We start from the raw sequence: 72,089 nt of genomic DNA, 5'->3' as shown, positions 1-72,089 counted from the left end.
ACGGCTGTATTGACAATTAGCACGGAAAGACTTCACTTTCCGGGCCACTTCTGGCCCCAGCTCCGTCTTGAGGTAGGCGAGTGGACTTCCCGAGTCCCAGCGGACAGGGATCGCCAAGCCGGCTGCACAGACGGGAACGCAGCTCAGGCGGCAGGCAGCCCGGGAGCGGAACAGGGCTTTGCTCCCCTCCAGGACGTGCTCAGCCGTCCCAGCCAGCACAGCTAGAGCTACGGGAGGGGCAGATGGGAAACGGCGAGACCTGTGGGTGTCTCCTACTTCACTGCTCATAGGTGCTCATACTTTGATTATGCTGAGCACAGAATAGGAACGAGACGAGCAGAGAAAAGAACAGAAGCTTAGTGAAAACTACCTTTTAAAATACCAACTGATATATTTTTTAAAGTGTTATAAATATAGACAATGCAATCTCCGGCAATGCCCCCAAACCTTCAAATCTATACTTAGCTCAGCAAGTGAACAGGAGTAGAAGCTAAACTGAAAGTAACGGTATATATTTTAAGAGAAGTAATAAATCATTCATCAGCCTTTAATTATAATACTCTATAATCACAGAATCAAGCAATAAGTATTTCATATTCAAATTGAACACTCTACCTGGCCATTGACTAAAATTGGGAAACACTTAAAGACTTCTGTTTTAATTATAGACAGCCCAATTTCAATCTATTTATTATGTCATTTGCAACTCATCCTGAAAAATACATATGCATTTCAGCATCTTTAATTGTGTGGTTAGAGCAATGAAACTAGTATCTGGATGATTGTTTCTTTTCTTTTGAATATTACTCTGGTACCAGAACAGATCCATTCTGAAAATACTTCCTCACATTTTACTGTATTCTAAAAATGTTCTTCAGTACTCAGTTTAAGAAAAAATATTTTCTTCTTTGACTGTTCCTCATTGTTATTAACACACTTTTAAAGTGTATTATTTCTTCTAACACCCATGAAGATGAACTCTTACCCAGGACTCCTGTGAATCTATTATGTCACCATCCCTGGAGTAAACAGCCTGCTAACCAACCTGCGTGTCTTTGCAAGAGGTGAAGAGAGCTAGAAATCACTTTGATGTCAGAATCCCCACTCGATTTTTAACATGAGGAATATTACATAAAGAGTTGGGTAGCTAACATATAATTTAATGGCATTTTACTAATCCTGAGAAAAGGTTAATTAAGGTAATTCAGAGATAATAGAGGTTTTTTTAAAAAACTAAACACCAAGTTTTGTTAAAGTCTCTCAAAAGCAAACGCTAACTTGATCAATTTTTCCTACAAAGAGAATACATTAGCAAATGGGTGGGTTTGACTCTCAAAGGGTATTTTTCCACTTAATATTTTTATGCTCTTGTGCCGTAAAGAAATGTTTATGTAAAAGAACATTCAATTATAAGTTTAAGTACTGGTCTTTTTTATACTCTATAAGGATAAAGCATACATGCAAGATTGCCTTTTTATTATGTTAATGTAACTTTATAAATACTGGACAACCACTGAGACATTTAAAGGTTTTAATCAAAAATATGCATTAAATTTCATTCTAGTTTGCCATGTCTAACATGACATATAGTTTAAATAAAGGAACAATCTTGATAGTCTGTTTAAAGCAACTTTTGGTATTCAGTTTCCATAATCACACCCAGACCCATTACAGTTTCTGCACTATATAAAGCCAGTGTATACAAGTACTCTTCATTAGAGGGTCTAACGAGACTTAAAAATGAAGTGTCCCTTTTTAAGTAGATGTCCTTTTGAATAGGCAATTCTTTTTCCAGCACCTTTGTTATCAATAGCTGCTCCCCAAGATGGATTCAATTACATGACAGTGCCCTCACACATTATCTTGGCTGACTTCATATTTTAAGCAGATTACAAATAAATCAGCCAAATCTGTCTGCCTTGGATATCAGTGAACACTTTTCCTCTTGGTTTCAGTTGTGTCGGTGACATAACTGGTTGGAAAGTTTTTAAGACTTTCAAGAGTCATGACACTATATTTTAAGTTTCATCAGTGGCACCTCTCTGAAACAAGGCTGGTATGCCCCAACAAACTGCCAGAGACATCTATTGCCAGAAAATTTATGATATTTGGACCTTATCTTTAGTCATCGTAATTTTTTCATTTATCTGAGTCTTACCACATACCGAGAAAAAAGTGTCCCTGTGAATATGTCTAAGCATGTCAGCTAAAGAGAACAACCCTATAAAGAACATGATTTTTCACAAAAGCTTTGTATTAATGCATTGCTCAAAGTTAGATATGGAAATAAGTATTAGGAACACAATACTGAAGTTAAGTCTGAAACTATAGCTTTAACCTTACCCAAAGAATTTCAGGATCTGCCCACTACCAAATTTCAAACAAGAAACATGGCCTGGGGGGGATAAGCTAATGAGCTGCTTGCAAGGAAACGTGTTCCCCTTACATCCCTCAGGTTACAAAATCAGGAAACTCTTGGACACAGGAGTCCTGTGTAGCACTTGTTCACTTTTGGAGCTGTTGCATCCCCAAGAGTGTTGGTACTAAGGATATGCTTGCACTTCAGCCTTCACCACAGTGTGAGATAGCTTCCAGCAGCTGTGCTGCCTGGCCCTGCAGGTGCGGAGCCTGCTGTAGGCTATGTCCTGTGCTTCAGGATGCCACCGGGCTTGCAGCCCATGGAAAGAGGCAGCTATAACACTTAAAGCACCACCATAAAATGGCAGCTGCAACCAGCCCTTGTGGCAGCTTCTTGGCCATTTGGCTGTCAGTAATATTTCATATATGTATGTACGTAGACCATATGCCAACAGTGAATAGCATGGCCCAAAGTTTCCTTGCCATAACAATGTTCTTCAGCTACAAAAAATTGCTGCAAGAATTGCTTAGTTTTCCTTTGAGAGCACGCATGCTTTTAGATTAATCTGGTTCTGAACATCCTATCAGAAACATGAACTCCTGAAAGCATAATTCCAGATCCAGATACCACAAGGTTCAGCTTTACAGAGGTTTTTTTCAGCTTTTCTAGAGGCAACAGCCAGTCTTTTCAAGGAATAAAATCAGACAGATGTCAGGTCCTTGTATTTTATCAAGGGCAGAGTGCTGACATTATTCCTTTCCTATTGAAATTTCATCCATATTGTCTTCAGAATGTAGTTCTTGTTCTTCGAGTTGATGAAAAATAACACCCTGAAGAAGCTTCCTAATCCATACAAGGTTTATATCTTGGCATACAAATCATAGGTATTGTCAGTCAATACTATCGTACCATATATGAAGAGTTTTTTCCTTGAACTTGGAGGAAATACAGCAGTCACATGAAAAACTATGGCAAGAAAAACTGAGGTGAAAAATGTTTGATTATTCTCTAGATGTAACCATGCAAGGGAAAGGAATAGAAATGAAGTTACATGTTTTCTATCAGTTCTTGTGCTTTAATCCTGCCTGCTGACTTTATTGGCTGGATCCCACAAGACAGGACATGAATGTCAGTAGGTCTCCTGGTACTAATGGGAAGAATAAAAAGAAAGTACTTTTGGTTTGTTTGTTGGTTTTTTTTTTTTAAAGTTCTCTCATTTAAAATAAAAACCCCACATATAGATTATAAAGAATCTGCTTAAAAACTCATGTATTTACTTTTTTTTTACTGCTGCTTACTTATTTAGTCAGAAGCTGTGTTAAAGTGTAGATGCAGCATAATAATTTTGCTGGAAAAAGTAATGATTATTCTGGAGATACTGAAGAGAAAATGGGGTATTTTGTGTGTATGTGATTTTTATAGTTGTCTTAATAGTGCTACTAAAAATATTGTAAAACCTGCAAAGCTGCTCCTAAAAGACATACGCATTTTTTCCTGGGAGGGTTAGTTATCTCTCTACTCAGGCCTTGTACTAGTCTTCCGCAAATTTTTGAAAGGGGCTTTGAAGTGGGAGCAAGACAAGTGCCAATATCTCAAGCACGTCTATGTATTAATTCCTACACAAGACTTTGGAAATATGCATAAAAGACCAAGAGATAGAAATGACACTTACAACCGCAGTCATTAAGAGCAAGAGCATACCCATTCTCTGCCTAATGAGCGTCCAAGATCAATAGAACTTCCTAAGCTCTCTGAGCTTTGATTTAGGGAGATCCTTAATAACCTAGAGCATAGGATATAAATGCAACTATAGTTATGCCATCAAAACCAGACCAAGGATAAAAATCTTGATCCTTTGTAAAGGCTAAACATTGATTTTCATGATACAGCACTGAATTTCAGAAACCTTGATTTACTTGCTGATTTTTGAGTAGTTTCTATTCTAAGCAAACAATTGCAAGTTGTGAGTTAATGAAAAGCATCACAATATAAATAAATGTTTGGAATATTCAGTTGCTTCCGTAATTCATCCATGGAAGAGAGTTACTACCTCTCTAGCTCTGTATAAGAAGCTATTTAACTAAATGTATTAATATTTGAAGAATGGTGCTGGGAGATTAAGACTAGGAGTTGGAAATATAATGCATTATTAAATTACATAGTGTTAATGCTATTTTAAAGAGCAATTTCTGTAGAGGAATTTAACAAACATTACGGCTTACAAAAATTATGGATGCAAAGTTCCAGACCAGGCCTGTTAACAGTGCTGCAAATTTTTTCTAATACAAATTGGACAGTATTTCATAGCTTTGACCTTCCATGTTTTGTTACAGCAAGATATTTTGTCTGGTTAGATTTATTCTTACCTTAGCTTAATTCAGAAGAATATACAGAGTTGTTAGACATTTGGATAACACATAAGGACCAGTGTGTTATAAAGTAGTTCACAGCTACCCATATCTTCAAAGGAAGAACAGCTATGTCAGGACTATGTTTCACCTTGGTTCTCCTGCTGTGGTGCTATACCTCTGCTTATTCTTTCTGTGCAAGCCTTGGCTGTCTTTTTCTTGGGACATTTTCTAATCAGAAAATTTCTGTAACTTGGCAAGTTTGTGCCTCATGGATGTATGCTTTAAACATAAACAGACATGAAAGCATATGCCCTCTCAGCTGTCACAAGTTGCTTTCACAATTGTTACGGCAAACTCAAGGGTATTGAGTCCTGCTCCTTTGCTGAAGCACAAACTCTCTTCACAGGCCATGCCGGGACCAAGTCCTGTGGGAGCTGCCTGCTGGTGAGGCAAGAAAAACTACAACAAAACATCCTGTCACAGATAAAAATCCCCCTTCATTCCCTGCTGAGAATAGGGACTGTTGTATGCTACACTAAAAACTCTGATAGAATTATCAAGGAATAGAAAAAACATGTGAATACTATACTTGAAGGTCAGAGATAGAAAGGGTGACAACTCACCCTTCAGAATATTTTAAAGATTACAGTTTTCATTGGCTTAAAATTTCTTCCTTCATGCCAGTAAACCTGCGTTAAGACAAGTTGAAGGGATTTTGCCTATTGTGTACTCCTATTAATCGCGTGTCCCCTGTCACTCTACTGGACAAACTCTCTTCTTTGGTTATAACAATGGAAGAATCCAGCATGTTTCCCAGGAAATTTAAAGAGCTTCAACACAAATTTAAATCTGTGGTGTTTTGGGGTTTTTTTTTTCCTAATTTTTAATGAACATTATATAGAGTTATCCAAAATACCTGTTCAGTTCTGGAGCCTTACTACTGCTTAATAGTTTCACTACCTACTGTAAAGCACAGCTTCCAAATTACTGCATAAAAACCCCTTCCAAGTTATTTCTACTGTATGAGTGACATAAAAGCATCTGATGTTGATATTTAATTCTTACCATGATGCCATCATACTATCAAACAAGAATGTCTTATATAAGTATTTGCTTGTTATTCATTATCAAGACACTTCTATCTGCATCTCTGTGTTTTTATGTTAGATTCAGTAACAGATAATTCCGTGAGGACAGGACATTTTACAAACATATTTCACATTGCTCCACAGTATCTAAGACACTTCTTGCTTGAATTTCAACCGCAATGTTTGCTAAGTAATAGGTGAACACACAGTTCTTTAAGGACTTCCTTGTTACCTTGGCTGACACTTGCCCTCTGAGAGCTTTAGTTTTCCAATTTCTTCCTCCTGTAAAAAACTAATGAGGTCCCTTCTGTACTGCTCCATATTGTCAATCATTCTTCATTGCAGTGGTCCTCTAAATAGCTTTTCTGTCATAGAAATTGCTATAAAGGTGTTAACTTGGTATACCAAAATAAATGCATTAATTCACCTTAATTACAAAAACTATTTCTTTTTATAACTCTGTAAAAATCTATTTGGGTGAATGGTACTCTAAGTTACAATCTTATTTTAGCACACATTTTTCCAACCAGTAAGTTTTTTTCTGTTCGTTGTTGGGAACACTATTGTTCACTATATAACAGTAATTATATTTAGGGTACATCCTTCTTCTATTTTTGTATAATATTTTGAGTAACTCAAAACTTAGAAAAGAAAGAAAACAGGCTAACAGTTGTGAAACTGTATAACCTGTGTTTCTTCACTAAAGATGACTTAAAACTAAGCTTCTAATCTTGAGCTTTTGGCACGTGCTATTTCGTACTGACTTTGCACTAGCAAATAAAATCTAAGTATATACATACAATAAATATTCTAGAAGGTATAGTTGAAGAACTGTTCTATTTGAAACCCTTTCTCTCAGATTACACATGAAAATTCCAACTTGAGTTTTGTGCTAATCCAAGACTGTTTTTCACTAAACATTTCCTTTGACTAAGTTTCAAGTGTATGCACCTACTCAAGTCCAAGAGTTGAAGAGGCATACCGTTTTTGTAGCATCTAGCCCTGCAAAACATGGTTGAGGTCAAGAAACATTTTAGTGAAATGTTCTACTTCTAAACAGGGTCATTATCAGATTATTTTCAAGAGCAGGTCCTACTCTGACAATAGGTTGTACATGTAAACAATTAATTTACTGAGGAGTAAGCTATGTTCTTTTTCCCCAGTTTGAATTTATTTCAATAAGCTCAGTCACAGTATTTAAATGGCTAGTGCTTGCTGCTTAAAAATTGAAATATATAAATTAAAATACAAATGAATGGCCTTCTCATTTTTTTCTTTAGTACTTAATTTTTTAATTATTATTTACATGATCAGAAAGAGAAATGATCTCATCATTGATATAAAGTTCTGTCAACCAATTTTCAGGGGAGGAACCTTTCCAGCAATATCCAGCACAGAACATCGGAGAAACCTTTTTAAAGTCCTTCTGTTTAAAAAGGCACAGGAATACACAGAAGGCAGTGGCACTGCTAACATGCTTAAGAACAGATATTTTCATACCATTTGTAGACCAGTGCTTAAGAGATGTTTATTGTTGGGGTGTTTTGTTCAAAGAAACAAAGTATTTTCTTTATATTTCTAATGACACAAATGGAAGATGAGAAAATCCAACCTTCCTCCTCCAACCCCCATCAGAACATGGGAGAACAGCTCACAGAGGGGTGGCATTCTAAGTCATGCAAATAAATCATTAATTAGTTACATAAATGGTTTTATAGAATCATGCAAATGTTAGAGAAAAAGCTAGGTAATTCTTTAGCTTTCAAAAATGGCTTTGTATTTCATTCCTGATAATGGTCTGTACTGTTCAAACTGTACTTAAAGCTCTTTATTCTGCTGTCAAATGTATGTCCTGATTCTCAGTACTCACTGACACAACTGTAACAACTGCACACAGCCATTCTGGCTCTTTCTAGTCACACCACATGACTTCACAGGATATTCACCATAATCCCACTGCTACAGACGGACCTTCGGCCCTACCCCAGCAGGGTAACCCAAAAGGTCGGTTTCAGAAGGGAAGTGGGAGTAAGGTGCGGGGTAGCTTACATGATTAAATTCCTTGCCTTGCTAGAGAGCACGAGCCAACAGTTCCGAGTATTTGACTTTGCTGGTGTAAGCAATCAAGACAGTTTGAGTATGTAAAAGGTGCTTTTGTTATTAAAACATTTTGTTATCAAAATGCAACAAATTAAAGGAGTCTTGCCCAAACTCAACAGTACTTGCTCAATAAACCTGCCTGATTGATCTCATTTTCCCTAATATACATAAAAATGCCAGCATACAGCAGGGAAGGGAAAAATGAAACTGACACCAGGACCCTATTGAAAATCCTATACAGTTAATACACTTAGGAAAATGAGCAGATCTGATGATGCAAACACTGACTATTCTACACATATACTAAGGCTGCTTCTTGCAAAGAAAAAAACAAAACACAAAAACAACAACAAAGAACTCCATAGGATGCTGCTAGCAGGGAGACAACACTCTCAATCAGGGAAACACACGAGCTGGCACAACCATACACAGCTGTATGCAGATCCACCCGAAAACAATTTTAGACGTGGATATTTGCACGCCTAATATCTATAACATCAGTCCCAAATACACAGCAAAAGGTAAAGTGAATTAATACAAAATAAAATTTATACTGAATATTCAATTATCATAGGATGGCTTTGCATTATCCAGGACCATAAACCAGTAGATGGGGAGATCTAGAACAAAACAGCTGATGCTGTGGATCGGCACCCAACCTTTATGCATTTTGAGAGAATTACTTCTAGTCTGGCCCCATGGGCTGAATATCCATTAGCTACTGGGGCATATCAAATACACACCTGGAGACTATCAGCTGATATTGTTTCATTTATAATGATTTGAATTTCCATGTTCTAAGACTCCTCCCTAATGTGAGCCAAACTGCAGCAAATAGGAACAGCCAGATCGGCTTCAAAAAGCCACACAATATGAATAAAACACTAGAATAAAATACATCTTTTAGCTAATGAGTTGCTAAATAAGGCTATATTTGACTCAAGTGCTTTTCTACAGTGGACATCATTACTATGATTAAGTACTCATCAGGTCAGAAGAAACAATCAAGAAGACAATTGCTGCTTTAATTATCCCATTTATGAATTCTTGCTTCAGTTATACATGTTAGTGAACAACACCGCTTTTAGTTCGCAATGAGGAAAGTATTTTCAACTCTTGACAAATGATCTCATATACCAATATGGTTGGGTTTGTCCTGAAAAAATGGAAGATATCATCACAGCATCACACCTGGCTCAATATCAAATAGTGAGTTGGGTATTTTCCTTGAACTCTCAACTGATCAGATTATTAATAAGAAACAGTAAAAACCCCAAACCTCCAGAACAGCTACAAAACAGCAGCAATACTCTACAGGCCTAAGTTGACAATCCTTTATTACATTTACATAACCAAGCTTTAGCTAACTGTTTATTAATATTGTCTAGTAGAACAGGTCATATCCCTATGAAAAAATTATTTGTTCCATTTCAACAATCTCTTAAAAAAATAAACTGAGTCATCTTATAACTTACAAATGGTGTCCACATGAGGATCTAATTAATTAGTCACAGCTGAAGATGGGTTAGATGATCCCTGCCTTTAATGACCTCCAGAGCAGAGTTTTACTTTCCAAATGAAGAGCCAACTCCTTTACTAGCTACCTTACCACAAAATGAGACAGACAGACAACCATGTCAGTCTGAAATATTGTTAATGATAACATTTCTTTGTTCAGAGCCTCTGCACTCACATTCCCTTCAGTAAGGGTAGCCAGTGGTAAGTAATCGAGAAGGTGGTTCCACAACCGTGCCACTGAATCACTCGCAGAGACACAGACCTCTTTTCCCCACAGCAGAACTAACACAAGCAAAAAAGTAGTTTCTCTCCCAGTCACCCCAGCGATTCTTAGCCTGAGCATTGTTCTAATCTCAATTGCTTTGCTCTTGACTGGCAGCAGTAAAAAAAAGACTCAACACTGCTTTTTACAGAGCCACTACTGACTGAAGAGGCACTGTTTCAACGTAGACACATTTCGTAGTTTTGATAAGTAACAGTCTGAACTCTAAAACAAAACCCAATTAAAATTGGTACACAGATTCTCAAAAGAAGCAAATGTGCGCACCAATATCCATGCTACAAAGATCAGGTAAACATTAACATTTTTATGAAAGCAGCAAGTAAAGACTATGAATGCTAAATTTGGTTTCATATTAGGTTGACCATCTTTTCATATATTACCTGAGCAGGCCTAGCTGTTTACAGCAATTGCGTATTTGTTTAAACAGGGTGGTAGGCAGGAACCAGCCACAGCTGCTGCAACAACCCAGCTCAATGCAGCACAGCTGTGCCAGTTTACATGTGCTGGGGAGCCAGTCCTTACACCTACAAAACTCTTTATGCTATTCAACAGTAAAAATTACTGGTTACATTCTAAAATATCACTTGGATCATCTTGGATTATCCGAGACCTTCAGAAATGATACTGTTATAGCACTCCCCTAGAATAAAGCACAGTTTTAGATTACAACACAGTTTCAATTCTAACTAATATTTACATTGATTGACAGCATCCAGAAAATATTGATTTTTAATTGTTTGGGGTTCTGCCTCTATAGCCCAGCAATTATTTCAGCTGCTTTTGAATGAGGACAGTAATTTCCTAATGTAATATACTACATATGCAAACTACTGTAAATGCGGGCTTCATGATGCAAAGCTTGGCATCTAACGATAACAATTGTGAAGTATATTTCCATAAATTAAAAAGCTAGAACAGGAAATGTAGTTGAATCAGCACATTACAATGAGCAAGAAAAAAAAAGTAAAAGTTCATCAAGCAGCTTTCTAGCCAACATCAAAATTTCAGTTCTGCCTGACTAACACTGGGGGCTCTGCAAGGAAATGCAAAACATGTAAATCAGCCTTTAATCTACAGCAGTAAAACCAAACCACATAGACCGCAAAAGAAATCAGGAAGAACCTACCTTAGCAGCCAAATACATAGAAACAAGGAGACTTGGGCCAGAGGAAAGCTTGTGTGTATCCTGCCCTGCTCTTATATTGCCTGCAAATGCCTGCCTCTAACACCTGGAGCTCCAATTGTCCCAGCACAGCAGGTCTGGGGAAATCACACAGGTTTTGTCTGTCTGTGTAAGTTTCAGTAGAGAGAAAACCAAACATAAATAATTTTAAAATGGAAGGAAAATGCAGAAGAGTTGTGTTAGTATCTTTTGGATAAAGACCTTAAAAGAGATGAGTGCAAAAGCTAAGCGTAAAATCATGCCATTACAGCATCACTCTGTCAATGATTGTCCCAGTGTATTCCTCACCTGTATTTGCTATGCCTGACTACACTTGGGATTTCAGCACTAAGCAGGTCACACAAAAATTAAATTTGAAAATCTGAGTATCACTTAAATGTTTACTCTGCTGTTTCTACAGCAGATTTCAAACTCTAGAAGAGGACAGTGCATGCGAAAGTGCTTTGACAGTGTACTGCAGTCGGGCAAGTACATCCCCATGCGATAACATCAGCAGTCAGGAAGCATACGGTGTGTCCAACTGGAGGATAAAATCATCTGAAAAGCCTCCTTGTCACCATCTCTAAGAAGGGAGGAAGGCAGTGGAGTGGAGGAATGGGTGAATCAAACACTGGGTGCTTCTAAATGACAGAGGGAACCAGCACGGCACAAGCTAACGTGTGTGTTACCTTTGCGTTACAAACTCTTCACTGGTTCCTAAACAGTATTTGCAAGAAAGTTTCAGCTTAGCACTGCACTCACAGGAATCTACAGCAATTCTGGCTAATTGAACTTCACAGGTTGCAATGTACTCCTTCCATACAAAGGCACCAAGACAGGGAGAGAAATTAAATGTGTCACAGGACACCTAGGAAGTCAGCAGAGTATTTGGCTTGCAAAGCGGCAAAGCAGCAAAATTCAGCCTAGTATGACACGTTGAAGTTTAAGAATATTTATGACCCATGGCATTAGGTGGATTCTTAACTATTTGGTTGAATAGGGATGGATTTAAACACATTTTAAGCGTCTCTCTGGATTCAGGCTGAGATATGCTGACTCTACATCTTTCAGTCCAATCAAAGGCAAATATTTATAGTAGGACAATGGTGAACTGAATTTTTCCCTACTGACTTCTTTTTCTTAATTATTTAAAATGTATTTTATCGTTTCTTATCTCTCTAAATATTTATTTTACTTTGCTCACTTTCTTTTCATAGTCACTTATTTTCTTTATCCACAAATAATAAGTAACAAGGGCTCAATAATGCACTAATGATGCACATGATATTGTTAGACAAATTTTTTAAAGGAAAAAAGTATAAACCTTCAGGAACTTGGAATATTCTAGAACTTCTGCTTACATTGATTTTTATCTTATCTGATTTTAGGAAAAATCATCATTATGGATCAATACTGTTGCTTAAGAAAATATGAAATTACAGGTTAGCTCATTGGTCCGTAGGAACAAGAACTGTCATTAAGTATATCAAAGCACAAGTCCTAATTCTAAGGCCTGAGGCCCAAACAAATCTTTCCTTCCTAATGCAGAGCAGGAAGGACAGCGAGCCACAAAACTTACTTTCTTATTTCTGAAGGACAACTGAATGACACCCATGCAAGGATGACAAGAGCACACTCCCTTTTTCTGAGGAGAGCATCCTAGTTGTAGAAGGTGTGCTGAATTTATACTAAAGGTGCTATGAAAGCTCCAGGAGGTTGTAGATTTCTAGTCAAGGCTTTGCCTCAACAGAAGCAGTAAGTTAGAGCATGGGAGAGAACCACACGTGGTGTTTGTATCCCACTACAGATAAATCCAGCTGTTGCAGGAAAAGCCTCCTGAAAAAGATCTCATCAATGATCACCACTGGATTTACCAGGCTCTTGTAATCCCCACGAGCTCCTGATGGTGATCTTTGTTCTTTTTGGTTGCTTTCATTAATTCCACAGTGGTTTTTTTTTTAGAAAACAGATTATTTTCCCATTCTTCCTTTCTGACATCAGACAAGAAATCCTATTATTATCTAGGAAAGAATTCTCCATTTCTGGCTTGGCTTTACGGATTGAATTTCATGGTGATGTTTGGCAACACCATAGCAAGGCGTAATAAATTGTTGTCTCTGTGGATTAGAAAGTCTGAGAAACTCGTAAGTAATTGGATTTTCTGTTTGAAATATTGTATTTTGCGACTTTAAAATTCGAGAGACAATCATAATCTTTAAGTTTATGGGCATCAGCTATCTCACATCTTTATTCCATTTTTAATATATAACGAGTTCAAAGAAATGCCACTTTCAATTTTCAACACAGATCTAGAAAGAACATTCACATGTCTTCAATGGCCATTGTATCTCAGACTGATTCTTTGAAAATAGTGCAACTTGTTTTCATGAAGATTCTCATTTGTATTTCCCTGGAAGTTCTCTTTCTACTAATTTTTGAAGAGGAAAGAGGCAATGGATAGAACCTTACTGGAAAATAAAAGAGGCATAATAAGAGTGAACTTTTTTTTACATGCCATCACTTGCGTTATATAAAACCACTAGCTGACAACTATATGTCCTGTTTTCTGAATGCGGCTCTAATTAAAGGGGAAAAAAAAGTTAAGCAAATGGATTTCACTATGTCTACCACAGGGTCAATAGCTATTCTTCAATATATTTTTGAAACACATTAAATTAGAAATCAAATTCAAATCATACATTTAACAAAATATTTCCACTTAATCACACAAGCAGGACTTGTAAATAACAGAGTTCAAAGCTTTGGAGCAGATGGTCTTTCTGTTTTTAATTCTTTATCTGATCTGCTGTATGCCAATAAATCTCTGAGGTTCATTTGCCTTATTCAAATCCCTTGTCTATTCAGGACACATTGTGTCAAAGCATTCTGCTGCGGAATTTCAGTTGCTTTCTATATGCTCCTAAACTAAAAGAAAACGTTTGTATATTTTGTACACACAAAGAACAACACGATAAAAAAAACACTGAACAAAAAAATTCTTCCCCGGTGACTTATATAAGTACTCTGTGTGTATGTTATATATGTATATACAGAGAGAAGATGCAGGCACTTAAGGAACAGGCCAGATTTCAAAAAGCGTTTACTAGAAATTCAAAAGAAAAAATAGTTCTAACTACTTTAAAAATCTTTATGTCAATTTTAATCCATCATTAAATAAATATATTTTACCAAAATAGGATTCAATTGGTTTAACTTCGTTGCTACTAATCACTTGCACTAACATCAAGGTTCAAAGCATTGCATACAGTAGTTGTGCCAAGTTCGTTTTGGCTGACTGTTCAGATTTAATAATATTCATTTTAAAGGATTTAGCTCTACGCTACCGTGTAACATGAATGACATTGCCTCTTTTTGAAAACTATGGAGTCATAGAGATGGCTTGAAAAAAACGTAGGTCCTCTGGACATCTTCGTTTTCCAAATGTGACTGTAAAACCATGCAGTGAGATGCACACCACCTAATATCAAGTTACTTGGAGATACGAAGTTCAAATGCATCTTCCTTTTCTCATTGAAACCATTCATTCAAGAATGAAATCATATGACCCTAAGACTCACTGGTAATATACACATTCCTATATATAGCTTGAGATTTTTGAAGATACCCTCTTAAGTTAGGTGCCTGAAACCCACAAATGGACTTCTTTGATAAATGCATTACCCTTAGTGGTGTGTGGATTAGGTCAGTGAAATTTGGATGAGAAAGGGAAAAAGTAAGAATTGCAAGACATGTATCGCCCACTTAGCACTTGTTCTTCAAAAGAGCATTCCTATTGGTAACAACAAATTATATTTGTCTTTAAAAGACGAGATGTTTTCTTTTATAGTTGTGTTGGTGGAATTTTTTTCTTCAAAAGACAGTTATTTTGCTACCACAATCCACCATAAACCAGCCTATTTGTTTGACTACATCCAAACATTTTTAGCGTTTGCTATGGAAAGTCATGATAACTGTGATAACAGCCCTTGAAAGGAAAAGGGAAAATCTGGGTTACGTGTGAGCACTGATGGACAGGAATCTCAGCCATGGAGGAAAAATAGTTTTGTCCTACTTTCGGAGCAGATGAGAATTAGAGAGAGAATGAGCAACTTCCAATTTTAGGTCAATATTTTCACCCAGGGAGAACTCAGAAAAACAGATCATCCTTTGGCACGTGGCAATTGTGTCCACGGAGGCAAAGACCATCCTGTGTAACCCCTGACACTTTACTAAAGTAGAAACAGTTGCCATTGTTTATATACTAATTAAAATAAGTAAAGAAGAAAAAAATAGGATGCAAGGTCATGTCTCATTGGTTCTGAAACTACTTCAGCTGCCCATTTGCTCAGATTTTAGTGCACAGAGGTACATGAACTTCTAGCCATTCAATCATTCACTTTTCAGCCCATCTGTCTGTCTAGCTACCTATCACAGATGCACACATACAACAAACGTACTTATAATTTCTTTGTCCATGAGAAATTAAGGGGAAAAAATACTGGAGCTATATTGAACATTGATTTATTTATGCAAACTTGTATTATTCATCTATAAAGAATAGTTTAAGGTCATTGTAGGTAATATAATTAATTCCCTAGTGACAGGGCAAGGAATCTCAGTGGTTTTACAGCCACACGATGTCCATGTACTTTAATAAAAATCCCTTGTGCTGTTTTTGTAAACTCAGCTGAGAACGTCAGCATACCTGTTGCTTAAGCAAAACTCTCTCATGCTTCAGTGCGAGAATAAAAACAGAGCAAATTATATCAGCTAAGAGTAAATGAAGGTGGAAACACTGCATATTTGGAAAATCCCTCTAGCTACCAAGCGTGTGTCTATGTGCTAGTGAGTTGACTTAGGAAGTCAGCAGGCTTTTTTTCCCCCACTTTTCTGTGCACTGCTAACAACCTTGAATCAAAATGAGATGAACTACATTGGAAATGTCAGGAAACTAAGCAAAAAGTCCATTGCAAGTCTTTAAAATAACCTGTGGCTATTTAATGCCTATCATAATGACTGGGTGAACTTGGTGCACTAGGGGACTTTGATAAACAAAATTTCTATTTTCCTTGTGCTTAGGGAAATCATTTCAGTGTTTAGACTGTTATAAGTCAGGCACTTATCCAAAATGACTGCCACCTTGGAAGATATTGCCAGCCTTAGCTATGAATGTCATTGGTTTGTTGGGTCACATTAAATCCTTCTCCTGCTGTTACAAAGGCAAACAAATCAGGTATATCGTGAGGATGTATAGAATGTACAATATTTCATTTAAAAATCTGGATAAAGCTTGCAACAGATAGTTTAACGTCAACATAGGATACGAATTCAGGTTATCTCTGGCAAAATATATGGATTTTGACCTCCCTTGGAACAGCATCATAGGAGGGAACAGAAATCAGATCGGCGATGGCAATGAGAGGGGCAGAGGGAAAGTAGACAGTATTTGAAATCCAGTAGGTGCATATGCTATAAAGATTTTTTCCACCCCATGGATGCTGGTAGTGCTTTACAGACACTGTTGACCGAGGAGTTCATTTTATCTTTGCACTAAACAGAGCTAAGACAGATGACCACGCTGCGTTTGTGGCAGTTAGCAGTGTCTGGCATTTCTGCAGAAGGCTTGGAGCTGACGAAAGGTGCCTTCAGCTAAAGCCACGATAACCTGTGGTGGGCAGGTGAGCGGCTCCGTGACGCTGTCCCGGCACACCCGCCACCTCTCCGTACCTCAGGCACCCAACTTTCTCCTTGTTTCTCCGCAGAAGTACCGGCACCCGCAGAGCTCGCCCCGTTTGCTCACACCTGAGGAGAGGACGGTCGCTAGGGGTGGCTTTAAACTGACATTAACTTCAAGCAGAACTGTGCCCCTCGGTGACCACAGGTGGGCCAGGGCCGGGCCACCACGCGTGTCCCGGGGGAGGGGGCGGGGGGCGGCCGGGAGCGCCTCTCCCGCCGCGGGCACCCAGAGCCGGGCGCGGCCGCCGCGGGCTCCGGCGGGGCGGGGGGGGCTGTCCCGGCTTTAGTCCCCTGCGGGGGCCCGAGGGGGGGCCGGGGGGCAGTGCCGCCCCGTGGGAGAGCGGTGCAGCGGGGGCAGGGGGCTGGGACCCCCCCCCCCCCCAGCACAGCCCTCGGCAGAGCCCCGGGGCCGCTCGGGGCAAACGTGGCGCCCACCGATAAAAGGCGTGGGAAAGTGTGGGAGAGCCACCAGGTCCCGGAGCTGATTTCCTGCGGGTCTCGCCCAAAATGCATGTTACCTGGGTTTAATTAGGATTGCACAGCATCTCTGTCCCCGTCTGGCTACATCCATAGGCTACCGCCTGGTCTCTCTCTATAGGTATATACCGCCTATAGGCACACGCACGTAGTGCTGCATCCTCTACATTCCTAGCTAGCCTTCATTCATATTTATGCCGCGATTAAATATTTGATCAAAGGCTGAACGTTAACGCAGATCGGTTATATTTTTAACGTACGACCCTTAAAATAGACTGTTTTGTAAACTGCAAGTGTCTAAAGATTCTCAGCGCAGCCTCCCCCGAGCCGTACAGCCTCCCCCCCAAATAATAATAATGCTGCAGATTGTAGAAGGATTTGAGTCTGCAGCCAGAGAGAAAGGGATTAGGGCGAGAGCACTGGAAGTTAAATTGTGCTGCATATAAAAAATGGGCGGATTGGTCTCTAGATGAGAGCTTGGTACCACCTTCCTTTCTAAAATAAAATCTCTCTGGCATGAAGTCACAGCCTATTTCACATCCGGTTTACCCCGGGACGTATTACTACTGTCTTGGTAAAGAGAAAGCTTTTGTTGTATAGCGGCGGTCGGAATATTGGGAAGAGAAATTTGGGTGCTAAACCCGGAGGAGCGGAGCAGCGGCGGCGCCGGCGATGGCCGAGGCGGAGTGAGCGGCGGAGCCGGAGCCGCGCAGCCTCCGCGCCGCGCGGGCGGGCGGGATCCCGGGCAGAGCCGGGCAGCGGCGCCGCGGACCCGTGCCCGAGGGGCTCCCGGTAAGGGCGGCTGGTCGCTCGCACACGCACCCGCGCACACACCCGCACACACACCCGCACACACACCCGCACCCCTCCGGGCGCTCCCGGCTGCGGGCACCGCGTCCAGGCGCGCAGGCGGCTCCTCTCCCCTCCGTCCGCAGGTACCGCCGGGTCGGTGGGATTTTTTCCTATCCCTCCAGCTTGAAAATCCGCAGCGATCGATGGGCATTTTAATTTATCTTATTTATTTATTTTTTAGCGTGGACTGATTTCCACCGGGCGCTTGGAAAAGGGTTTTTTGTTTGGGGGCTTTTTTTTTTTTTTTTTTTCCTCCGAGGGAGGCGGTGGGAGGGGTGGCTTTCTCAGGGTGAGGGGGAAATACAAAGTTGAAATGCCGGGAGGAAAACAAGTCTCGATTTGCTCCTCGGAGATGGGCAAATCTCTCACCGGGCGACAAAAATGCATCAAAATGCCCCCTTCCTCCCCCCCCCCCCCCTTTTTTTTTTTCCAGTGGGAGCTGCTGAAATTCACCCAGAAGCGTGGCTTTTTCTCCCATTTTGAATGGGAAAACCAGAGCTGGTTTCACAGGCGGTGGGGGCTGGGGGAGGCCAGGGGCTGGGGGCTGCTGGTGTTTAACGCTCCTTGAAAGTCTTTGTTAACATTTGCTTTTTCCAGCTGCGAGAAACTTTCCTTCTCCAGGATTTACAGTGCCCGTACGGGTTTATTGAAGGGGGGGGGGGGGGGGGCGGATGTGGAGCTCAACAGATCAAGATAGTTCAGAATAATTCACTTTCCGCTCTTTATCCCGAGGAACCTTTTGCAAAGGCAGAAGTTGGCAGGACTGGGAGAAGGCGATTTTTGAAGCCACAGATGCTGCCTTTCCCTTTGGAAGGGGGCTGATCACAGGGCAAGTTAAGATGCAGTCTCGTCCCTGAAGATCTTTATCCACGCTTTCCTGCCACATCCAGCTCCTTCCTATCCAGTTAGATTAGCTCAGCCCCACTCAATGCTTATCTGCCGATCATTTGCCTATAAACGTATTAATTATATCTCATTGCTTACATACCGCTTTGTAATGGCATTTTATTGATTTAAATTGTCCCTGAGAGTGTGCAGTGAATTGGGGTAGCCTTATTTAAAGGTACAACAACATTTCCATGTATAGTGCTTAATTTTCTCAGGCATTTAAAAAAACCCTCCAATTCACTATTGGGGGGAAATACAGGCTTCACATTTTGTTGCCCTTATTTAATGTAATGAATACTAAAAATCGACTGGATTCAAGCACAGTGTATAGATATGTAAAGGGACCTGCAGTATCTCCTGGGCAATTCGTTGAATCTGGAATACTGATTCCACAAATATCAGCTAACTTTGTGTTTTATGGTTTATTAGAAAGCAAAAAAACCCTTCTGAGTTGTGTTACTTTTTACTCAAAGGTAAACTGAGAGTAACTCAGTGAAGTCTGGAGAGAGGACAGGAGACGTTTGGAGAGGAGGAGAAGGCTGCTAATGCAAAAACATTTCCTAGCAGCAATCAGAGACTGGTAGAGATTTAGGAGATGGTGTGTAGGTTGTCAGCACATGGTTTGATTATGAATTATGCCCTTTAGCCCAACAAAAATATTAGCGTGCATACGTAGCAGCAGATCAGAGAGTCAGAAGCTGATCATTTTACTCCTCTGATGCTAATATTTCAGGGAAGAGAAGAATAGTAATATTCGTAGAAGAAAGTTGCTTCCATCACATCAAAGCAAAGCAGTGGCTGTGGGGGAAGCACCGCTCTCTCCTCAAACTCACTACCACACACTGACACCTTCCAAGAGGTTGGGAAGGACTCAGGCTGGTTCAAGTCAAACAAAAATGAGTTATACTTGCTTATCTGGAAATGTTATGGAGGAGCCTTGTCACATTTTCAACACAAGAGGAAACTGAGTAAGAATTGCTACAGAGTTGGGGGACAGCACCTTTAGCTCATCATTGTTTTTGTTAAAGTTCAAGAACAATGCAAACAAGAATACACCCTTACGGTAAAATAAATTCCACCCTAAGCCTCTGTGATTAAAAGCAGAAGGTTTAAACAGGAGAACAGCCAAAGCCATACTCCCTTGTTCCTAATGACAAGAGCTATGGTATTGTGAGGTCATTGCCTGACATCAAATTATTCTGCAAGTTTCCAAAATCAGACATTTTTTTCCACAGTACCTGTTTTAATGTAGGGGACGTTGTTGATTATTTTTCTTCTAGTTTCAGAGCCCACCATGAAGAGACTTCTGGTGCTTTGTGACTGCCTCTGGGCCTGGAGCCTCCTTCTGAATGCACTGACTGAAAGAAGGTGGGGAGATATTTTTTTAATGCACCAACATATTTTAGGATCCTTTCATTTAATGTAGCAGCATAAAACAAATACTGCATGGGCTGCACTACTACTAAGTGTATTGGGGAAGTTAATCCCTGTTCAAATCCCAGCTAAATCTGACTAAGTGAAGACTGAAAGAAAACTACAATTTGTTTGCATAACATTTTTTTTTCCAATATTGTAAAGAAAAAAAAAGCAAAAGCTTTCTGAAACAAATCGAAACTAAAGTACCTCTTAAACACCTGTGCAATCCTTTCTACTCCTATGTAATGATTGCTCAGAAATGTAAGTTTCTTTAGAGGAAAAAAAAAAGTGTAATTAAGTATTTTTAAATCTCATTTAAGTGCTATTTAGTAACTTTATTGTCTCTGCAAGCAGAGGTAAAACTTTCACTTCTTGGTTGGTCAGGATTGTGTCCTGATGTAGTAGCTGGTTTTGTAAATCCAAAGTAGACCTTCCTGGTGAAGAGAAACTGCTTGGGTGAAGGAGAATGTAAGCTCAAACCCCGTAAGAGTTTATGTTTGAAAGACCATGCTGCGCTGAATGCTTATGGCATATATGTTCAAATCATAATCTAAAAATAGCATTAGTATTAAGAACAATTTGTAATCATGCAACGCCTCATCTAACAACTACGAGATTAATTAAAGACTATAAAGCAGTTTTGAGTATACTTGAAGTACTCTCTGCAATTCAAAATTCAGTAAAGGTGTTCAAGAAGACTCACAGATATATTTCTGTATTTTAAAAATATTGATGGCCTGTCAATAATGCTACCTAATGACCAAAAAGCAGTAGAAATTTTGTATTGTCAATAATGATCCCTAAAAGATGTATTTGTGCCTTGACCTCCTTAAGCATTCGCAGCACTAGATAAACTTCTCTTTTGGCTACGTTGAAGATTTTAAATAGAGTGGAGGGGGCAAAGGGGCAAAGGTTCATCTGCACAAGTGTTTCCTCTAATAATAAGAAGAAAAGAATAAAAGCAGGTGATTCATGTTACAACAGCTGTATTGAATAAACATGACGTTGTAGAAGAAATACCTTTATTTTGATAATATATTAAGAAGGGTGAGATTTGAAGTATTCGTGAAGTACTTGATCTGGCCTAGCCAGAGAATTTTGTGAAAACACGTTTATTATATAGATATGTGTACATATATATGTGCACATATATTTATTATATCTATAACGTATGCATGTGCATTCTTAAAGTGAGAATTCAAAGGCATTGGACTAGTGTCTGAAAATTATCTAGTGTGTCACTATTATAATGACCTGTAGATGGAGTTAGTGCACAGTTTTTTATTATACTGTGGTTTAATAGGAAAACACAATCGCATACAGTCACTTTTTTCCTCAAAATGTACACACCTTACATGAAATATATCTGTTTCTAAAGCCATTTTGTCACAGTAATTTCCCTTGCCTTTTCTTCTGGAGTGCTGTTAATCCTTTATGATAAAAAACAATTGATGAATTAGATAAAGCGTCTGTGACATAGAAAGGCACAGTCTTTCCATATCATTCTTCTTGTCATAAAAAACCAGCATTAGGACTATTTCAATATGTGTGTTTTGAATGAAAAATCACAATCCCTCTGGAGTTACAGTATACTTTATATGTACACAAATGTTCGCATTCTTCCTGTTGTGGCCATATGTCAGTTAAACCCAGCCCTAACGGTGCTTTTTACCTCTGATGAGATGGTGGGAAGAACAGGTAAGGGTACTGACAAATGCGACACCCAGAATGGCAGCGGCATATTGTACCGCATCCTTTCCGACTGCGCTGCCACTAGTCCATCTTGCTGACGCTTCTTCTGCAAACATACTCATTTATTTACCACTAAAATTTCTGAAGTGTTTTTATATCCTTCTGCCACCTTAATCCTGATGACCTTCTGCTATCCTTGAGATACGTATGTACAGCAGCTTGTTTACTGACAACGAGTGTTAATATAAAATTTAATCCAGTGAAAAGTCCTGGGTTGCAATGCTATGTAAGGCGTGTGAGGACTGATCCTTTGAAAGATAATGCTCACTGGAGACAGCAGGAAAACTTGTTATTTGGTAACATATAGGAAGCATAAAAGAAAAAAATATTAACATCTGTGGCTTAAAATGCAACTGTAGGTATGAAAAATAAATAGAAATCAACTTATTTTTTAATAAGTGAAATTACACGATATGGCTAGTTGAAATTCATAGTATTTTTTAAAACTGATTTTGTTTTCATTATGAGAAACAGTGATTTATATGCATTAAAAAACCCTGAAAATTGTTCACTACAAAGTCACATCCTATTGAAATAAACCAAAAGTTAGTAAAACTTCTATGAGGGTCAGTTCTGAAACTCATTTAAATTTGTAGTGTTACTTGTTCAAACCTATACTGTCAAATAACTTCGGAGCATTTCCGGAGTACCTATATTCAGGGTGTCTTTCCTCTTTCTCTCTGTATTTGATACAAGTGGAATATACGTGTGGGACACACAGAGGATATTTGACTGATGCAGCTTACAGAAAATAGTTGCATAGGTATTTTCATAGAGGCAGATCATTTCCTGTAACAGTGTGTTCCTCATAAGATGGTCTTGGACTGGTTAGAGCGGGAACACTGGCAGAGCACTGAGACCCGCATCTCGCTGTAGCCGTTTGAGTAACAAGCTGCCCAAAGGACGAATCAGTTTTGTGGCTAGACCTGATCCTAACAAAAGTTTTTGGCACTGTTTATCCAGTTCAGTGGCAATGTGTGCGACAAAATGATGTTTCGAAAAGCAGTGTTTTTGCTTTTAGTCATGATGACTACACATGTTTATAATGGAAGTCTTCCCAGCAATGAATGAAAAAACGGCACGGAGTTTGGCTTTAAGACAACTGTAATCTATGATTAAGGGAGTCATCTGTGACAGGGTATTGGGTAAAGGTTTCCGATTTAAGAATAAGGTTGATTCTGATGTCACCTACAGCAGACAGAAACCACTAAGCCCAAGGATTTCATTCTGATTTGTATTGATGGAAGTAAGATTTTGGTAGCCCAGCTCAAAGAGCTTAATTTTATCCTTGTTCAAGCAAAATTTCAGGACCTTTGGCTGAGTTAGAGATATACGTTAGGGATCTATAAGTGAAGCTTTATAGACATGAGAGATTTCCATATCAACAGATGGTTTCATTACACATTTGTAAGGAAAAGTTCAAGGTATTCCTCCAAATCTAATTGCTAAAGGAAAATGGGAAATAAAATCAGGCAAAATTATATATTGACGTATGAAAATGCACACTCACTTGATTTACTTCTATATTCATAAAGAAGACATCTCTATTTTTTTGATTTACCTTTCTTTTAGCATTTATTTTCTGTACTTAAGTGTCAGTGTTCTAAATTATTGTATCTTTTTTTGTATGCAAACCCTTTATAACTATTATGAATTAAACACATTATCTTTTGCTGACAAATGAGCCTTTTACCGAGGAACACAAATTAGAATATTATAACCGTTAATGAATAATGAGATAAACGTTAAGGAACTGATGTTTTATTTGCTCATCATTTATAGAGAGGCACTGGTTTTCTATGATTTAAAAAAAAAAAAAGAAGTACAATTTAAGACGACGACGTTTAAGTAAAAGAACCCTATAAAGCACTACGATCTTGTTTTATAGACAAGATTTTGTGACCCTAAACCAGTGTGAGGAAGATTAAACAGATTTTGGAGTTATTGTTTTGTAAGGTTATTAGTGGATTACTGTTTTTCAGTGTTAACTGTTCTGTATTTCAGCTATGGACAAACCTCATCACAGGATGAACTTAAAGACAACACCACAGTATTTACCAGAATACTGGATCGTCTGCTGGACGGTTATGATAACCGCTTGAGACCAGGACTCGGAGGTGTGTTTTATTATAATTTTCAAGGTTACATGTTAGATAAAAATCAGTTAAAACAATGTTATTTTTCCGTTTTATACTTGTTTTAATTCTGTTTATATATACACAGAAAATAACGCTGATATGTAATATCCATTTTTTTCAAAAATGCCATGCCTTCTCTGTCTTTCACATACTTGGTTTTCTCACGTTTAAACCCAAAAGAAGAAAAAAATGGTTCACAATTCAAGAAGACCTCTGAATACGTATTAGAACTTCAAATGTATGAAGAATAAAACATAATAAAATATGACCTGTGACCTGACAAATGACAAGTTTATGAATCAGGCCTAAACAGCACATCTATCTATGACTATCTTCATAAGAGGATGTGGTTTTAAAAGTGAAAGCATCAATCAGCCTTAGTCATAAAAGTCTCAGAGAAGTTTATAAGACTTTTTTCCTACTTAGGTATGTCAGGATTTGTTTCTGTAACATTTTGTCTTCACAGCCTGGTAAAATGTCTTTTTTCTTCTGCTCTTGGTGCTGAATCCATAAAAAGGAATAAAAACACATAGCAATTACATCTTTATAAACATTTTTTTACAAAGCCTAGTCTTTATTAACATCCCTACATTCACTCTTTGATTTGCTCTACTGTGACATGACCCCAAAATTGCATCTTAAAAGCTCGTTGTTCACAAATGTGAAAGTTCGAAACGTACAAGCGCAAATCTGCGTGGAAAGGTTGGGTTTACTTCTTTCAGATTTTTGTTTTGGTTTTTTTTTTTTTTTGTTTTTTGGTTGGGTTTTTTTTTAAATCTTTTGGACTCTTCAGGTGAAATAAAACCAAGCAACCCACCCCACAAAGTTTAGTTCAACCTGTTTTCATATAAAAGCTCTCAGAGGAACTGCATTACGGGAAGAACAGGTTATTACACAAAGAATTCTTATACAGTCTCCTGCAGATGAAATGGAAAGTAATTGAGTAAGCTCATTCTGTGGTTTGAGGCTACCATCTTGCAACAGTTGTTGAATTGTGAGCCAGCTTCTTCAATGGTTTGACTTCACTGACTTGAAGGAATGGCTAAAGATAAAATTCTATTTGTAAAGTATTAACTAACAGATTTAAAAATGGGTTGCTCTGTAAATTTTTGTGTGCAATTTCAGATAATACACAACAAAATATGAATCCCTTTTTACTTTTATCTACCAGTAGTTTTGCCTGCTAACTTGTAAACCCTTGGACTAGTGCAGAAATAAACGCTCCTTAATCTTTGATTAATGCAACTGTACGATTCAGTCAGCTGCTAAAATAAACATAGCAGAGAAGGCAATAAATAAATGAAACTCTGTAAACTGTGTAGAGTCTGGCACATGTCTACAAGAAAAATCTGAGCACATGATGATTTCTTATATGAGTTTTTTTAGCTATTATGATTTGTTTAATGGTTACTAGAAGAGCAAAGTGACACACAGGGAGAGGATTTTCTCTCATTCTCTGGATTGCAATTTAGAGAACTAAGCACATCAGTATCGAGTCTTATGTACGTGTGTTTATACATATGCTTCTCAAACCAGACTTCAGGGGTGTACTGGGAGAACGGGTCTGTGTACCTCATGAAAGGATCATCCAGTCCAGTTAAAATTTACTTCTGACAGAAAGATCGATTAATGCAACTGCTTCTATAGTAGGAAATTAATCTCTTCACAAACTTTAATAGCCATTTGCATCACTATCAGTTAAAAGCAAAAACGAGTGGAGAATGGGAACTATGGGGTGGAGGGAAGGCAGGACTGGAGTGGTTTCTCTAACCAAGGGCTAGAGAAGTTTAAATAATCTTTCTATTCCTCTGTTTTTGAATTGTGTTGCTTGTTCCTGCCTGTAGCCAAAAACCTCGAATATCACAATTTCCCTGTTGCTCGGTACATTATAGTTTCACAGTAACATTTCAGCAGAGTAAACTTAATTTATCTGTTATATTTGTCACCTTTGAATACAAGAACTAAGAGTACCAGGACTTTTAAAAAATCCCACATCTAATGAAATTGTGAGCAGTAAATTAACGTTTAGAATCAAATGTAGTAAGAAGTAGCTTTACTCTTTTGACTGTTGAATAATGCTTTATTCAAAGGACATAAACTGTACATTTCAAAAACTAGGGACAAACATCTAGGCCGATGTTTTCAATTCTGGTACCAATTTATAATAAAGAGTTTGCTCAGAAATTTTGAAATTCACCTCTGCAAAACCTTCTTGCTGAGGTATCTAAATATGAGCTAAGAACCTCAAGATGAGTTAATTCTGACACATTTGATATAGACACTTTGTATAACAGGGAAATGTTTTCTGAAATGTTTCATACATCAAAATATCCAATGAGAAATCTAAATCAATATGTCAAACATGGCCCAGTTTTTGGAGTTGGAAGTTCAATAGCCTTCCATTATAGCATGATCTGTTGCTGGAAATCTTAAAATGTATATGGAAGAGCAGTTTAATTTTTCATCCCAACATCGGTGGTGGCTTCTTATTAAATATTTCAATCAGAACATGATTTTTATATACTCTAAAGAGAAAGTTAAGAAAGCTACCAATATCACAGTATTTTTAGATATACAGAATTAGGTCTAAAACTCATTCATTCCACATTAGCTATGAGAGAATTTAGGAGGCCAAGACCCTCATACATATATGTTATGTTGATAAATTTTATGCTCTTAGGCACCATGTAAACCTGTGTTCCCCTGATTACACTATAGCACTCTTTCAATTGACTGTCCTGTTCTTTCTATGCCTTCTGAGAAACAGTGGATGAAGTGAAACACTGGGTGGTACAGTTACTTTCTTCTACAGAAAAGGGAATATTGCAGAAAACTCTGCTTATCCCTGAACGACCTCTCCTCCTATAGTGCAGTTTTTCAAATATATACACCTACAGAAAAGAGAATTCTGTGTGTGAACAGAAACAGAAAAGAGAACCTTTTTCTCTCTTTCTCACCTATGGAAGAAAAGCTAGATGATAGAGTTTCTTCAGTCAGTGTATTTATTTCTTCTTCCTTGTGTTTATATGTATGCATAAAGAATGCAGTGACAAAAAGGTATGTTTACCGAAAAAATGTAATGAATTTTGAAAGGGGCTTTATCTCGATCTTGCTCTACTCATTTATAGGAGTAATTTCCTCCTTTTTGAAATAAACACCATGATATTTCTCTATCCCAAGTTTGCAAACTTCCTATTAGTGTAGTTAGTTTGGTAGAAATATCCTGGTGAGGCAGATGAGGCACCATGAAGCCAGGAACAAGCTCCTGGAGAAATCTCAGTACAAAGATACATTGTGGGAGCTATACTATGTATTAATTGGAAAGCCAGGTTAAAAGGTGGAGCATTAAAATAATGAAAAATTTAGAGGTGCTGAATTTGGAATCACTCTTTCAGCATGCATGGAATCAGTGCTAAATTAGTATTAAGTCCTCCCTTTCCTTTTTTAAGATCTTCTTTTGAGGTATCACTTCAAAAAGAAAACTAAATGCTCCATAACAAGTATGGGAATGAAAATTAGTATTCATCAGATAACCCAGTAAGGCCATATCTGAAATTAAGTGAGCAGCTCTGAGCATTCTGCTGTTAAACAAAGAAGGAATTATTTCTTATTAACAAGAATACAAAAAAAAAAAAAAAAAAAAAGGAGTAGGTGACCCACAGGGAAAAATTATAGTGATTGAATATGCTCGGTATTTAAAAAACGGCATTGTGGCTAAAATTTATCTGATTCTTCCTTAGAACAAGCACACAGCACTATGTTATGCATTGGCATATTTGCACCTCATCAATAATTATTGATATAAATTACGTTATTTAGATGTTTGTCACCTTCATATGTGGGTATAGTCACTTACTCAGAAATTGCTAGGAAATAGCATCTGTTGTACCCATCCATAAACATGGACAAATAACTGCATTTACAGTTATTTATGCCTGGAAAATAGAATTTTCAAAATGAATGTAAAAACATTCTGAATCACACTAGAGGACACCTATTAACTCTATGAGAGGATAATAATTTACAAAAAGCAAGGAGGAGGAATTGCAGAGAGTAGTATATTGAAGCTGAAAAAGAGGAAATGATGTTACACATTAAAGGAGAAAATAAACAGTGAAGTCATTTAGGTAATAGCATAATTTTCTGTGGGAACTATCTGGATCATAGAACGACAGATGATCAAAAATAGGCTAAATAATAAAGATGCTGTTCTCTTTTCAAATACACAATCCTGAACAAAATAAAGGATCAGATAGTGGTGGGAAGGAGCCAAATAAGGAGTAAAATTCACCTTAGTGTTTGGTGACCTCTCATAGTAAACCACTATATCTAGACCGGGAGTTTAAAAGAATTGAAAAGCAACAAAAAAATGATGGAAAAAATAAGTTCCTCAGATAATTGGATATGCCATTGTCTTTTGTTCTGGGTTGTCTTCATGTAGGGAATAGAGATGAGCCCTGGGATGCCACCATGGCAGATCTGGAGTGCCACAGTGGAGAGAGGGCAGGCTTGCACAGGGCAGGTTGGTTGTACCTGGTGCTGAGATTCATTAACATGAAGTCAGGTGCAGCTACAAATTTTTTAAGACTATCATCTTTGCAGTGCACACATCCCCTCTCTAAAACTAAAGGATGTCACGTGGTCAGTGACCTTTTAACTTAGAATAATTGTAAATGTGGTTTATCCCTTTGAGAGGGATTTTGTCATAGAAAGGTTGTTTAATACAGAACTAAGAAGAGCAAGAGTTGGTTTGATTAGGCAGACCAGAATCTTCCAAAATGAAATTTGCTTTTATAGTTGGGTCAAATGCCCATTAGATCATCTCAAGTAGATTATCAACATTACTTCAGTATTGAACAGAGTTATACTTGTTTTATGCTATCAGTAAAAGCTATTTGTTGATCTCTCCTGTGTGATGTTTATCAAAATTGAGTGTGACTGTCCTTAAGTGGAACGTCGGTCCATCTCGGGCAATTCATTACTTCCACAGTGTGCTTATATTTAAAGTGATGGAAAATAAACCTGACAGTATTATGTTAATTAGGTTTTAAAATTCAGTTTTATGAGAACATTATCTATAAATATATGATAAACTTACCTCTTGGTGATTGAGGTCCCAGTGGAAATTGTTGGATGTGAACTCATATCCGAGCTAACTTAAAGTTTAGGGAAAATACGGTTTTGGTCCATATGTGTAATAACAATTGAGTTAAATGTAAATGTTTCTACTCTAAATGAAAAGAGAGTCCTATACTGGACCCCCCCACATAATTCTGTAAGTGAAGAAGGACTAGATGCTATACCTAACTGTAAAAACTGAAAGGGCTGATTTTGGTCTTTTTTCCACTCTGTAGGCACAACATTGATGTAAAAGCAACTGCAAAAAGCCATAGAAGACCCTAGGAAAATTGATTTAATACAACAGTAGGGAGGTAGGGAGGATACGAGCAGCTTTGAGCTGTTAATTGGCATGGGGAGAGCTGCCATGACACTGCGCAGCTCTCAGTGAACCCTTCATAGCAGCACGGACTATAGCTGGGTAATCGCAGGACAGCTAGCTCGCTGTTGTCCGTTTTGGTCTCTACTTTTACAAAAGCAGCAGCACAAAATTCTTAGGAATGTATTTGTTGTGGTTCTTCAATTAAAATACTTCATAGGATGTAGCCAGGGTCATTAGTCTATACGACTCTTTTTTAGTAATTATAGTGTATGCTATACAGACATCTAAATTCCTTTCATTCAAAACCATAGGAAAAGTCTTCTCTATTTTAATAATTGTAGCACACACACAAGACATGCAGGAGGAACAAGTGCATTACCAAAAAAGATGGAATTACTTTAAACCACCAAAATATGCAATTCAAATAAGCCTTGTGCTCAAATACCAGCAGGTCAGAAAGGGAAATAGTTAATATATAGCTTCCTATGATAAATAGGCTTATTTCCTGCTGTTTAAATAAATCTGTATTTCTTATTTAGTTCTCAATTTGTAATCCAATCACAATTCTAGCAATAATGAGCTCCCTGGAAGTTTAAATCAAAATATTTATTGTTATTAATTTTGAGAGTTTATGTTAGTCTAGCATCGTTAGCAAAACGCGGTAGTTGTAAACAGTAAAATTACAGTAGTTCGCATTGCTTGGTGCTTTCACAGCTATATGTGCATCAATTGCCTGACGCTGTGTTCCAGAGTGTCTAGGCGTGGTACTCAGTTGCTATTTGGCTGATCAGTAACAACTTGGACCCTATGGTTGCCTTATAGTAAAACTAGTAAGTCATTAATAATTTCTTTGGGTTTTTGTTTTGGTTTGTTTTTTTTAAATTGGAATTGTTCCATGTTCCTCAGATATCCCTATATTACTTTGCACTGGTTCATGAAATAGATGTTATAGTCAAGAGACATAATTAATGTGTCTTTCAACTGATGGATTTATTCTCAGCAGTCCAATCAGCTCCTGACCTGAGCTTGTTTTGTTCAATGACTTTGAATTTTCTCTAGTTCTTAGGAATATTGTGAAGGTTTTGAATATAACTCGGGATTTTACATTCCTGAAAAATTAATTCTGAGCATTTGAAACACAGTTTAAGCCTTCCCATGATAATCAAGCTGCAAACTGAACATGGTTAACCTTGATTCTAAATATATATCCCAACTGTATGAGTAAACACATGCCCTGTGCAGGAGTGACTCACGACTTCTGAAGCTCTTAACAAAGCACAGTTGAATCATCTAATTAGTAAAACAGTAAACAAAAATTTCAAAACTTCCATATGGCTTTGGAAGTCACAGAGTCTTGTCCTGTGTGTTCATACACACTTTTTCATTGCTCTTGAAAATGAGGTACGTATCAAAGAAAAAAGAAATCATTTGGTGGTGTGTACAGTGGTTTTATCTGGATTTGAAGAGACCTGGGATTAAATGCTCTCCAGAAGTGTAATCAGTATGAAGATAACACAATCTTTTGTGAGTTCACAATCCAAATTTTCTATGCTTACTTATGACTTACATGCCACTTGAATGATCTGCAATGTTATGCAGAAATGAAAGGCGTCGCTCATTTTTTCCACTGCCTTGGAAATCTTCGGTCTTACTGCCAAAGCCTTTAGTTTCCATTTTGTGTCCTCAAAGTGATTTCCTTAAGCCTCAACTTCTCTACTATGACCATATATCTCCCAAAACTAGAATTCGGGATACCACTACATAATATGCCGCTGATTCAAAGAGCATATACTGTGTTTGTGCAAGGTGAGTCAGTTAGCTATATTATATTAAATAGAGGCTCACTCAGAGCTGAGACTCGGAGTTTAGACCATTACGGGATGAACACATTGTGCCTGAAAAGCTTCTAGCATCTTCTGTCTCCTAATGACACCAAGTGGAAGTGCCTCAACGGAAAGGAGATGGAGAGATGGGGAGTCAGGATGAAGGATCTTTAAGAGTCAGTCATTTGAGTTGCACTTTTCAATATGTAAAAGGCTAATAGGTTTCATGATGATACTAGTTTTTCAGTCTTAAGAAAAGGTGATTAAGTAGCTGGAACTTAAAGAATCCATTCAGCAATGTTTTACTGCACCTTGTGAAATCTACACCATCTTTTTCAGCCAACTGTTTTGTACAAGGCCACAGCCTCTTGAACTTTTGTGAAGGAGAGAATGCTTTTTTCCAAGCCAAGTGATTTCTGGACAACCATATGCTTCTCCCAGTAATGGAAAGTTTAATTCTCACTGTGAACTTCTTTAAGTCCAGAGCCAATTAGATGTCAAGAGAATACTTAAATTTCTTTAAGTGAGTTGAAAAGCTTGTAAACGATGACAAAGTCACACATTAATTTCCCTGGATAGCCAACGAGGAAATCTCACCTATCCAATGCTTTTGTCAATACTCACTGTAATTTGTACGTCTCAGTCATAGACATAAAGAATGAAAAGAATATTATTAGGCAATTCAGCCACATCGTAATATTTTACTTTCTGTGCTTATAATACATTGGAAATTTCATCCTTTCACTTTTGTAATGAGTCCTGGAGATTGCTTTTGCTACCACCTAATTTTTGCATTAACTTCCTAACAGAATACAGGTGTCATTCAGTGCATTACTAAAATGACAGTAGAATCAGATCTAATATTACATCCTGATTATTGCTGTCTCACAAAAGGAGCTATTTTATTGTATATATATTAAACATTTATATTAAAATGCTTATATATAATTTTTATATATATCTAGAAGTTGTAGACTTTTTTGAATGAAATTGAAAAACTTGTATGTGCATTGTAGAACACTGATTCTCATTAGCACTTTTGCATTAGATACAGAAATGTATACTGTTACTGGCCGCTTAAACTTGATTCCTTATTTCACTTCTCTTCTGTCAGAACTTTCTTGACAAATGGAACAAATCATATTTAAACAGCTCAAAGTCTTTTGAAGTCAATGTTGTATTAAATTAGGGTTTTAATTTAATTTTTTTTACAATATTTAAATTACATACAGATAACTACATATATATGTTTCTTAGTCTTATGAAAATTTTTGCCTGCTGCATGAATTTTGCTTACTATACATGTACTTTTCCGTTAGCCTCTTTTCTTTAGGATTACTTTTAATATTCCAAATTTCTCAGTTTATTTCTTTTTTTGAAAGTTATTTGAGAAATGTATCACTCCTTCCACATTTGAAATTCCTACCAAAACCTCCGCGCTGGCTTGTGTAGCACTGCAGTAAATGTCTTCAGACTTACATCACTGTAAATTCGGAAAGCTGATGGGGTCAGCCCCACTCAACACTGTTTGGGTTTATGCCTCCAGGTGGTGTTACTCCCTGCAGCTGTATTTAAATCGACAGAGCTATTTTGATATATGCCATCCTGGGTGAATATTTGGTGACGTGTGGCCTAGAAAATACCAGTATGTTCAGAAGTGACTGATACTGGGGGCGTGTGCAGAGGGGGAGGAGGGGACGGGAAGAGGTTAAGCTTGTGTGTTTCCCAAAGTGACTTTTATCAGTAGATCTGCAGAAGCCAGATGTTTGGCTCTTTCGGGAGATCGGGCAATCCCATTTTAGGTGTTTCAGACTCAGCATTTGTGACCACTAAAATCAGTAGATTCTTCTGAAGTGGCCATTGTGCCATGGAGCAAATGTACATCCTTGAAATCACAGAAAAGTCTAGCTTATGATATAACATATACATATAATCTGTGTTAAGTACATGTTATAGATTTCAGCATTATTATATTTATTATTATTTATACTAATCTGTCACTGAGGCCTATAAATCAAATTTGGTAGTTTAAGGGAAATCTAAAGTTAGTACCCATATCAATTTAAAAAGAAATCTAAAACATTTACAAACTATGACATTTATACATAAGTCCAAAATTGTAATAGAGAAGTTTAGCTGATACTTATTTGGAAAAGTTTTAACTCCTTTTTGTTTACTGCAGTTAAGGATAATGCAGCCATTTCTAACTCATGCCAATAAAATATCTTTATGGTTTTTTACACTGCAGCGTATTCTCTCTCTCTCTTTTTCTTCTATGCTCCTGTGTCTCAATACAAAATACATAATTCATAAGCCCAGGGTTAATTATTAGGGACCTTCATTCAGCTTGCCCAGAAACACTGAGTACCCAATGAGACTTCTGAGTACTGTGTAAAATATTGAGCACTGTTTATATTGTCAGACAAGAGGATTCATTAGTCAAAGAGTGAAAAGATTTACACAGCAGTGAAACTATGGCTGCTGCACTGTGGCATCACAAGCCATGTCTCAAAAAGTTCTGTGGAAACACTGTAATAAAAAAATTGTTGCTGACAATATTGACTGTGAAATTATGTCTAGAAGCAATAAATTATCAGGACTGTATTGTAGACCAATTTTAGAATGGCTAATCAAGGCCAATAATTTTTCTATTTATTGTGAGAATTGGTAGCGGTTAGATCTAATGAAGACTGTTGATAGACACTCACTGTCCTAATTTCCTGCTTCATCAGAGCGTGTAACTGAAGTGAAGACTGACATCTTCGTCACCAGTTTTGGGCCTGTTTCAGACCATGATATGGTAAGTGATGGCCTGTATTTCTACAGCATTCATTTTCTCTTGTCTTTTGATTTGGAGAATGAAAGATCTATGCAATAACTTATTTACTCCTTTTAAGACTGGGCTTCTTTTAAACCCCTGATTCCAAACTGCTGTCAGCTTTTATGTGCAACCATTCCCACTCGCTGTGACTGCATTTAAGTGCCCTGAAATTAGCAGCCTCAGTGACTTTAATAATGTGTTTTAACAGACCTTATATTTGCTACATAATATATTATGAAATGCATTAAGGTTTGGATACGTATTCTTCTGAGAGTGATTGCTCAGGTCCTTGCTGGCACATCGCTGATCCAATTTGCCAAGAAAGATCATAATCTTAAAATGCAATTAACACTTATGCCTACAGTGTGACATCCATACAGTATAACCTGTATTTTTATATTAAAAGCTACTGGTCAATGGGAAGTGACTCCCCTAGATCTTGGCTGCTGAAAGAAAAGAGGAGATTAATGAGAGAATTAGTGTCACTTCTTTATGGAATGAATATTAAAATCAAACTGCTAGATAACTGCAGAAAACTGAATGAAGATGTGAGTGCTGGTCTTAAGAGATATTAAAAATTGTGTAAAAATATGGTTAAGGTACTTTAAATTTTGCATATAAATGAGGTCTTCACAAGTAGGTTCTTATTGACAGGGAAAGCCTGGTCTGCAGCTACTAGTATCTGCTGGATCCTGTGAGGCCGAATGCTGGAAGCATCCTTATTAATTTAAATGAACAAAAGAAAACAGTTCAACCTTGTAGCTGGCTACGTTTAGCTAAAGACATTCACCAAAAGAAATATGAAAAAAAAAAAGAGAAAAAATGATCACAGGAAAGGAAACAAGTTCCATTTCTTACCACAAAGTTGTCAGCAGTTTAATTTGAACTAAAACTGTAGACATGCCTTAAATACCAGGTTATTACAAGGTTCTGGCTACTCAAAAAATGTTAAAGGACAAAATAACAGAGAAAATAACTTTTACAAGATATCCATACCACATTGGCTCCTGATTTTCACTTAAACAGGAGAAAGAATTCATCAGTCTCTTAATTATGTGTGTGACGAAGAAACACACAGGCAGGTGTTCATATGTTTTGAAAACTAAGGAATTACAGAAACGTATTCAGTGCAAAACTCCTACTCACCTCCCCTGAAAAGTAATGTGTGTGCAGCCTACTCATGCTAACTCTTTTGCTTAAGGAAGTAAGTGTGAAATCAGAAACAGAGAGATAAAATGAAGAGCTTACCAGAATATAAAGTTTATATTCATTTCAATGTATTTTAGTACAAAGTCCTCTACGCATACTAAGGTTGGTTGTAGACACCATCATTTGAGGGCTACCCCAACTTTGCTCCAGTGAGCAGATTTACAGTAAGTGAAGACTGGATTGTGGGATTTGGTCACAGGGAGCCCTCACAAGCAGCTGTACTGGCACTCTGAGGGAATGATGCACTGCTGTCTGTGCCCAGGACTGATGGCTGGGAACTGGCGATGAGCTATTCCAGCTGACGCCATGTGTTATGAAACTACAGCCCCAGTGAGACATCAGCACACACAGACCATCTGTTTGCAGGGATCCAATGAGGCAGTTATATAGATAGTAGGTTGATATATCAGGGAGTACATGGTGTTCCTACCCACTCTCAATACACTCTTTTAAGAGCGGCATAGACATAACCTGTTATTCTATAAAGAGAATGTCTTGGTTTGTTCTGAAACTTGTGAATAAAGTTAAACAGGAGAAAAGCACTTTTTAAAATAAAAACATCTTTTCTTGGAAGAACTTTGCAGATTTTCAGGCATGCTCTCTCAGATGGTGGATTGAGCTAATCAACAGATAACTGGCTATTCTCACATGACTCATTTTTGTGAAATTTTTGATGCATATTATCTGGAATAAGAAGCATTTTAAAATTTACTTTTTTTTTCATAAAGACAGAATTATTTTTTTCTAGTAAACCTTCATTCCCAGTGCGTCTGTATTGTAAGCTCTTCAGGAATGAATTTCTATCTTACTACCCTCTTGTACAGCACCTCGTCTGATGTAGACCTCAGTGTGGTCTACCCTGTGACTAAAGAATCTCCGGGGAGCGATATCAAGATGAGTAAATTAGAGAACATTTGAGCCAAAGTGGTATAAATATTCAATACCATACAACTTATTGCCAAGGTACAGATAGGAATCTTCTTTCTTTACCTACAGACTAAGGAATGAAGAGTCTCCACCGTGGAGAATTTCATCTCATACATTTGCACGTGGAGCACTGCTATAGTACATGGTTTGGAGAAAATACCTGTTCCCTTGTTCTGTATGGCACCCTCCTGTAGAAGACAGCCCTACTCAAGAGTACCTGATGACTTGATCTTAAAGATCAACTGTCTGTCAGGATTCATTTGAGGAGAATTATTGTACATGTTAAAGTGGGTAGTAAAAGCTATGGAGTTGAGAAATCTCAGCCAAAATGAATTCATCCTATATGGTGCAATGGCCTGGGATAGAGAAAGACTAAGTCTGTGCCAGGCATGACTTTTTAATTGAGTTGTGTCTTATGCTGTCAGGTCCCTTATCAAATCTCTCAGACTACTTCTCTTCCAGCATTAGAACCTTGTGTTCGTATAAAGTGAAGAACCAGACTCCCTTCTCTCAACCTGTACCACCTCCCACTCACCTCCTCCTTTGCAGTTGAAAGAGATAAAAAGGGAATGGTTTACATGCACACTGAAATTATGTCACCTTCTGGGCATGTCTTTTACCTTTCCCATGTGTGTAGGAGGAAATTTTCTTTGGAGCTAGTAAAACATGAAGGAAATCCAATATTTCAATGCTATCTACTGCATTTTAAACCTCCTTCTCTCCTACTCTGCTGCACACCTGGGACAAGTCTTTTGCACACTGTTCAACCTAAGGCCCTGACCTAGCAAAATTCTGAAGCAAGTAGTTGGCTATAATGCGCAACTGCTGTCACTGGAGCTGAGAAAATACAGGCTTCAGCAGCTCACAGAGCACATGATTAAGGAAATGGAAATACAATTAAGTATGCGCCAAAATTATTTACAGGTCTGGAATGTAAATTTAAAAAAAAAAAAAAATCAACAACAAAAACCCTAAAAGAAAACCCCACCAAACCAAACATAAACAAACCCAAAGAATAAGACCACCCCATGGAACTACAACATTTCCATGTCCACAATAAATTTATTTAGGCATTTCATGCCCTAAACCAAGGAAAAACACATTACCAGTAAGAATCACCATTCTTACTTGCTGATAGTTACACAAGGAATAAACAGCTCACAGTTGCTTATGTTGGATGGAGTGTTGCCATTTGTAAAAAGAAAAATCACAAGTCTAAGTGAGTCTGCCACAGGGAGTTTTGCATACTTGTTCCAGAGCGTTTCTCTTTACTAGCATATTACTTGGGGCAACTCTTTTCCTTACAGCTGTGTGTGCCTTCATGCAGAGGAATTTCCTTTATTTCAGGATTTACCATCACCATTGGCAGGAGATCACAGCAAAGGTTCAGTTTCTCAGCCAAAAGATTATCAACGGTGTTTGGATAGCTACTTTTGATGTTTATCACAATATCATAGCCACGAACAACGGAAAAGGCGGGATAATCCCATACTGAACTTCCATGTCAGAGCTGAATTTTTCCCTGGGAAAATATACTATACTGCATCCACAGGAGTTTTTCACATTTTCACCCCACATACATCGATATTTTATGTATAATACTTCAACATGTTTTTCCTAATTTTACCCTCTCAGCTTTGCTCCTGTTGCTTTGTAACAAATAATTCTGAGCCAGCCACTGCGTCTCCTCCCCATTGGCCCAGTCCTAGCATAACCCAGTCCAAAGCTGTCCTCAGCTTGTGCTCTCCATAGCCCAATGATTTGGCCCAATGAGCCATTCCACATCTCATAAATCAGACCACATAATTTTAGTGAACTTTTCACGGGTTGACTACTTGTTTATGTTAATGAGACACTTGGAACAAAAGGCTCTAGTAAGACCCTGTCTCACCAGGCTTGCTTTCTTCTAAGAGACATATTCTTCTTGTGCTACGCATACTGGCTGCATATCCACAGCTTCAAATTACTGTTTTATGGAAGGTGAAGGAAAAGTGAGAAAAGGGTGAATTATTTTGTTTCCACTATATTATATCTCAAATTCTTTTCTAACTTGATATACTATTTCCCCAATATTTATTCTGTTGAACACAGTAATGATATTGTAACTGTTTGATAACCAGCTTCAGATACATTGTAAGTAATATAGAGAATAAATGTTCTGCTAATTACTAATTTCATTAATTATCATCTTGCTTCTAGGGAACAGTAAGAATATACTTTTCAGGTTCTCATATTGCAACATATAGCATCATAAGTATTTCCCTTCTCTCTGAATTGATGTAGGAATACACTATTGATGTATTTTTCCGCCAAAGCTGGAAAGATGAAAGATTAAAATTCAAAGGACCTATGACTGTTCTCCGGTTAAATAATTTAATGGCCAGCAAAATTTGGACACCTGATACCTTTTTCCACAATGGAAAGAAGTCAGTGGCTCATAACATGACGATGCCAAATAAACTATTACGAATTACAGAGGATGGGACATTGCTATACACAATGAGGTGAGCCCTAAAATATTATATCCTTCATTTAGTTTGACCATTTAACTTGTTAAAGCATCATATTTTCCAAATAGGAAACAGGTTCATTTTTGAGAAGAATTTAATTCCTGCTTAGTAATTATTTTCACAATAGGCTGTGCAACGATTGACAAACTGAGGCATCCGCAGTGGCTTTTTCCCCCCCCTCCCGCTGTGCTACATTTATACTCCCTGCATGTGCCTTAATGCTTGATTTTAAAAAGGTACCTATACTGTTAGGAATCCATTAGTTTGCAGAGGACCTTAATTTGGAGTTGCTTTCAAGGATTCCATCAGCAAAGTATAATAAAGCCTGAAAGTTTAATATAATCTAGAATACTAGATCATGTACAAGGGTCTTTAATCTTTGGCTTCTATAGAAAGCAGATTCTAAGAACTAGCAGATGCACACAGAATTCAGTGCCCATTCTTCATATTTCTTGTGCTTAGGAGTACAGAGCATGACAGTCTAAAAATAGACATTTCTTATTCTATTCATAACAAGACAAACAATTCACTAAAGCATTTGGAAAGTTAGGAGAAAGAAATTTTTGTGCTAGCACCACTCTTACTGGAAATATGTTAGTCTCTTCATAGATAACTGAACTTTAGCTATCCAGTTGTCAGCAGAGGAGTTAAATAAATCCTTTTGAAATAATGATGATACACAGTCATGGAAACATTCTGGATTAAAAACCTGAAAATTAAACAATGAAAAGAAAAAAGATATGTTTTCTCTACAGAGCTACACATCCCTGTTTGTGTCTCCCATGGAATCAAACAAGGTATAAAGTGATTCTGTTGACTCAAAGTCAAGATGGATAGCTTCGCATGTAGGTGAACACTGAGTTTTCTTTTAACAATTTTAAAGATTTTTTTGAAAGCAGTAAAGTTATTTGGAGAAAACAAAGTCTCCAGGCTTTTGGGAGTCTGTCAAATATGTTCAATATATACTGAAACATCTTTCAAGACTGCCTAGGCTAGGGTAGAATCTGCTTGGCTGGTAGTTACACAAGTCCAGGTCAATTTTTCTTGTCTTCCTAAATGCTTGGCTGTTAGGGATTTAATCCGCAAGAACACTATCTTGGCAGCACATTGTTCACATATGTCTCTTTTTTTGACCATAACCATTTCTATTTGCTCACCTTTGGAAGTGCCTTAATGCAATCTTCTGCCTTCTATTCAAGTATTATTGTTCATTCCTTGCTGATGTGTGGTATGTGACTGTTTCTAGTTTATTTAATCTCTTTTAGTGAGAAACATGTTTGCACCCAAGCTGATAGCAACAAAATGATTTCAGCAAATTGTCTGAGCATCCAGAGTGGGCCAATTTAATGATGACAGCAAGGAAGCAATTTCAGTTCCTAATAGATTTTAATCCTCGCACCAAGTTCAAAGTCTGAGCATGTCTCTGCTGTACACTGAGACACGGCAGAGGGGCAGAGCCAGTCGCGCTGCTGTGTCTGCACATGCCTGTCAGCACCCCCAGCCAGACAATTCAGGTCCCATTCTAGCTGCTAATTAATCACATAACAGATATTATGCTATACTTATTCTATGTGTCTTAATAGAAGTCTATTTGCTATTTCTATGAAACTAGAATAAATGTATCCTTTTGCTCATTAATCCATTATAGATTGACTGTGAGAGCAGAATGTCCAATGCATTTAGAAGACTTTCCTATGGATGCACATGCTTGCCCCTTGAAATTTGGAAGCTGTAAGTTTATTTTAAATTGAGGTTTCTCCCTTTTTAGACCACTTTACAAAAATATTTTGTAACTGAGAAAACCTCAAGGTTTTAATCTTGTGTATTTTTCACTTTTTTTGCAGGGTTGTATATTTATTCCTATATATGTTTACATTTAATATAATGAAGCTCTTCCATGTGTCTTAAATATCCTCCAATGTCATGCCTGGACATTCACGAAAGAGAAAAAAGACTGTGCTCTAAACATCTAGAAAAGTAGTTTGTCACATAGAAAATGTTGTTAATATTATAGTTGCTTTATTTTATTAAGACCCAAATTCATTGTTAGAGAAAAATACAGATCATGAATAACTGAACTGGTTTAGGTGAAAACAAGTCCTCTACCATAGTCTTAGCATGTTTAAAACAAGTTTTTCCCTAAGATTATAAAATATTCTATTATAATCATGCAACATTTCTGGAAGTGGAAAATCTCACAAATCTTCAACACTCGCATTTGTAATCTTAGAGACCATACTGGACAACATGTAATATAATTGAAATCAGTGTAATAACTGACAAAGCTTTCTATAAGTTGAGAATTTCCCCCAAAATTTTAATTTGAAGAACAACCAACCTGACACTGATACTTTCAAACTTAGCTAAACATAATTTATTTTTAGAAAATAAATATAGGCCCCTTTCAACTCTTTAAGTAAAAAAAAAAAAAAAAAAAAAAAAGAAATGAAGAGATATTTTACTTGGGTTGGTTCAACACAAACAAGGAAGACAAAATGTGTGGAAGATGTAATAGTGTACAAATTGTTTCCTCAATGGCTATTTTTTTCTAGTAGAAATTGGTTGTTTCGCTGATAATGGGTACTCAGTGGCTTGATCTATTTTAGAAGTCAACAAACAGAACACCCAAATCATTCTTCACATGTTACCAGACAGGGTGATAATTTACTTTGGGCTGAATAGCCCTATGTTTACCATGAGAAAGGACTGATGTTTTGTCTTTAAAGAGCTACTATCCTCCGAGATGAGATTTAGAGAACAAAAATCTCATACCAACCTCATATAAACTTGGAGTATAACTGACAAAAATAGTTTACTCCTTGAATGTTAAGTTTTCTTACAGCACTTCCAATAAACCTTTCCAAATCTCTTGTGACACTGAAGGGGTGGGTGGGGAAACTTACTCCAGCTAATAATAGGGCAAATAGTCGCAGTGGGTTCTTGATTAGTAACAGGACATCCGTGCACCTGAGATCCTGGTTAGATCAAGAGTGGGTGCAAGATTGAATTTCTTTTGAAATGCACGTTAAAGAGTTTATGCGGACAGCATGCTGGATCTGGGAGGTGGGAAGATTGTGCGTAAAACCTACTAATGCAAAGTTAAACCATCAACAGTTTTTGAACAAATGTGAACTACTACATTGAATTTTTATAAACTTGATAAGACACCTGTCACCACATCTGTATCACCGATCCATAGCCTAAACACCAGACACGCCCTAGTCTGAACAATAGTTCCCATTTTTTTCCTACGTTCAGTTCTTTCTGATCCACTCTGTCCCAAATTAGCATACTCTTGGTTCACAAAGTGCATGACTTTCCAGATTTCTAAGGATCTTGCCTCGATTAAATGATTAAGAGATGCAGAAATTATGAATGAAAAGCGATAGATCATATGGATTTGAATACAACTCCAGAACCACACCACAAAGTAAAACCAAGATAGCAAAAAACCATGCAAGTGTATCTGCATATCTTGTGTATCTACATTGTTTTCCTTTTTACCCTACGAAAAAAGTTTATCATAATATACATAATTTTCTTAGATTAAAAAAAAAAATCAGTGATATTTCTGATTGAAAGACTATTTCTTTCACTAAAGTCAGAGGTGATAACTGGAGTTCTAAACTCTGAGTGCAGGCGTGGTCTGTCATGTTTTACAGGCGATTTTCATTGTTTTGAACACTAACTGGCTATCATGCCAGCTGTCCTAAACAGGACCTAGCAAAACAAGTAACTCCAAATGCTGGGAATCGCCATGAGACAAAATCAAAGAGTTTTTAGGGAAACTTTGCATTCCCCTACTAAATTCAGGTGAGCTTCTAATCTGGGATCCTCATGGGGAGGAGTTCCTTCTGTAACATGGTTTTACTACAAACACTGCATGGGGAATTCACGGTCCAGAACAGGGTCTTAAAGCTGGACCTCTCCCGTCCTTCTCATCAGATTATATGTCAGAATTATCAGATTATAGAATAAGTGTCTCAATATTAAGTTATTGATATAAATAGAAATATCTCCCATGGGACAAATGGCTGAACCCAAGCAAGATATGAAAATAGGGCTCACCATTAAACATAGAAAAATGGCTCTTAAAATGAATTGCTACTTTTTCAGTGGGAATCATATTTAAATACATTTGGGACATTTCTGTCAACAACTAAAACAATTTATTATAATCATCTTAATGGACTGAAAAATTTACTGAAAAAGATACTTAATTGTCATGAAAGCCATGCTTTAAGTGCAGACTACAATATTACACTTAGTAGCTCCTCAAGGTAGTGTTTGCCCAGCTCTGCTTGCTTTGAATTAAATTGGATAAGAGTTTTTCCGTGTCCTCCACTGTTACTCATCACTTGTTGGAGCTGGATATTGAAGGAGTTGTACATCTCCTACAGACTCTGCCCATACCATAGAGGCCGAGAAACATTTGACCCAGCTCCAAAGCTAAAGCGATTTGCCAAAACAGCAGCTTAAGCTAGTGGTTATTCCAATGTAAATTCAATGCGACAAATGCTAAAGAGATTCTGGAACAACAGAAAGCCGTATGTTGGCAAAACAAAATCAGAAGGCAGATGCTCTCCTCAACTCTTACCACAAAAATGTTACTGTCAGTTTAAAACTAAGGCCACTCTGGAAAGCAGCAGTGATAGGAGCAAAAGGATGCGTTGCTGCTTATGCAATATCTGAATTGGAAGCTGAGGATGGAAGCTAAACAGAACAGCGAATCTGGCAGTTACAGGGCAGGGCGAGCTCATTTCCAGCACTGAGGAGTGTGCTCCCTTCCCTCTAACCCAACCCAGTCGTGCTCAGCAGCTCAGAAATCAATCCTCTCTTCCAAACTCTCATGCTCCAGAACAAGTAAAAATGCTTGAAAATTAATATTATTGTTGCCACTCTTTATGTGACTAGATTAGTAAGCCAATTATTGTACTTACTGTGGCCATTATTTTTAAGGTCAGAATTATTAAGATGAAGATTTGCAATTACTGTTGATTCCAAAAAGCTATGTATATGTTACAGTGCTTGGGGAACATGAAGTCTGACGGTAAAAGCACCCTTCCGCTTCAATAATGCAGGATCAAATGCCATGCAATTGATTTACCAGCAGACTACATCCAACACCACCTCTTCAATTACTGTTATCTCTTACATTGATAAGATAAAATCACTAGCTCACAAATGAGGTCCAGTGAATAAGATTCCTCCTTTCCCTTTCCTGCTTGCCAGTCCTGAGAAAAGGGAAAATCTCATCCTGTAGGTAGGAGTCTAGTGTCATTTTAGATGCCCTAAGATGTCCCATCTGGCTTCCAGCTGTCTTTGGTGGGTGCAAGCTTTATGTAGGTTCTGATCACACATTCAGTCCCATACGTGTCTTGGATACTCTTATGTGTGAGTGACACTAGATGCCTCTATGTAGACAACTAACTCCCACCCTAACTGCTCAGAGCGACAGCTGTCAGACTCCAGACTATGCAAAATGACAGAATAATTTTACAATGGGACTAAGATTAAAAATATTTATATATAGTTTTGTTCATGAAAGAACACAAATAACACATACTAATAACAGCACAAACCACTTGGATAGCGTATGTAGTATACTACTGAATTATCTATGTAACATACTAGACTGCTCAGGTTTGGAGAGACAACAGTGTTTTTCTTTTGCTTTGTTCAAATAAATGTGAACTTGAGTATGAACATGTCCCAGAAATATACAAAGCCAAAACCCAGATTATTTGTGATTTGAACTCATTTGAGCCTAGGCAGCCTCAGAAATGCCTGCTATGCCTGTTACACAGCAAGGACAGTGGTGTGGGGGCAGTGGACGATAACCAAAAAGAGAGCTCTCGCCAGGCCCATGGTAAGGTCACTGAAGCCACTCTGAGAAGGACTTGCTTTCTTACAGCAGCCCAGACAACATCACACTATGACAAACTGAAAAGCCTGGGGCTCATCTTTCTTGATACTAGTTAAAAGTTAGAAAAAGAGTTGGAGTCCTCACATGCCCATGAAATTCCACATCTGTACTCTACCCAGATTTTACGTAGGTAAGAATGATGTAAGGGAGAGAAAGATTTTCATGCCATTGAGGACCAACCTTAATCCAGCCCTACAGCAGACATTTAGCTAATCATCATATGGACAGACCTGTAAAATCAGTTATACCTCCCATAGCAAAAAAGTTCCAGTAAGCTAGTTGTGGGTTTCTACAGACAATTAAAGAGAATTTAATATTCAAGTTACTGCTCAAAACATTGTTCTGATAAAGCCATACAGCAATAGAAGGCACAAAGCTGAAATGCAGTGTATTTCTTTTAAATTAGATGCTTATACCAGAGCGGAGGTTGTGTACGAATGGACACGGGAACCAGCAAGGTCAGTGGTCGTGGCTGAAGACGGCTCTCGATTGAACCAATATGATCTGCTCGGACAAACTGTGGACTCTGGAATTGTTCAGTCCAGTACAGGTCTGTGAAAAAGGTGTTTTGGGAAGGGTGTTAACTGCCAAAACATAATTTAGAACAGGAGAAAAAATGCAAAGACTAAAGAGTTAGAGATGTAAATGGCAATATACAAGCTTCAGATTAGGAAAACATGACTCTGAAAAGACAACCTATCCTGGGATTATTTTCCTACTTCAGCTGGTGGTTAAAATATTTGAACAATTAAAAAGCTTCCTATAGTGACAGATCTAGCCAGAAAAAACAGTAATTTACATTATAAAGAAGCACTCCTCATATCCTTATCGTATTATCTGATTATTATATAAGCTTAAAAAAAAATAGTATAAGAATATGAATCCTTAAAGATCATATTCCTGGAGGCAGTGAAGTTGCTAAAAGCAAGCATATAGTTTCTCAAGGAGGTATTTAGGAAGTGAAGAAAATATGTCATCACATTAAAAAACATCTAGGTTTTCCATCTAGGTAAATCCAAACAGGGTTTAGGTGTCTTAAAGTTAGCACCAGCTTTAACTCCAAAGCTATTAATAAGGTACAGAAATATAGCTGACATTTATAGTATTATATACCTGTAACTGTGAAGCTGGCTAAAAACCTTCGCTTTTTCACTTTGCAGTGTTTGTTTCAGGATTTTATTTATTTATTTATTTATTTTTAAATTTGGAAGGGGCACAAAGACCTAAATACAGTAATAAACTGAACATTGGGCATGAACAAGAACTCAAAGTGTTGCCTAGTTTGACTGTTCAATGGACCAAAAGAAGCACTGCATTAGGAAAAGTAGTTATATTGCTTTGAACTTACCCGACGTTGTGACTGAACTGGAGAAGTACACTTATACCTGCATAAACCAAACTTTCTAATGTATCATTCACAAAGTCAATGAACATTTAAATAAGTCAATTTAAGGTGAACCCTAATTTGTGTCTGAATTTTTTATTTAGCTTGCCAAAATATATTCATATGCTCTATTAAGCCAACAAAATTTCTCACAGACAAAAGTTTCTAGTGGACCAATATTACTGCTTGGAAGCTTCTGTTTAGCTGATGTAATCATAAAAGCAGTGGGATGGCAGTAATAAGCACTTTGAATAAGAACATCAACACAACTGCCTCCATAGATTCACTGCTTCCATTATTGAGCACAGAGGCATGCATTGGACGAGTGAAAAGAAAGGGGGAGAACTCTTGGCCTGAGCACAGCTAGAAATGTTGCCATGGACTTTTGTGGAGCCAGTAATTCATTCCAGCTGCCCTTTGCTGAAAAGTCAATAGGATTTGTGAGGAATTGCAAGGATCTTGAGCCCTTTGCTCTTTCTGTTCTGGAGCTACTCACTCAGAAAGACCTCAGCAACCTGTGTGCCTGCCCTTTTGCATTCATTGCCAATTCTCTGCTTGCTGGATGCATTATAAGGGCACCAGGATAATCAGAAGAGATTCATAAGCTTGGGAACATAGCTAAACCAAATAGATAATACCAGATATAGTCCAGGGTAATTAGACAGTAACATGAGAAGCACCCTATAAATTGTTAAGAAAGGCAGATAATAATTTTTTTAACAGAACTGAAGGTAAACATAAGTGTAAAAATTCTTCATACATTTCCATGAAGAAACAAAAAAATATTTGTTTTGCCCATGATATTTCATAGGTTTGAATGCTGTCTCCTTTTTCTACCCGAAGAAACTCCTTACTGTGCCTATCTATGAAGCTAAATACAGTATAATTAGTATTTGCTGAAATAAAGATGCTATTGTCTAGGTGCAGAAAAACATTGCAAAGAACTAAATACAAAGGTTACCAAACTAAAAAACTTTCTAGTACCAAACTTACAATCCTCTTTAGTTACTACCTGATAAGAACATACAGTGGTGGAAGAAACACATCTATTGCTTGCAAGCTCAATGGCTCAAGGAAAAATTTATTTGCTTTGGAAAGAAAAATGCTTTGCCTTCGCCAGAATAATGGTGGGGATCAGAAGTGGTTAATAATCACTTTCTCCCCATTCAGGTGGGTGGGCAGCTAGTCTCAACAGAATCCTCCAGCACATCTTTGTCCTCTGATCATCTCTGTTTTAAGATATGACATATACAATGAAAATTATGAAATCCCTCCCTACTTTCAGAGTTGTGGGCAATGACTCACCAGACAAAAAGACAAAAGGAATTGAAGACAATCTTCACTTAAGAGTTCTCAGCACCTTTATTGGGCAAGAAAATGAAGCTCTTGTGCAGCTGATTCTGTGGATCATTAAAGGAATCTACATCATCTTGGGCAGTTTTAAGACGATATTTATAGTTGTCTGGAATTCCAGACATGTATTTTCCAAGAATTTGGGTGTAACTGGGTTACTCTAAACATTCTCAAAACCTTTTTTTTTTTTCCTTTATTTTCTTTCTTTGCTAGTAGGCCATCTGCTATCCTTATTTCTGGATCTAGAACAAGATAACTAGAAATACTGATTCTTTTATGACAAGAGAATCTTGAAAGACTAAAACTTTTTTATAGCATAGTTAGTAATCTATGCTGGCAATGGAACGTGTAGGTACTGCAGGCTTAAAAAGAGTATTCAGTAAACAAAATAATAATTATTGTTGCCTCTGTTTTGCTTCAGCAGAGTGTCATACATTTTTTACTTCAGGTAAAATTCCTGTCACTCTCCAACTACTGACTCATATTGACTCAGAAAGAGTTTAAAATGATCCTTTTTTTAAGCATCTTTTAATATTTAAAGGTTTCATGCAAGTTTCTATTTGCATAGAATTATTTTTCTACCTTAAAAACATTACTTTGAGAATCATCAGAATTTATACTCACAATGATATATTTTTCTGATGTTCTGTAAATCTGCTGAGAGGATTGTTGTTAAGAGTTTTTCTATTGGGTCACATGGCATCAGTAGTAAATGAGGAATACTTTGTTTTAAACTAATGGCAAGGAAAGCCTTACTTCCCATCTACAGTGATAGAAAAAGTATTATGATAGCTAAAACTCAGTCCCCATCTCAAACCTTATGTCTGATGTGACGCACATTAATTTTAGGTGCTCACCGGATAAACTGGGTTTATTACAAATAGTTTACAAACACTGAGTAATAAGTTTGATGTAAATTACTGAATTATCAACTATTTTCTTCTAAGGACACAGGTTAGTTTGCAGCACCTGAGCATCTGACACAATGATTGTGATATACTGTAGAATTAAGGACTGGTTAAAAACTGCAGCTACAGAAGTCTTGAGCACAGGCACAAACTCTTCCAGAGCAGTGGAAGTATTCAAGTGTGGACAAACATTCAAAACATTAAGTTAATGTAGATGAAGGAGTTGTGTTACCACTTTCAAATGCTTCATATTGTGTGATACATTTAATTTAAACTTCACGGAATAAATAAAATGAAAAACAAATTTATCTGCTCAACACAGTTATTTGTAGAAGACTAGGAATTCCAAGGAAGCTAAAAAGAAATACCTTTCTATCTTCTTTGGATAAGAGAATAAGAGAATAAGAGATAAGAAAATGTAAGATGCATAAGCTACATCTTGTGCTACAACTTGTGAAAGCCTAGTAATCAGACACTATGAATAGAGGAAATATTTTGCTTAAGAGCTGTTTGAAATTTTAGCTTGTATGCAATTTTATGGCTGGATTACAAACCTTTGAAAACAGAATTACAGAGGAATTGCTGGGAAGTTAGACAGTGGTCAGCAGCTCTCATGAGCTCTCTATGTTTTTCAAGTAGAGAAAGCCATAAAACGTGGGAAGCTAAAGATTCACTAAATAACTGGAGCACTTTCATGTCCTGCAGTTATTTAAATAAATCTCACTAAAGATCTACTATCTTCTAATAGATGACTGCAGTCCATTGGTACTCTGGAGACTTAAAAACATGTCTTTGCCTTGTAACTGAACTGTAGGCGTTATTCTAGGCCTATGCTTTGCCTGATTCACTCCTCGTGGCGTTACCTTTAGCTGACTTCTAGCTCAGACCTGCTGCAATGCTTAACAGATGAGAGTAATCCCTGTCTTTTTAATTGCCTTTATGCTTTGAATCTTGTTCTCATTTTCCAGAGGTTAAAAATACTTTGATAATTTAAGCAGCTAAATAAAGCTTCAGAGTACAGTGGTGTGTTCACTCTGTATTCTTAGCTTGCCATCTACAATCACTGAATTAATTCTGACATACCGTTGTGAGCATTCTATATCTGATTGCATTAAAATAGCTTCCCACGTCATATTTTTAGTAGATAAAATTAAATTATTGGCTCTTCTAGCCAAGGCTGGCACCCTTCATAAGATCTTAATCTCTGGTACAGAGGAAACGAAGGTGGTTTCAGTGAAAGTTAAAGAAAGGTGGGCAAAATTCAAGTAATAATGCCTGCTCTATTACTTCTGCTGGTCCTATTTTTTGAAAGAAAGTGTTCCTTGTATGTCCTTTTCTTTACCTCTCAATTTATAATTGATTCTCTTTTCCCCCTTTGCTACTGTCTTTTATATTGAAACATACCGGGAGTATTGTCACATCTTATTTATAAGCTTTCCTCAGGGTTATACATCGAGCAAGATTGTTCAAATGAATGTTCTTCTAGAGTCTGAATTAAAGAAAAGGGCATTTGACATGCTCGGTGCATAAGCAGTCAATGTCTAGACATAGTTTTTCAATCCAATTTAAGCTTTTCCTGTAGAAGAGCAACTTTCTCTTTCCAACTGCCTACATTTTAAAATAGAATAACAGTCATTTCACATGTCATCTCTAATCTAGACAGAGGTTTCCATTCAGGTACATGTTCACCTGTTTCTTTCCTAAGATAATGTTTATTGCAAAATAATAAGAATCAATCTACTCAAAAAAAGGTTACAACAATAGGTTTTCCAATCTTTTGAGAACATACTGTTTTTCAAAATCCATTTTCAATTATGTAAATAATGATTTGAAAATAAGCCATTATTTGCTGTGCTCTGGCAGGCAAGATTTATAGAATTATATAAATACTTAAGATTCCTTTCAATTGCAATTAGAATGCCCAGCTCATATGTTTTTGTAGCACCCAAAAAGCTAGTGCTAATGAAAATATTCTGTGTTATTCTTGCATTGTCCATTTACTTCAGGAGGGAATAATCATTTAGTAAAGTACTGAATTAGCAGAACAGGGACGCTTAATCTTCAGAGTACATAAAGCACAGACAGTGGTAATGCAGACACAATCACATCAACAATTACATCTTAAGCCTGGCTCGACTGAAACGCATCTGAGTGCCTGTCTTGATTTAGTCTTTATATGATGTTGACATGCGTATATTATGGTGGGTTTCCATCTTCTAATGGAATAAGACCTTTCACAAGAGGCCTAACCAGTCACCAGTTAATGCAGACTTTCATTCACTACTCAGCAGAGATTAGAAGATGTAAATTTAATTAGCATTTCCTAGAACTGCCTTGTTTTGTATTATTAGTGGAACTTTGGAACGTGCTTTATTAAATGTTTTCTTCAGAGCTGACCCAATTTAATCTGAGAACTTTTTCTTTTTTTTTTTTTTTTTTTTACAATAGTGGTGAATGTAATGAAAAAATACTTCCTGTAAAGCCCTCTAATTTGTATATTTATAAAAGCATTAATGTTCCTGTTTTTCTTGGTTTTAGGGGAATATGTTGTTATGACTACACATTTTCATTTGAAGAGAAAGATTGGTTACTTTGTCATCCAGACTTACCTGCCATGCATCATGACAGTGATACTGTCACAGGTGTCCTTCTGGCTTAATAGAGAATCTGTTCCAGCAAGAACTGTATTTGGTAAGCAAGATCTATAAACTGCTTGGCAATTATAAGCCAAATAGGTTTAAGAAATTTTATGGTAAAACTAGTTATGCATAACCTGATATTGGAGAACAGCACGAGCCTGGACATAGCGCAGTACACAACAGTTAACACATTTCATTGTGAAGGTGTCACAGAAGCTGATTTAAGATCCAGAGCTTTTAAACTGATTGTAAAAAGAGACCTGAAAATATCTTAAGCAATCTATTACAGTTCTACTTTCCCAAAACAATAAGTACATGAATAAAGCATTTCTGACAATGGCAATGACATTCATGGTGAGGACTGTCAAAAAGGCTTTAATCAGCGGGTGTTGCCCATTTGACATCCTTAGGCCCTTTGAAAAATCTTATCGTAAAAATCTTTTTCATCAATCCCTTTTGCAGGCTGCTGCTAAAGGTGTGCTGTTGACATCAGTGACAATTTATTGTGCTTTCAATGGTGGATGGATGCACTCAGTGAATGCAGGAAGAAGGCAATCTAAAGGACTCTATACAGTTGGTCCTTAGTGTTTTAACCACTGCTTACAAATGCTAATCTTAAAATGAGAAGCAAACAACTAGTATATTCTTTGGAGATATTAACCAAGCCAATGTACGTAATTTAAAAAAAAATAAAAAAATATCTTCAGTTAAGGAAAATAGAACTGAGATTTCTGCTATGTGACCTGGTCTTTTTTGTGATGTTCAGATGGGACATCTGAACACCTTGGGCAGAAGGAGGTGGAAGAACACACAGCTGAGTTGGCTTTTATACTAGTTTCCCTGCCTCAGAGCACTGCAGGAGGCCACGGGCCCTCCTGCTTTGCCAAAGAGAATTTACTCATTTACACCGGACATAGCAAAGCCAGAGAAATCACAAGGCCTGATGTTGAGCAACACCGACTCTGAAACTCTCGTTGAACAAGAGCTATTTTTATTGATCTTTTCCGGCACTCTTCACAGCTGTGCTTTAGTTTCCCAGTGCCTCTGGAAATCAATCACAACTTGCATAGCCTTAGACCTCATGAATCAAGTAGAGGCTTTCTGTTGATATACAGATGTGCGTTCACAGAAGAATGGTTTAGACCACAGTATAATTAAATTTGATTTACATAATATTGTTTAAATTAACATCTAAAATTAGTTCTGAATTTTTATCGTCAACTTCACTGAGAATTAACTTGGGACTTTTATGGGCCTCTGTAGTCAGAGCTATTGAGATTGTAACTATTTTACGTCTTTTTGCACATGCCATTTAAAAAGAAATGTCAGATGATCAGTTTGAAATGCTATATGTCATCATCCCTAGGTGGAGAATAAAATTTCCTAGTCTCACAATGAATAATACTGCACAATGTTCAAGGTGCTATCTTCACATGCTCAAGAACTGACACATTTCTGAAAGTTTTCCTTTTAGAAGACTATTTACTTACTACTTATTTAGTAAACAGTCCTGTGTTTACTCCATCATTATGTATCCAGTTGGGTTTTTTTCATTTCTTAATGGCAGTGAAACAGTGTTTCAGAAAGTTTTGCATGAATGTGTATACATACAGAAGCACAACTTACATCTTTTAGTCCATTTAGTACCACAGATAATAAAAATTATCAATCTTGTTTTGCTACTATGCCAGAGAAACATAAGCTCCCTAAGTAATGAGTTGAAGACAAGATTAGGTTGTCTCTCAGGGAAGAGAAATTGCTTCCTCATTAGGCACTAATAATTCAAGCTCTTTACACCAGCACGTAAATACATTGTTCATTATTTGGCCTATTTGAGAGCAGTGCACATTTTCACTAACAGTGCAGTGAAGATGAACTCTCAAGACGCATTCAATACATGACATTGCAGTTGTCAAGGTAACTTGCGGACATGTGATGGGATGTAAATGGCTAGCCTGCACTGGCAGATGGTTTTTTCAAGCAGCTGCAAGCAGGGGGAGTTCAGTACAGTCCCACTCGCTCTCTGTGGCCACTTAAGGGAAAAGGTTCATCAGCAGTGAGAAGCTCTGCTATCAGAAACGCAAATTACATTATCATTGTTCTTAGATAAATTCTTTGCTATTTTCAGGGCATCAGTGAATAAAGGGACAAAAATCTGTAAATCCATCAAGTCAAATAAATATCATATCACATAAAGCTTAGTGCATTTGAGTATACATTTGAAGGCGCATATACCGAATAAGCTGAATGAAAACAAGTTTTGTTTGTTCTCTATGTAAATATCTTAGAACCGTTGCAAGAAAGAACTAAAACTGTTAAATTGTTATAACTGTATGACAATTCACAGTGCATGAATAAGGAACAGCAACAATGATTCTCCAAATACCAGGAAACATAAAGTAGTATCCAGTCCACATCTAGTATTATTTCCATTCCAACTTTAAAAATATTATTGTATTACAATAAAGTCAAAGAATAAAGACATAAAAGATGTTTTGAAGATCCTGCAACTTCCACAGAACTAGAAATCTGATATCCTCAATTAGCAACTGAACTGAAGCAGGGACGTTTATAAGAATTAGCGGTGAAGACAAGGCTTTCCCATCTATTGTAACAGTTGAGAAACGAAGCACAAGATATAGCCACTGATCCAAAGACACTAAAACCGTTTGCTTTGCAGGAGTGACAACTGTCCTGACAATGACTACTCTGAGCATCAGCGCAAGGAATTCACTCCCCAAGGTGGCCTATGCCACCGCTATGGATTGGTTTATCGCCGTGTGCTACGCCTTTGTGTTTTCTGCACTCATTGAATTTGCAACAGTGAATTACTTCACAAAGAGAGGCTACGCATGGGATGGCAAAAGCGTCGTTCCTGAAAAGGTAACGCCACTTAATATCTATCCCAGCAGATCGTACTGTGTCATGCTTGGTCACTATATGGAGTTTTTTTAGCTCATTAGAAATTCTTATTGTTTAGAACAGTAGTAATTGTTCCAAAAGATTTCCTTGTGTATTTGCACAGAGTATTTCTACACCTAAACAACAATTACTTAGACACTGAGTACCTGAATACTGCTTCTGATATACAGGATGATATTAATATTATTAATAATTAAAACTTTTACTGAGATTTTGACTTCTGCAACTGAGCAGAAAGAAGAAAAATTTGTATTTTGTAAGGGAAAGCAATTAATTTTCTAGTGTTCGAGCAAGAGAAAATGTAGATGCCTCAGTATAAACGTAGAGAAAAAAAATATCTTGTGACTACTCTGTTTGACAGTTTCTGAAGTATATTGCTCTCCGACATGAACTTCAGGAGGACTGCTTTGTGATCATGACCAAATAAATCACTGCAGGACTTTTTCTTTCCTTTCTTTTGCCTTCTATCATTTCCCTATTTTTAAAAAAACGGAAATATTATTTTTACTTCTTAGTCTACAGGAGAAATTGATTGATTTTGGGGGAAGCATTGAAAGTAGCATTGGGAGTGTGCAATCCTGATCCCTACCTCCCTGAATGCAATAGAGACATTGCACTCACTCCCTCTGGTCTGGGATCAGGGCCAGTCTGTAAATCACAGGTACATCAAGAAATTGTTGAGGACATTTAAGGGATGAAAGAAAAAGTTTCCCATTTCCTATGAGTTATGTCAGCTGCTTCTGTGAGGAAGCTCATTTGGTTGGGTTTTTTTCTGAGAGATCTTGAAAGAGAGTTTTAACTTGCCTCATTGGTTATTATGAATATTCACAGACTAGAGATTCAGCAGAATAAATATAATAAATATTTGGAGGAGTAGATGGTACTCATTGGTACCCAAATATATGAGTTTAATTCAGGAGTGTATGCCTATATATATTTTTGTTGTTGTTGTTGTTATTTTAGTTGCATAAGTCAGTGAGAAAACAGAAATAAAATTAGGACACTTACACAATGAGAACTAATACAAAAGTATTGTAGAACAAACGAGTGAAGTAATAAACTTACAGTAATGAGCTGCATGATTGCCAGTGAATATTGAGTTTTCAGTCACTGATGATACTTTCATTGAAAATCATTTGTTCGAATCTTTGTTGTGCTCCTATTTTCACGATATCTGTTGTAAAAAATGAGCTGTATTAATAGAACAAAATCCTTAAATGTTAATTATTGCCTTGTTAATATAACTTATCTTGTTACACGGTTGTTATGATCAGCCATTCCATTAGTTTCAAAGAAAATTACATTTTCAGAGAAAAACACACCAATATAAGCACAACATTCAAACACTATTTAAAACATTGGAAGTTTTATGGCTTTGCATTCCTCAACAGGTAAGAGGCTTTACATGTCATTTGATATAAGTCAGCAAAGACATACCAGTACATGGCAGAGTGCGTTATCTGCAGACATAAGGAGAGGCAAGCAAGGCAAACTAATGGTGAACAGAGCATCACAGCTTAATAAAATTTAGAGCTCTAATTAGCTGTCATATTACTTTTTCATGAAGTTGAATTTGACATGAAATATTAAGACCCTGACTGCTGTCAGGACTTTCTGTGGGTCAGATTCCTCATAACATTTAAATCTATAGAAAGGGTCTCCTCTGAGACTTCTGTGAAGTGGTTCTTTGCCTGGTGGATTTATTGCTGCTCATGAGACTATCTGGCTGAGAAGGAAACAGGACTGGCTTCATACTTGGCAAGCATGCTAGCAGCCTTCCTGCTCAGGAGGAAAAGAATGGACAGACAACTAAAAAAAATCCGACATCACCTTTTTTTCTTTTCCAAGTATTTTTTTTTAACTTGTTTGTTCCTCCTATTCGGTAGAAATATTCTAAGACAATTTGAAGCGTTTTCTGAGCCTCAAGCTAAGCTGAATATTATTGTCGTGAAATAAAGAGTATCTACATCAGAGTCATCATGTGAATCCCCTTTTTACTAAGTAGCAAAAATGCAACATTTCAGCCTTCATTTCCTTCCTGCGTGAGGCTCCGAGCCATCCTTCCACAAGCCTCTCCAGTTGCCCTGATGATTTTGCAGCTTCCCTCACACTCCCAAGCGTCCTGCAGGAGCCTATCTGCTCCCTGAAACGTTCACCTCTTGAACAAGAACTTTTTACCAAACCCCTCCTGCTGGGTGGCCTATACAGCTATTAATCTATACCTGATCTGTCATAAAAAGTACTCCGACTACTTTAAAAAATATTGCCTCTGTGGGACAGCTGCTTCTTGAAAACAGAATTATATTTGCTCTTGTGAAATGACATAATAGATCACATTCTGCTGATATTTTTTCTTTAGCCATATCCTTTTTTTCTTTTTCCTTCTAAGGACAAAGCAGATAACATTTGCCTGTTCTTTTTGTGGCAAATACTGCCTAAAGATTTTCTATGCTCTTGGGATTCTTTTGTTATGTGTTTTTTTCTCATAATCAGAGGAACTTGGAGCAAATGGATGCTTTTCTTTACACCTCCTTAACAACTCACTACGTCTCTCTTCTATGTTTATCCTTGTGCAGTAGCTGGAGGAAGAGTTTGGACTGTCTGCGACAGGGACAGTTGAATTCCACCTGGTAACCCCAGATATCAAAATTTAAGTTTTTTCCGACAAGTAGATCCCATAAGTAGAACACTAGAAAACATAAGGACCCAGGGGAAAAAAATCTAGATATTCTTTTTGATCAATAAGAGCTTCTCCACTGAACAATTTTCAATACATTCTTGCTTTAGCAATATAGGTAGGTGGATGCAAAAATCATACAACTATTCAAGTCCCTGTATGTGGAATGACATTTCAGCCATTATGATCCAATTGTAACACTCAAACAAAACCATTAAGTTTCTATTCCATAATGCAAATGCTTTTGGTGTAAATCGCTAGCAAACAGAATACTGGCAGCTTTGCATTTTATTAAATGATCTACTCTTTTAGTGCATGGTCACATGATATTTTATTGTATACTTCTATGTATGAACTGCATTAGAGTGCATCATATAAATGATTTGCCTTAATATTGGAAAGCTACATTAAGATATTCAGTGTCTCAAACTCTTTGTCCTGGTCGAGGAGCACAGGTGATTAAGGTAATATTGAATTATGAGTGGTTTGTCACTGTCGATTTCCATTAAAGGTAATTTTGTTGGTCAGTGAACCTAGCTATCAGTGTAAGTCCTCGTTGTAGTTTATCCGTCATCTAATTTGGTTTAACTAATACAAGTAACAGATGGGTGATTTTTTCTTTGTCTTCACCTGAATATTTTGCATGAGTCATGTATCCAGACACTAACTTCTTTCTCACAGCTTATTACAATTTGTGGTATAAATTTGATTAATTGCAAAATTTTATGGTGCTTTTTCATGATCTTATCTGTTGAGAAGATAGTGAGATTAAAACATCTTCTTCTTTCTTCAGCCAAAGAAAGTGAAGGATCCTCTCATTAAGAAAAATAACACATACACAGCTGCAGCTACAAGCTACACCCCTAATATTGCAAGGGACCCTGGGCTGGCAACCATTGCTAAAAGTGCAACGATTGAGCCCAAAGAAGTTAAGCCAGAAACAAAACCGGCAGAACCCAAGAAAACTTTTAACAGCGTCAGTAAAATTGATCGACTATCAAGAATAGCCTTCCCGTTGCTTTTTGGAATCTTTAACTTAGTCTATTGGGCTACATATTTAAACCGGGAGCCTCAGTTAAAAGCTCCAACCCCACATCAATAACCTCATTTATTCGTATAGTTCTGTTTTGTCTTTTGCTCTGGGAATTGCTTCCCGTTTTCACATACAGTAATTCCCATTTGCTTCATTGCCTCTGTCTTAAAGAAAATAAAGGTTTCTTTATTTAACAAAAGGTAAAATATATCTGTATATTTAAAAAAAACTGTGTGTGAGGGAGAGAACATTATAAGTTAAATACTTTGGAAAAGTGATTCTGAAAATGGGAAAGAAAGAATTGTGGAGTAATAAAAAAAAGGAAACCATTTATAGATAGCTTAGTACTCAATGTCCCCCAAAGGTATTGTATATGTATATGAAAAAGATATTTTTATTCAAAGGATTGTGGGGAGTGGGAAAATACTCTTTATGACGTTCCTGATTGACGTACTATACCGTACCGTTTAGTCAACCACTGTTTATAATCTTTTCAAGAATATAAAGCTTTCAATTTGCTGAATGCCATAAAATATGCTATTTTCCTGATCCTTCTTTCTCTTCTATATTCCAAACCACCTGACTTATAATATTAAATGGTCTTCAACGAAAAAGGAAATCCACTCACTCTAGGTACAGTTTGTCACTGTAGAGCACATAAGATCTAATGGTAACAAATGCTTTAATCTGCTGTCTTACTGCAGTCTTATTCTAAGCATTAAGTTGTCACTAGACTAGATTTAAAACAAGTCGCACAATCAAGTGCAGATCCCCAAGTTCCCTCTATCACATGTGTAATCCAAACAATTCCTGGATGCTTTTACAGATAGCTTTTACTCATCACTATGTTTTAGAGAGTTAAAAGAAATAACAAAAACCCAACAATTTTTGCAAGCTCTAGATATGTTGAATGTATTCTTTTATAAAATGATACATTAAAAAGAAGCTTTAGACTGAGATTTATGGATAGCAGAAAGACAAAATATAGTATTTAAATAATATATGTAAATATGCAGCATGAGATTGTACATTTTTTTACTTTTTTAAAGTTGTGTTCTTAAAACGTTGTGTAGGATTCACCTCTTAGCTCTTAATATGTTGTTAAATGCTCAGTAAAACATATTTAGAGCCTGAATAAAAACACAAAAATCAGTGGTACTGGAAAGCCTAAAAAAATAAATACGCAGAAAGTGCTTGGAATTAATTCCATTTGTAAAGTGGTGAAGTGTACAGTAGCTTGCAATTTGACAATGTCATCCAATGTATACTATTAGATTAATGACTGGTCTGCTCAGGTCATGCATAAATACTAAAGTATGGGATTATATTTGGTAGGTAAAATGGTGAAATATTTGTTAAGACAGAAGTTCATCTGTATATTACTGCTATATTTGCTGATACATAACTGTTACAATAAGTGATGTAATATATGTAGCATTAATACAAAAAAGTCATACATAAAAGAATGTACAGGAAAATAGATTTTATTGAGTAAACTTACTACATTTCATTTTTACTGTAGCAATATATTTGTAGGAACAATATGTAAGGGCTTTAAATACAAGATGTCCATTTTGCAGGTATTGTGCTCCCTTTAAAAAAAAAAATCTAGTCAGTATCAGTACTGCTGATTCTTAGAAATAAAATTTCAGATAAAGATTTTTCAAAGAGATGGGAAGAATGGTGCATATTTGGAAGCATCAGTTAAAAACCCCATAATATATGGTATCGAATGAATTCTAAAACCATGCTACATGAGCCTCCGGAGAAACAGATACTGAGAGTCAGATTTCATAGGCAATGTTTTCTAAACTCTTTCTCAATAAATCAAAAAGTTGACATTCTCTACAAAAGGAAATAGTTAATGTTTTATTTAGAGAAGATTTTTTTTTTTTTAACTAATGCTTCATTGTCTAAGATTTAGTCCTGTCTAAACTTGATAAGTTATTTGATTGGAGCTTATGAAAAGGGGATGTTTCATCTTCTGGTATCATGTGTAGATATATGTATAGAAAAAAAAATAAACTATGGCTCTTTAACTTCTGTGTACTTGTTTATCTTGTTATTTTTGGCGTTAATCTAGTGTGTTCATTTAGGGCATTTTATCTTTCTAGCAATTCATAGCTACCTTTTGGTCTGCATTTTGCACATTAGATGTGAATATTACTTAACTAGTCTGCTTTTTGCTATGCAATGATTGCATTATATCACCTCTTAGTTAGTCTATGCCAATAGTATTATACTGTATAAACTTGATTGCACAGTTTATCAAAGACAAGGTATTCTCTATGTAGCTTTTTTACAATGCTTTGCTAAACCATGTAATAATAGTAAGTCTTCCTTGAAAATAACGATACACTCTTATAGAGGACAGTTTCTGTTTACTCCTGGGATAATTTTAAAAAGATGACATTGAATGTTTATTGCACCTCAGTGCAGTGATGTGGCAATAAAACCTAAATCTAATAGAGGTTGTTTATGGCAGAAGCATGTATTGCTTTACAGAGTTTAGCAAAAGCTCTTTATTTTATGTCAGACTGTAATTCTATTATAATAATAAAGCTAAAAATGTTCAATAATGAAAGTGAATGTTTTACTTTGGTTTTCTTTAGTTACTGCCTTTTATGACACATTGCTCGATAAACTGCTATTCATTCAAAAACTTAGTTTCTGTGGCTATAGTAATGAACGCAGTTTTAATAGATGTAATGTTCTGTCCAGTGTTTTCCAGGGACAAATATAACAACAGGAGCGTTTCTGAAATCTGATTTAACATTCAAAAAAAAGATAGTTCAGTCTGTACAATGTATATTCAGTAAGGCAATTAATTGAATCAGATGAACAATTGCTAAGGTTTAATACCACAACAATGAACATGATATAGGGTAGGAACAGAATAAAATGCATTGTCTCCCAGATAAAATGGCAGATAAACCAGAGTGAGAGTAAAAATGTGGGTATTTATGTTATAGATTTCACTGTTTAAATTAAATGCAGAGATCTAAGAAAGACTGTTAGAAGAAAACCTCAGGCTATCTAAAATAATATTTCTTCACTTATTAAATAAGCTGTAGCGATAGTATTCAAACAAGCATATGCATAGCTTGAAAATTTTAATTCTCAGCTCTTCATTCTTTCCCACATAGAAAAATACAGAGAGAGGAGAAGTCATTCTAGTGCATACAGCCCTCAGATTTTCTTGGAAAAGTTCCTGGAAAGCAAGGCTCATGCTGTTATGTAGGGGGAGACAACCAATTGCAGGTATATAGTTTTAGAGGATCGCAAGCAGGAGAGGCCGATAAATGTATATGTGTATATAACGATATTCTTAGTGTTCTTACGCATGAGTCCTCCAGAAGGATTCTTCAAAATGGAAGGAAAGATTGTGTGAATACAGACTCAGATTCTATTAACTCATTACGCTTTCCTCTACTTTGAATAAGAATAATGCAGTCTGAATCCCTGTTCCTTGCCTTCTACTACTAACTCCACGGAGATGAATCCCTATGGAAACCCACACAAGATCCTCTGGAGGAGCATGGTAAAGAAAGTGGCAAGTGACACTGTTTGAACACCCACCTCCTGTGTTCACATGCCAGATGCAGAGCATACACAGGGATTCTCACATCTCCTTTGTAACTGCTCAGACGTTTTTAGGCAGAATTTTACTCGAGTAAAATGAGTGAAAATGTCTAGATGCAACAGGATTTGACTCAGAGAAAAATATATAGCACTGTTCAGCTTCACAGAGTGGAAGAACAGCCTCGTCAGATGACAGATTCACAGTCACCAGACAGTCCAGCATGATACCCTGACATGGCATTGCTGTGTTTGCTCTGATATTACACCAGGAAGGCAAACTCCTCCAGTTTTTCTTGGATCTTCCCTAGAAGCTACTGTAGGACTTTCTTAACGACCAAGAACTTCTTTTACAACACCAACTTTCTTAATGATATTCCTTCTCTGGACTGACTGCATGAGACCTGAAAAAAACAATTTTCTTTTTTCTCTATCTCCTATTTTTCACCAATATGGTAAATAATAAAAGCTTATGGAACATCCTAATGGCTAGAAAATGGGGCACAGATGCTTCAGGGAGCAAACGATAAGAGAATATCTTTCAGCCTGTGCTTTGTATCTGAATGACTGTCCAAACAAATGTGACTGGAGAAAGTCAAACTTTTTCTTAGAGGCTGTAAAAATATCAGTCATACTTTAGAAGATAAAAAGTCAAGATCTCTCCAGACTTTCCAAAGCAGATCCACGGAAGAAAGAAAAAAAAAAAATCCTCCTGCTATGCATAAACATGGCATAGCTTAAATAAAAATGTGTTTGCAGTCTTAGCATATGAATTTTTCAAGTGAAGTGTATTATCAGTTTGTCAAGCTGTCGCTGTCATGTTACATCTGATTACAAACTACATCAAATACAACAAGAGAGGTAAAAGCCTTGAAACGACAAGTTTCTATAGGCTCGTTCATTCTGGCTATAGGCCCATCCAAACAGGCAGGATGACTTCACAGCTGCTGATAAACTCATTTGATTAAACTGCTTTAGGGCATTTGAAGAAGCTCAGAGTAAATTTTGCACTTGCAGCGCAGCCGTTACACGTATTTCGCCCAAAGACTAGAGACATTTCCCCTCGAAAACCTGCAGACAGACAAATCGACCAACAAAGGGCACTGTTTTTCTGAACGTGCTGTCAAGGAAGGAAAGATGTATTTGCTGAACTCTTTTTCCAATCAAGGACATTTGAATGCGAACAGATATGATGAATTTCTTTCCAAATGTCCTCATATATGAGGTATTTAATTAACCTCAAGTCGTACAAGCCTAAGGATCTGAACGAGGCCTAAGATGCTAAATTTGTTTAGCAGTGGTTTCCTAATGGCTGCCCAAAATGGACTCTCTTGCTACATGACAATTTTACATGTATGCATCATCTGCTTAATACCAGGGACTAAAGTGCTGCATAGGAAAAAAATAATTTAGCTGCTATGGGATTAATGCAAATATCTTTTAAAAAACCCACATACTTAGAGCTCCTATTCCATTACTGCCCATAGCAGGAGAACCACACTTCTAAACAAGTGGTATGTAAGCTTCTAGGATTCCTCTCCATTGTAGTGATATTTATTAATGCAACAAATTTACCGCAAGGATATGAAAAATTCCAGAAAAAAATTAAACAGCAGAAAATTTTTTATGGTCATCTAAAACCGAAAAGAAAACCTAGTGAAGCTACAATAAAAAGGTCTTTCTCTTAAATTGAATTACTTTCTAATGAAATACCTTATAAAAACAGAGAAGTGGATTTAAGCCAAGAATCTTTCAAATGAATACACCTTTAGAATAAGATAAAAAGCCAAGAGGGACCACAGTAAAAATCTCTGCCAATTGTTAGGACCTGCTGTAGGGACATAAATTTAAGAAAGAAAAATAACATTTATCAATTAAACATAATCAACTAAATTAAGAGACCATCTCCTTTTTGGACAAAATTGTTAATTTCAATAGCTTCAGAAGGCATTTTAGACAGGGGTTTTGCTTTGATTTTGTTTTTCTTCAAAACCCCATGAAATTCAACTTTACATCTTCTTCCTGTCTGAGGGGCTATGGCAGGCATGAAGACGTGAGGGACACAGTTCTCAAAGGTTATGGTGCATGTCAGGAAATAACAGTATGGGAGTCTTAGATCAAACCTTAGTTTACATATGGAAATGTAAAATATTTTTGTAACTGCACATGATGCTGAGCTAAGCCTCATGGACAAGACAAAATAATATGGACATTAAGTAAAACTTCTTTGGCTTGATAGGATTTTATTTCTTCATTTATGTGAAACAGCTAAATCAAATTTTAAAGAAAACTGCTACATAGAGCTATTCAGAAGACAATACCTAATGTCAATTAATCTGCTGATTGCTGCACATTTCTATCATCTCCTCCCTAGAATGCCTCATCAGCGCTTGATTTGTAAGGAACTGGACTAATTTAGACCAAGCAAAATGGGGCCTTGGGTCATTAGGGCCTTCACCAGCTCGTTTGTGACTACCCTCTCTCCTATCTTGTCTATGGGGAGGCGAAGAAAACATAAAGGAAGTAACTAGAGCAATACATCCCATTCCCATGGTTTAAAAGGGCACAGGGTGTATTATCAGAGTAATATATGTACTGATATAATGTTTAGGTGGCTGCAAACCCAGAATTTTCACACCTGAGTGGACATCCATAGGTAATCTCCTCCCCCAAAAGATTAGCGAGATTACCAGAGAAGGCAAATCTTTTTGCAGTTCCATGTGATACTTCCAGAGGATCCCAGCCATGACTAGCAGCTTTTTAAGAATGGATAGTAGTGTCCTAGTCATTGAGTTACTGAATCTCAATGGTTATGTTCATTTATAAGTGACTCTAACCTAGGCCTCCTTTTCCAGCAAAGGCGGCAGGGCTGAAAATATCCACTCACATTTAATAGTTTTTGAAGAGAAAGAGATTTTGTTTGCAACTCCCAAAAAGTATAAAAATTGAGAAAATCAATTTTAAGAACAGTGAGAAAGAAGAAAAAGATCATTATGGATAATATAGAGAACTAGTAAACCAGAAAGTTCTCTTTCAGATATTTATCACAGCTTTGGTCCTGATAATTAACCATCCATCAGCCACCACCCACCCCCAGACAGCATTGGCTTTCTCCTAGCAAATAATAAAACAACAAAAACCCTTTCAAGCGGATACCAGCAGAATTAAACAAGTGCTTGATGCTTTTGAAAACCTCACCCAGTATGTCTAGCCATGCATAGAATGACTTTTAAAAGCATACTGGTGATGGTAAAAAAAGAATTGTAACAGAAAGCAAGAAAAAGATCATTAGATTTTGCAGCAAGTTCTGCTAACAAAATTTTCTGAGTTTGGATTTTGCCAGAGCATGAGTCTAAAAATCTTATTCTTGCAGACACATGAGCAGTGCCACAAATACTTAAGTGGTAAGCCACATAAACATGGATTTCATGTCTTTGAAAGACAAAAAGAAGTCCTGGTCCTATATTCACACTGCTGCAAAAGTTTTTCTTAATTATATAATAGATCTTGAAATTTTTATTGAGGGTTGTCACAGATCTGCATGAAGCCATTGATCAGACAAATTAGAGACACAAATTAATTATTATCTTCCCTTATTAGGCCTTAGTAATGGCAGGAGAAATAACAGTTCAAGTAACTCAATTCTGTGAAGTATTTCTGTCCAATTATTCTAGAACAGACATCATTTATCTTTCAATACAACTTTTTTTTTTTTTTTTCCTAAATATCATCCTTGGTTAATTGCAAAGTAATAGATATAAAAAGCCAGAATATTAATTTTTTTACAGCCTTAGGTTCAAAGGGAATAAGCAAGCTTCAAGAAATATGACCATATACCTAAAGAAAAAGTTTTATCTGCCTACTGCATTTACTGAAGCAAATGGAAAGAAGTCTATAAATAAACATGATTCATTTATTTATAAATGTCTAAAGATAAGAAATAATAATTCTATGGTGTAGCACAAGCTGACATATTTATTACTAAACATAGTGTACTTAACAACAAGAGTTGTAAGACAACAGGCTGTTTTACTACTGCCTCTTAATGGGAATTACATGAATAATGAGTCTCAGGAGGCACTTACCAGTGATAAAAGTAAATATTGGCTCTAAAAAATGTCAGACAAGCTATTATAGCTCTGTATTGCAAGCAAGCTATACAGATTATTAGCTACTATTTTGTTTTATTATATCTGGTATTTAATAGCTGGGAATGCATGTTTAAAAGATAAAAAGACTAATGATATTGGAAGATATGGTCAGTAGAAACAGCAAGTAATCATCCATTTCTCTTCACATCCTAACTGTGGCTGGATGGTGTGCATCACTAAAGTAAAGAAAACTGCCTTCAAGGTCAGTGCAGTGAAGGACCTTGAACAGAAACCTACACAGCAGAAAGTGAATTGTAATGCATCACGTCCCCTATCCCACATCAGAAATACACCTTGCTTCTACTATTACTAGTTTCTATATAGTAAGAGGGAAGAACTTGCCTGAGATTTCAGCTCTGCTGCTTAAGGCATTAGGCAAAGAGTGCCAGAACTTGCACAGTCAGAAAGGACACACTGTTCTCATCAGCATACATGTAGAAAGATAAGGACACAAAGAAACTTTGCCTGTGTAACACCGGAAGGAATTGAAGGCACAACGGCTGTAAAGTCGGAGATGAAGCAGCTTAACACAGGCTAGAGGAGGCTGGCAAGCAGTGAACGTGTGCATCTGTATGACAGGGGAGGAGGTGATGCCACAGCTGCCAATTCACGACTCCTGGTCAGGGCAGGGCTTTGGCAGGAGCCAGGACCTGCGTGCCCAAGCAGCCTGGGCAATGTTCCCCTGCCTGCTGCACCGAACTGCTTCCCCTTGCCAAGGCCCAAACAGGGGTCTCTGCAGGAGTGGTCTGCCACAGGTTTCTGGGGAAAATCCTAAGCCCTAGTGTGGGGCTGTGTCTGTGGTCCCCTCAGAAGGGACACTATGGCACCATCAAACAACAATGGTGAAAAGGGCTGCAGAAGGTTGTCCTTGTTCACTCTTTGCTCCAAAGGGGGACCAACGGTCCTCATAGAAATCACTCCCTAAGAGGGAAATTTTCTTATTAAATGCGTACTGTATTAATTTGAAAATTTCCACAGTTAATGTGTTTCAGAAAGGCAAAGAAACGTTTAACATTGGATGTACACTGAGATCACTTCTCTTTCAAAAAAACTCAGACTCCCACAGATGAAAAAAAGGGCAGACCACACCACAACTGGTTGGTAACAATAACTGCTAACTCATGATGTCTGGGATTTATGAAACTGCTCATCTAAACATAGCTTTCTGTCCCCTTTTGCACAATCAAAAGAAAAATATTCACCATGGTCACAGCACCATAACTCAGGTGACATAATCCAATGCCTTAGCTGTAGTTTAACTCTCCAAGTACCTAAACTACTGAGTCTTTTTCTGGGTGAATATAAGTCACTTTTACTATAACTGCATTGTTTCATTGGTGAAATGGTGATAATGGTGCTGATCTGCTTAAAAATGCTCTGAATTGATATTTCCCTCTTGAAATGAATGAAGGTTAAGAGGAAGAATTATCTTGCTGTTCACTGGGTTTGAAGAAATCAGGCAAGGGTCCACTCTGCTGTCTCAGACTTCTCATACGACCTTTAGATTCTGGTGATAAAAAAATGTCAAGTATCAGCTAGGTATTGCTACTAGCTATAACAGCAGCTAGAATCTGTGGTGAGTGATTGGGACTTCTCAGCAATGACTGTTGTACAAAGAGGTAAGAGGCAGATAATTAGAAAAAGGAGGAAAAGATGAAAATGTCACCACGGTAATGGTTAAGTTTATGTATATTAGAAGTCTCAGCAGTGGAATGTGCTATTGATAGCCAAAATTCTAGCCTGTACTAGACAATAGTGTACAAGAATATTGTGGCTAAGGCAGTTTTAAAAGAGAATTTTACATAAAAAATAAAACAAGAATAAATTTTATGGAGACTTTGTTTCATCCCAGCATGTTTCTAATAAAAATCTTAGATTTTTTTTTTTTTTTTTTTTTTAGATAAATGGTTCTCACAGTTTATGAAATTCTTAGCAGAAGTCTAAAAGACGTTCAAAACAACTTTGGGTTGTGTACTTACAGACTAGATGTATTCCCTCTCTTGCAGGGGATTTCTTCATAAAGAAGAAAGTTTCCTGAGTTTGAATAGCCTCTGTGGTGACTGATTCCCAGCTGTAATACATTTCTAAAGAACTGTCTCAACTCTCTCCCTACTCATGAAGCTGTCGCTTCTGATGTCCCAGAAATCACCAGTCTGACTTACATTTCTTCTGCCACTCATGCCACTGCTAGCCGGTGCAGTGCAATAGGTCAAGGGGCATAGTTGTAAAGATATGCCAAGAAGAGGAAAATCAATTCTGGAGCCCAAAAGGCAGAACTACTGATGCAGAAGATTACTAAATACAACCAGTTGTCTTATGGCACTTGCGTCTTCCAAGGAGGACGCTATGAGGCTGCTGTTCAGTAAATATGAAGTAAGGTCTTATGGCGAGTCAGAAAGAATAAGGTTTTTTTCCCATTGCTCCTAACTGCTATTTGCTTGGTGGCAAAAAGGTAGAGTGTATATCTGTGTAAAATACATTTAAAATATTTCTATGTCTAACATTACAGAAAGAGTGCAAACCTGCTGACCCTTAGACAAATTTGCATCAGCTCTGGGACTCTGCCAAGGGCAGAATGTCCTTGGGGAAAAATAACTATGTCTTAAATACATATATTTAGGGCTTCAACTATGGGATAACGAGGGGGATCTCTCAACCATAATGAAACATTCCTAAACGTCTAATCAAATTATTAAAATGCTAATAATAATTTTTTAAAAAATGTTATTATATTTATACACACATATGAGTTTTCTCCCCAACTTCAAGCGGTTGTTCTTTCTGTCATAGCTGCAGTGTTAATTTGCACTTAAACCCTGTTGTCTAGTCATCTAACACAATAGGCTTCACGTAGAGGATGACATATTACATAATTTCCTGAGAAGTGTGATCAGTGCCACAATTCCTCCTAAACTTTGTGGAAATCAATGGAAAGTTTTTGATTTGGCATCCACTTGAATTTTACCTTCCTTTTTTCTAAAAGCAGTGAAGCGTATTAGAAGCTCAGGTACAACATCCCACTCAGCGCCTGCACCATCTGCCAAGATGGTGAGTTTTGACTTATTAAATTTAGTTTAAGTCTATTTATTAAGTTCCTTTCATAGACTTCAATGGTGAACCAGATCACATAATCTGAAAACTACCTTTATTTGCCTCACTGTAATTATTAGCATTTTGATAACAAAGTACAAGATCCTCTAAAAGAAATTTTTCTGACACGGTGTTTATTCTTCTTTAGTGCATTTAAATATCTTCAGTGCCTGAAAACCACTTGCTTGAGTATGACTGCTCAGTGCCACCGAGACACAGGCATGACAACCCCTGTCACCAGTGTGCCTTCCAACCCCATTTCACCTTCCCAGCTGGAGTACACCTCTGATCTGCTGTGAATGCATTTGGCTGAGAATGAGCTGTGAGCTTCAGCACAGCTGGGGTGAATCAATCTCTATATCGTGTCCTGAGCTGTAACCACAATTTCAAATGAGCCAGAGTGAGCACCCCATGAGTGATGCACATCTCAGTAACCCCCAAAACTTTGTTCCAATTTCCCATGGAGAAAAATGGTGAGCTATTCAAATGTATGAATCACAATGATGTACCCTAACCTGGAAGTCTGATTCTAAATGGATATTTCAACTTGTGATGGATGCAGAGCTCTTCATTCTGCTCTGCTACGCTCATTTGGCATCTTTTCTTCCTCCTTTCTCCACAAAGTAACTGTCTTCTTATATGGATGTACTTGGTTTGATGGTCTTGGGGTTTTCTACAAACCTGTTTTTTAGCTGTGTTTACCTAGACAGAGCTGTCACTTGAACTAGGAAAATTAAGGTGGCTGAATGTGATGACTGGGCACATGATGGTCAGATATCTCTTCCTTAACTGTGGTTAGCCACTGATGTGTGGGTGCCTAAACAAGTTCGGGTCTTGGACCATGCAGGCTGAAATATATTGAATTTTCACTCTCAACATATCTTGTTAAAATAAAAAATCATGGGAATACATTTCTGTGTGATATTAACAGAACATTTGAGCTAGAATTTCCCTGCAGATTCCCTCTATTTTGCTAAACCATCAATTACCTGCTTTTGTTTCACTCTTACTTTTGCCAAGACTTGTTAGGGCTAGATTTAGGGAATAGACTCGGGACAAAAGTGAGATGACAGATTGTTTTGTGCCACAAGGGACTGTAGGATAGAAAAACACAAATATCTTGTGGAAAGATTTAGTGGCTTCAGGCAACCTATGTCAGGATTAGAGACCAATAGTCCTGGGACAGCAGTGCCCCAGAGCTGTGACTTCTAGCAACTGTATATAGCCTAAATGCCCCCCTGCCCCCCATTTAGTCATCTCTGATCTAATCAAAGGAGACAGTAAAATATAAAAAGGAATAACCAAGTAGCTGCTGCTCTTCTGCTCATTCTGAGCACCTTATCCCAAACTAACACTGTGCCTTTGGACTTGAAGAAAAATTAGATTTTTAGATGTTATGTTACTCTCTGTAAGATGATGTGACACATCACCAAACTGGATCTTTGGCATGAGTACTACCCCTCTCTTTTTTTTTTTTTTTTTAAATATATATATATAGTTTTCATCCATATGGTAAATTTTACTTGTACTCAAGAAATGGAAGAAAAGGGAGGGGACGATCATGACTTTTGCTTTGATTATACTGGGAAATTAGTCCAGGTTTAATAGTTGATAGTCACCCCTGTAAGTATCGTTCCTTCTACAAGCATCCAGCAAGAGAAGCAGTAACTTGCAAAAATAAGGAGTGGGAAGGGAGATAAGGGTGCTTTCAGTTTCACTGAGTGAAATATCTCAGAAAAACAATGTTTATTTGTGTCTCATTTGAGATCTAGCAATGCTAACATCCCTCGCTGTAAAGAAAGCGGTAATTGGATACCTCTCATTGATCATGATTTACAGTTGTTGGTGCTGTTTAAGGTCTGGAAATGGTAATCTATTTACTATTGTAACAAAGGATAAGAAAAAAGATATTTCTGACTAGATCTTTTAGACTGGTTTCTTTTTCCTAGTGCATTAAATGAGTTTGCCCTTAATGAGCGTTGAACAAATACTGGAATTTACTTTTATTAGATCAGACTTAATGAACAGGTACTTTGAGCATCAAGCTTCTTGGAATCCAAGTCTTTACGTGTCAATAACGTACTGTTTGAGAAACCTGAATTAGGAATATCTATGTACCATTGCTCTAGTCTAAATCAAGTACAATATAAGACTTTGAGCTATCAGTATAAAAATAGCCTGTTAAATACTGAAATATAAAATTTCACTGGCTGTGCTCGTAAGTTTTTTTTCTGCAGATTTTAAAAGATACAGATATACTTTATTTTGAGCAATATATTCTCACGAATTTTGATGAGAAATTGTAGGAATTCTATTTCCAAGTGAATAAAGGATATAAGATGCTATGAAAAGAAGTGTGGAAGTCTAAATATAATGACTAAAATGCAAGGTTGATAATGTAGTAATATTATTAACATGGTATCAAGTGATTCACAGGAAATAAATAGCTGACTGAAAAAATCCTGCTCAACTTCCATGAGTTAATACAATTTATTATGAATGTTAGGTATATTCTGCTATATAAAAAATTCTCATATCTGCAGTCTGTCTGGTGTTTTATACTGAATAGTATAAAAAGTGTATTATGTACAAAAATCAAAGATAAGCAGCGAGGCCTGCCAAGGAGAAAAAAAAAAAAAAAAAAAAAAAAAAAGCAGCACAGTACTGGATTTCAGAGATTTGGCTGGAAAGGAGAAACGTCCTAAGTGAAAAAAGCCCCCCTGCCATGTGCAAGAAAAGGAAGACTCAAAGAGGCTGCAGCAGAAAGAGGGAACAAACTCCCATCCCTCAGTAAAAAGATTTGAGGATGTTCATGGGACATTCCAGGACCTTACTATTTAGCTGTTATTTGTATACCTTCATTTTTGTTTCATGTTGAGAAACCAAGATGTAGGTATTGATTTCACCTAAGTCATCAGGCCCCTCTCCAGCTTCATCACAAGACTTTTGTTATTGTAGTAATTAAGACAACATACATGTAATTCAAAACTGATTTAATTCCTGATTTATTTGGAGGAAAGACATCTGGAAAAAAGAAAAACATTCCTGCACCTTAAGGTAATTGCCACTATCATCTACTACCTGGCCAAAAGATCTGATGAGAAACTGCAGCCCTAACTAGGAAAATCAGTTTGAACCATCCAGTTTTAGAGCTGCATTCAGAGTTGGAAATTATGTGGGTTATAGCTGTGGGCTTTTGGCACCTCAGCATCACACAGAGATTTGTATAATTTGATACAGTTTGCAGGTTGTGAGTATGATGCTGAGTCATGTGTGAAAAAAGTGCGTGCTGGAATCAGGCAGGGATACAAGTGAAAGGTTTTTAGCGAAGTAACATTTTCAATGGTAGAGAAAATAGAGGATTTCAGGGGGATTCAGTGGCCGTATTCATAATTTGAGCAGCAGTTTTTAGGCAAAAATCTATCTTCATAATCTTATGAGGTGATTAAAGATAAAGCGTCAATTAATGAGGATTGTTATAATATGATTTGAAGTGGATTATAGTATCATTTTACTTCCTGGGCTTAGATGATGGAAATAGAAGATGAGTGCAGATACAAGTAGGATCTTTTTATTC

General features: G+C 37.1%; 1 protein-coding gene across 3 annotated transcripts; it reads left to right on the top strand.

The window, feature by feature from the left end:
- The first annotated feature begins 17,557 nt into the window (after nucleotides 1-17,557).
- Nucleotides 17,558-60,276, top strand: GABRA1 (gamma-aminobutyric acid type A receptor subunit alpha1). Of its 3 annotated transcripts, none has more exons than XM_075766337.1 (10): nucleotides 17,558-17,866; nucleotides 20,101-20,182; nucleotides 23,987-24,099; nucleotides 34,116-34,183; nucleotides 38,624-38,844; nucleotides 40,499-40,581; nucleotides 45,183-45,326; nucleotides 50,960-51,112; nucleotides 53,741-53,943; nucleotides 57,453-60,276. In XM_075766337.1, exons 2-10 carry the CDS (start codon nucleotides 20,109-20,111, stop codon nucleotides 57,759-57,761), a joined length of 1,368 nt encoding a protein of 455 aa, XP_075622452.1. In that variant the 5' UTR covers nucleotides 17,558-17,866; nucleotides 20,101-20,108; the 3' UTR covers nucleotides 57,762-60,276. The 3 variants fall into 3 exon arrangements, with proteins under 3 accessions (XP_075622452.1, XP_075622451.1, XP_075622453.1); XM_075766336.1 differs by having other exon boundaries at nucleotides 17,559-17,866; nucleotides 20,095-20,182; XM_075766338.1 differs by lacking the exon at nucleotides 17,558-17,866 and adding an exon at nucleotides 17,914-18,009 and having other exon boundaries at nucleotides 20,095-20,182.
- Nucleotides 60,277-72,089: the final 11,813 nt, after the last annotated feature.

The sequence above is a fragment of the Balearica regulorum genome, chromosome 14, assembly GCF_011004875.1.
Source record: "Balearica regulorum gibbericeps isolate bBalReg1 chromosome 14, bBalReg1.pri, whole genome shotgun sequence".
NCBI lineage: Eukaryota > Metazoa > Chordata > Aves > Gruiformes > Gruidae > Balearica > Balearica regulorum.
Note: the sequence above shows the minus strand (reverse complement) of the source record. Positions and strands in the feature narration are given on the sequence as shown.

What these genes read in the sequence shown, in the direction of transcription:
- GABRA1 (XM_075766337.1), top strand. Translation starts at nt 20,109, where the DNA reads ATGAAGAGACTTCTGGTGCTTTGTGACTGCCTCTGGGCCTGGAGCCTC. An exon ending in CTGTTTCAGACCATGATATG is followed by an intron (nt 34,184 to 38,623) that starts GTAAGTGATGGC and finishes GAATTGATGTAG; the next exon opens with GAATACACTATTGATGTATT. An exon ending in ACATTGCTATACACAATGAG is followed by an intron (nt 38,845 to 40,498) that starts GTGAGCCCTAAA and finishes AATCCATTATAG; the next exon opens with ATTGACTGTGAGAGCAGAAT.